Genomic DNA, 71,806 nt, shown 5'->3' on the forward strand with positions numbered 1-71,806 from the left:
CATTTGAAAGTGTTCATCTGACATTTTGCTGCGTTTTGGTTTCAATATGTCTTTGCCCATTGAAAAAAATCTTTCAACTGCAGCGCTGGAAAGTATTGGCGTGTTGTAGCGAAAAAAAAACATTAAAAAGTAGCCTATACGTTGACGCTATACGCTGAAAAACCGCGAAAACTTTACGGCGTAGCCTCAAGTGACAACTATCCAAAAAAATATTGTCAGCCAGTCCTGAGTCTCGCCATTCAGACCTTCTGGTCCGTTTGGTGAACGGAGAATGTAGCCTTCACACGGCGAACTAGAGAACTAGTTTGCCGTGAGCCTTCATGCCTTGACACTGCTGCCTGCTTTGTAAAGCCCTGAGAGCAACGCATATCTGCGATGGGTACAGTGCTACCGTACGTAAAAACGCTCATTATTATTATTAGCATACAGTGATGTACGCGCATACAAAAAATATTGACGCCGTCAGCGTTAACGCAAACGTTCGAAAAACTATACGCCTGTGCGCTAAAAAACCGCGAAAACTTTACGGCGTAGCCTCAAGCGCAAACTATCCAAAAAAATGTGGCCGCAAGCGTTAGCGTAAACAAAAAGTCTACGGCGCAAATATGCGGCGTATACGTACATCTCTGTTAGCATATTATGTCATGGCCTTCTGTCTGATCTTTAGCACCATGCTCGAAATGAAAAGATAGCCTACCTCTCACCATCGGCGCACGTTTAAGTAAAAAAGTCCATGTAAAGACGGTTTTAATGCACCCGTGCCTGTTTTGGTACAGACCTGACAATGAAAAGGGTAGGGTGCCTGCGTCTGGTCTGGATTAATAGAACGAAGTTTGGTAGTATTTGATCTCCATTCCGCTGTTTATTTATTTATGAAAAGACAAAGGTAAATAATGCTAAATATAATGTGTCGTGTAGTAGCCTATTGTAGTCTACTTGTGAATAAAGCCTTGAACAGATACCACATGCCACCATTGCCGGTGAGGCCGAGAAGTGAGAGAGTATGATTTAGGCTCATAATTGTTTTGATTTAATTGCTTTTCAATATTCGGAATAGGTTTTGAAAGACATCACAGAAATCACAAACTGAGGTTCGAAAGTCCTTCAAAAAACGTTAGCCTATTTGTCATGGAAATAAAACAAAAGTGTAAACAACGCTTTAACCTTTTGCAATCGTGCTCATTGCTTTTCCTGGTATGCTGTCATGTTTCAGTCAATAGCACGTTTTGACGTTACATTTTTGTCGCTTTTTTCTTTTATCAGACATTTATTGCTTCATGTTGTGGCAAGTAGGGTTGGTCACAACGGTAAACCATAATCTCTTCGTGGGAAATTTGTAACATAAATTTCCCGGATCCGTTCGTCTGTATGCAATGACCGAAAGAAACACTCTTCTCAAAACGTCTATTCAAGAATTGTATTTCTGTAAAAATAGCTTCAAGGCTGTCGAAGAATGGAGGAAACGCCGTACCCACTAAAACTTGTCACTACAATACAAATTACTGAGATAAAGACGTAAATTTCGTCTAGTTGGTAAACACAAACAAAACCGTTTTAATATGCGACCAACTTTTCAAGCAACAATTTTAAGAATGACGAGAACAGATTGCAATATTCCAAACTCACGTAACCATCTTCTGTGACGTATTAATGATAAGCATTATGAAGCTATTCAAGCACCTGTTCAATTTGGCTTACACCATATCTCGTAATTCAAGATTTAACGATGATGTAATGTTTCAACAGGTGTGACAAAGGTGATGCAATCTTTGGTTATTTCTAGCAAGTCCATGACGTAAGACGTCAGGTTCAGTAGACAACGGTTTTATGTGACGTTTGATTTGTACAGAGATTTTTCGTAACAAGGGTTGCTCGAAGAAAAAATACTTGGAAAATATTTTAGAATGTCGAAAAGATTCTCTTCAGTAAAACAATGTTTTTTTTCAAAAATTTTGAAATATTTTGTTTTGTTTTGACCTAGAAATTGTTTGTCTTGATTTTGTTTCGATTCGTTTCTAATTAAGTTTTTTTGTAAAAGATTTTGTTGCATTTTGATCGAAAAGTTTGTTTTGAACAGTCCTACTTGCAAGAATTGCTTTTGCTGAGGTGGTTAACTGGTTAGCAGACTAATTCAAACAAGCTAAACTGCTACTGCTTCTGCTTAGTTCAGTCTGTTTTTATTTCCGACCATCACAAAGAAAAACAATACACCAAACATACCAAAGGTCTAGAAAAAGGTAGAAGCGACAAAACGAAAATGTCAAAGCCTAATAAGCTTGAGACCAAAACAGGTTTATCAGTGTGAAATTTGACACGGTCGCAACAATGGACTGAACTAAAATGGTCGTTTAGGCTACAGGGCCATTGAGAAGATAATTTGGACCAAATGGCCTACTAATGAGATCTTCGGGCCGAATATTAAGGCACTTCTTAGGAAAACACAGTACTCCAATGGATACGAGGTGGTTTCTTAAGTTCCCGGCTCCTTGGAAAGGTTGCGGGCCAGGGCCGGATTAACCATTAGGCTAATAAGGCTATAGCCTTAGGCCCTGGAAAAATTCAACCCTCAATTTTTTTAAGGTTAAATTTTTGACAAATTCAGTACAGTACCGTACAGTTTTTGTTTAAAAACGAATGACCGAGTTGAGTCAATGCATATGAAGAGCCCATTTCCAAAACCACGTAGACGTAGGCGCCACTTTTATCAAAATTGAGTTTAGAGCAGGGCTTTTCAACCTGGGGGTCGCGAGCCATTTTTCGGAGAATCGCAAAACGCTTGAAATTCCAGTGTATTGTTTTCAATTCTTTTTTGCTAGAAAAGATTAAAACTGTGTTTTTTTTCGCTATCGACCATTCCTCTATTTGAGGTTATTACCGTATATCGTTTAAGCTTTCAGACGTTGCAAGGCTTTAACTATATAGGAAAGCATTCTTGATAGTACTTCTTCTTCGTCGTATGAGCTGTCTTCTTCCGGACTATATGTTTGGGCATGAAGTCATCAGCCACTCGACAGTCTCGTCATCCAGGGCCTTCAATCCAAGCGTTCCATGTGGTGGTTGATGGATTGGGCAGTCATGGACGACATGGTCTACTGTCTGGTCTGTGGCACCACACTCGCATCCCGGTGAGGGTGCCAGGCCCCATCTGCACATGTCTGAGCGAAAGCGACCTACGCCGGTTCGTAGGCGGTTAAGCCGGACCCACGCAAGTCTTGCGAGAGACATTCCCGGAGGGTGGGGATCGACGTCGGGTAGGAAATCACGGAGTCGGGAGGTGTTGTTTTGCCACTCCATGTTCCATGTGTAGTTCGTCCAGTGTGCCGTTCTTATTAAAAGATCTTTAACGTTGTTCAGAAGCTGTGGGCACAAATTGGCATCTTGATTTCAGTCGCTGCTGTTCTCCAGGTAGGCGCTGGAATGTACTGTGGAGGAGGTGGTCGGGGTCCAGTGCGCGACGAGCAAGGGAAATCATGGCTCCTTTACGGCGAAGCTTTAGCAGGTTGGATGCCTGCAAGGATGAGAAGGCAGTCCGTTGGAGTGGGACGCAGGCATCCAGTCACAGTGCGTAGTGCGTCATTGATGGCGGTGTCAATGTGGCGGGTGTGAGAGCTGCGGCACCACACTGGTGCGCAGTACTCGGCGGTAGAATGGACGAGGGCCAAGGTAGCTGCGCGAAGGGTTTTCGCGTCAGCTCCCCAGCCGGAACCCGCCAGCCGCCTCAAAAGTGCAACGCGCGCAGATAGTTTTTTGCGCAGTGACTCCAGGTGTCGTCGGTACGTGAGTGACCTGTCCAGGGTTACGCCGAGGTAGGTGGGTTCGGCGCAGTAGGGCAGGTGTTCGTCATCGGTGGTAATGTTCATCTCACGTTTTGTTTCCTTGTTGTTTAGATGGAAGGCCACCGACACTGTCTTTGCCTTGCTGAGCTGTAGCTTGCATTTCTGAAGATATGTTGATATGGTTGACATGTCCTGGCTTAGGTTCCTCTCCATTGACGGCCAATCTCCGCCTGGATGTATGAGAGCCAGATCGTCTGCGTAAGCATACTTCCTGGAGATGGTGTCAGGCAGGTCATAAATGTAAGTGTTAAAGAGGAGGGAAGCCAGAACAGAGTCCTGTGGGACGCCGTTCGTGAGTCGACGTAGTCTACTTCGTCGGCCGCTACCGGTAGAAAGGGTAAAGCTGCGGTTTTGCACAAGTTCCATAATCATATGGACCATGTGTCTGTGAGGAAGGGACGGAGTAGTTTGCAGGTAAGGCGCTGTGCCATACAGTGTCGTAGGCAGCCGTGAGATCGACAAACACGGCACCAGCCTTCTTGTTTGCAGAGAAGCTGTCCTCAATGTCTTGGGTCATCAGAGTGACCTGGTTTACGGTTGATCGTCCGTGGCGAAAGCCGGCTTGTTTCCGAGGGAGCTGAGGATCTATTATCGGTTCGACACTGGCGTAGATAGGCTAAGTCTCTCGGGTATCTGAAGGGGATAGTTAAAAATATGCATCACCAAGCATCTCACTGAAATTGATTTAAATAAATCCATAAAAGATTGCAATAAGTTTAATTGGTGAAAATGCGAAAACGTAGATTATTCTCATTACTTTTTCTCCTATTATCTAGCTAAGCTTGATAGAAAATGGAAATAACAATCGAAAGAAATGTAATAAAAGCCGTAATAACATCGCAAAAAAACGTTTTTCGTTTCGGAAGTTTACATTGGAACGGCAAAACTAAACACAACTGGATGTCGGCATGAATCAAATTTGGTTAAACTTTGCATTAGGACTAAATATGCTTTTGTTGAATACTTTAATGGGGAGTCGTGAGACTACATTGATTGATTGAATCTTTATCCTCGGACTGGGAAATCTTCTTGTAGAGCTTAATCTTGGCAGTTTCGCATAGCCTACTTGTAGAGGCTTTGAATCACTGACGCAGACCCGGTCACCGAGATTGACAGAGTGAAGTTTCCGATTGTTGAAGTCTTGTTGCCGGGGAACTATTCCATCCATTAGCCTCGATGCCACTGAGTGGAGAGCAGTCCTTAACGTGTGTTGCTCAAGCGCACACCCCGAGAGTCGAACCAGCGCCGCTTGATCTTGAAGTTTCTTTGTTCCAGAAGTGACGCGCTAACCAATTGAGCTATCGAGCTATCTGAGGGGGTCGAGGTGGAAAAAAGGTTGAAAACTCCTGGTTGAGAGTGTCATTAAGTAGAGTATTACCATAGGTAGGCTATCTACTATCCATTTCTTTCTTTCCAAAATCTTTTCCATCTGCTTCAAATTTGACATTAAAAATTGTGTTTGTTTCCCAAACCAATTACCTACGCGCCATCATTAGCCATTTTTCTGTTATGTTTATGTTATTTTGCAGTAAATAATTTCAATTTTCCATGTATGTATTTTTATTATTTTTTGTAGCTTGGTTTGCAAAATTAGGCCCTTCTCTACAAAACAGCCTTAGGCCCACAGTACCCTTAATCCGGCCCTGTTGCGGGCCCATAAAATCATCCCGGCCCTGGTCCAAAAGGCAGGGCCGTTGACAGGATTTCTCAGGCCCGGTAGGCTACCAATTTATTTTCGTGTCCTCTTCATCGACAATGTTATGAACATAAAGGTTGTGAACAAAATTTTATTAATGTCGTTTAAGCATTGGTCATTTAACAAATCTTGTACAATCTTAAAATTTCTTGAACAGCAATACTTACCATCTCTATCTAGCGGTTGCTTTTTTGAACTTATATTTTTCACACTCACATGGCGCTATAGGCTAGTGTTACTTCCGGATTCCATTGATGTTTCACTGGTCATTCTAGGCTCACCAGAAGAGAATTTACAGCACTGATGCAGCCAGTCAGAAAGTTTTCAATTTGATTTGGAAAATGTGTTTGAGCCTAGGTCAAACATTTGCTGATTGCTGCAATCTGAAAAGCGGTTTTGGTATAATTTTTAGTGCAGAAATAGGGATAGCAATCTTCTTACATGTGCCATTTCAGTTTTTGAGTTTGAACAAAATATTAGCCTGTTTATTTCGATATTCGTGTTTCGGGGGAAATCACTATAGGCTACTAGACTAAATTCTTATTTTACTGTTTGGTGACGGAAGTGGCTGTTTTACCACCAGAAAGCTGAAGTGGGCCTGGTACCCAGAAGGGGGCCCGGTACTTAATTACCATCTGACGGCTGAAATGGCTGTTTTAACCTCTAATGGCAATTCCTTTAGATCTGATTTTATTAAGATCTTGATAATGTTTGAAGTCTTTATGAAATTTTCTTAAATCCGGGCCCCTTAAATATCCCGGGCCCGGGTCCGAAAGTACCACCTATAGGCTACCCCCCTGTCAACGCCCCTGCCAAAAGGAAACTAACCATTCTTCACTCATCCACAACCATAACACTATAGATATCAATCAAACAATACGGTAATTATTTTGTTAATCGCACTAATACAAAATTTGGCAAAAAATCCATACAAGTTGTTGGACCAGTGGTGTGGTCAGAGGTTCCAAACAATCTCAAAAAGTTATCTTTTTATGATTTCAAAAAACATAGCAAAGCATCAGCTTTGCAAAGTTATGATACTTGATAGGTACCGTAAAATGGGGTGACTTTGTACACTTTTTGCGCATTTCTGTTTACCTTAAAAAATTCTTAAGTGATGAGAATAAAAGTTAGCATTAAAAATACCTCTCAAGTATGGGTCTTTCCAATACAAATATGATTACTTTAAAAAAACAAATTGAAAGGTACCTTTTTTTCATTTAAATGGGCTGTTCAAAGTCACCCGGCAATGGGGACTGGGGAGTCTTTGAACGAACCTACAAAACGACTGAATTTCAAAGTTTAACTGGCAAGGGGTGGCTTTAAAGTACTGAATACAGTGAAGTTATTCCTCAGTAAAAATTGCTCTGTTCAAATACATTATTTGAATGCAATTCTTTTATTTATTTTTACTATTAGGTTACGGTGTATCGAAAATAACGAAGGACAAACCTATCAGGCACGCAACGTTGATATTTAGTTAAATAAAGTAGAAACATTGAGCAACTAAATATCAACCTTGATTCAATATTTAACTTCTGCCGTTGTGCAATGTATAGCGTTGACAGAACGTAGCGAATATAACAACCTAATATCAATGTTAAATCAACGTCACCAAAACAGAAAGTTTTCTCAATTTTCAAATATACTGGTATGCTAAGAAAATTTCAACGTCAGGGTCAACGCGTTTTAATGTAATTCCTTGTCGTGTGCATGCTGAGAAAGCAATAGGACCACACACAAAAAAAAATAGGAAGACGATGCATCTTGCAGTAGGCCTACCTATCGTAATCGATATTAGTAAAGATATTGTTCAACAATATTTGTAAAGAAATTGTTCAACAAAAAGTTTTTGTTCATCAATAGTCTTTGCTCACTGTTTGTCTACCATTCATGTGAATCGACAGCAAACTTCAAAACTCCTCTTCGTAAAATTTCGGGAGCCACTTTTCCAATCACTTTGCTGTAGGAAAACGAACAGATTTCCTTTTCATCCGGAAACACAAAGAGGTCTTTGTCACATACTCGTTGAGTCTTGCTTCCCACAAAGGAGGATTCATATTCTTTGCTGCTCGTTGTAGTAATGGATTCTACTCGTCCTAGATAGGCTTTCATCTTGAATGTTCGAGGAGCAAAGTTCACCAATAACCAATGTCCTGCTCTTATGCTGTCTTCACTGACCGGGAAAACTCCAGCAAAGTTAGGAGTTTCCTGTGGCACTGTTGGTGTAGTGATCAATGTAAATGAAGACTCCTCTTCAGAGTCGTCGCTGTTTTGTGGCGACGGTTCCCCACGACTAGGACCAGCAATCTCAACTCTGCTTCTTGAATCAATAAAAGGCAATAAAAACGCTAAAGTTGCCTTCGGATTAATCCAGGTGTCTGTTCAAACTCACCCCAGGGTATGTGCAAATTCACCCCATCAAAGTTTTTTTGCTGCCATACAAAAATGGGACTTGCAACAGAAGTTTCAATTGTGGCTTCATAATAGTGACCAAAAACGTGATGCAGGATTTTAATATAAACGGTCTACCTCAATCGTAATCACAACAAAAATATAGATTTTTCGAATGTACAAATTACAGCTCAATTTATGTCTTTGCGTTTACATCAATTGGTGAAAACCGAAATAAGTTGGACACCTCTTACCTTTTCTCAAGATAGTAGACAACCTAACTAATAACCACGAGTAACAAAAGTTAAAAAATTTTAAAAAGGAAAAAAAGTACAAGATAGTTAGTTAAAGGTATAAAATCTTTTAAAGTCACCCCAGATTTCAAAGTCACCCCATTTTACGGTAGGTCTTCATTTGGCCTAAGCTCTTACATTCAACAATGTCTATTGTCATGGTGTCCAGTGTCCACTGATTTTCATGATTACTATTTGTTGGAAAATCTCGCACACAATTTTATGAAGCTGACAATTAATTCTAAGCTACTAATCGAGGTATTAGTCTTGTTTGTGTTTTCTTTTTTGATTGTAACGGATTTGGTTAAATTGCTGATTAGTTTTATAACTCAAATTATTCTTTCCAGGGTGGCAACTGACTAGTTGACCGTATAGTCGTTTCGTTGTCTCCCTATCAATAACAAAACCTAAAGATTGTATGTATTAATGTATTATTGTTTTATGTCACTTTTGTGTTTTGTTTTTTGATAAATAAACGATTGATTGAACCCCTTGACCTCCCTTCTCAACGCTACTGGTTGTTTGTAACTGCTGTTAAAGAAAAAGATGTAGGCCTATCAACAAGTTTGAACCGGTAGCCTAACAAAAGCAATTTTTTATATCATGTTTAGCCTACTTTGAAGAGATTTGCCGCCCTAATCTTTTTGACAAAGCATGTTTTCACAGTGACTGCTTGTGGAAAAAATAAACTTTATTTAGTGTCGTAAGCTAGCACAGTTGAGCACCGTGATCGTCATATGACGCGTTTTTTTGTTTTTTTCTGCTGTTCATGTTATGCCTGAGTTAATTTTGTTCTTAGCGATACATATCTAAAAAATCTATGATATTGTTTTCAAAACTTCCATGAAACTTTTATTTTTTGATAATGCAAAGTTATCATCAACATTTCTAAACAAAAAGAAATAATCTCTTTGTGAACCGCGGATGAATATTTGTGAGGTCATCCCAAATGTCGTTTCGTTTGTTTTTCATTGATTCCTGTGTTATTATTTACTTCCTAAAAGTAGTCAGCTGATCGAATCTGGTGCAATGTAAGATCATCACAATGAATCGTTGGCACTTTGGACATGGAAAAGTTATTTGTGGCTTATCCACCGATTAGTAGAATGTTACTGCAAAATTTTGTCTAGGTTTTTCTATTTGAAGCTTATGATTATTATTTTTTTCTGTAGTTCTGTACCCTAATACATGTAGACCAACATTTGTAAAAAAGATGAAGTGGCAGTATAAAGAAGAACACACTTTTGACAGAAGGAAAGCTGAAGGGGAGAAGATACGAAAAAAGTACCCTGACCGTGTGCCGGTATGGTTTTGTTTAATACCGTAGGTTATATGTTTGCTGTAAGTACGGTAGATTACCATAATATGGTATGTTTTATTTTCATGGAAAGAGAGCGTTGTTCAGTTCAGTTTGTTTTTATTTCTGATCATCACAATGAAAAACAATATATTTCAAACATAGCAGAGGTCTAGAAAATTGTAGAAGTGAAAAAACACAAACGTTACCGGTATAACAGTGTGCTTTTGCATTCCAAGTATTCCAGAACGGCAATATAGTTGACAAACTGATCAGCAGGTAGTGAGGTCCTTTCATTGTTGCCCAGTACATATTTTGCATGTTGTAATATGGATCAGCGGTATGTATTGTCGTATTTTTTATATGTTCCAATTGCTGGATTAATTGGGTCTTGCTGACATTGATTTTATTTTGAGTGTAAGAAGGCTCTGCTGGTATAGACATGTGGAAAGATCGAACAGCACAGTGAAGTTGGCATGCAATTTACAGATTTTAGGAAAATGGAGTTTGTTAGTCATAAGTTTACTTAAAAAAGATAACGTTTAAAGACTGTCAAGAGTGAAATTAGATGGAATCCAACCCTTGTAACTGTGAGATGCGGATTACAATTTGCTGTGTGTGTAGGTAGCCAGTCATTGGAGGGAAGTCTGCAAGCGTAGAAATGTCCTGTTAAGCCTGCTCGTTAATAAGAGATCATGCTTATGAATCCAACTTACACTGCATCATTTTCATGAATACACGATTGATGGATAGACTAGGGTTACCATATTTGAAAAAGCAAAATTCCGGACAGTGCATGACTATTTTCATGAGACCATATATTATGCGCTACCGAAATGCTAAAGCTGCAAACGTTGTACGATACTCATGCTAAAGCGCCAGCTACAGAAATGAAAAGTATTGTCTTTTGTCACGAGCAGAATCTCACACCAGGCAAGGTAAGCACTCTCTAAATATAGCTACGGACCGTCACTGAAAAAAATCTCAACTTCAGAGTGAAAAATAAAAATGAGAATTAGGTTGTGCCGAAAAAGGAACAACAGCAATGCTTAAAACAAATTAAAGACACGCTTGTAAGTCAAGTCACTACAAATTTACTCTTCTGACCATGCATATTTTTCTGAAGATCTAATTCTCTTCAATAGGGCCTTGTGTGATTTCAAAAATGAGAAAAATTCATTACAGCACATATCTTTGAAATTATATTGAAGAGTCAATATGCCTTTCATAGTCGCAACGCTCAACTTGTTTCTTTCTTTAGTCCACTGACTTTGCATCAGTGAAAAGAGTCTCTCTACATTGGCATTGTGGGATGTAACAGCAAAGAAAAACTGTACAATCCTTAAAATTTCTGAGTGGCATGTGATGTTCGTAGACTGATCGAAATATTTGCACCATTTCTTATGCGTTGGCAATTTAATAAATTCTTCGTCCTGTAGGTAACTTTCCACAAACTGCTTCAAGTTACAGATTTGGTCAAAGCACTTTGCATCGTCCACATCAACCCCTTTACCAATCAGATATTCCAGGCAAGGCTCTACAATCTACATCCTTCCAACTTGGTATCTCGTTCAAGGTCATCCATTTGAAACAAGCAAACTCTTCCATTGGTTTCATCCATTTGCACAGGTACTCCAAGCATCTCTCATAGAGGTTTGCAACTTCGGAAAGAAAATTGTTACATTCATCTTCATAACCCTCTTCTCTTTTTTCAACTAAAAGCCTTTTAACCTTCAAGGACATAAAGTTTTCATTCTTCCTTTCCACAAGCACCTTATGAACCAGCTCCAAATTTTCTAGCACTTCTGCAACGGAATTGTTTTCTCTCTCAACTGCTTGAATACGTCCATGAAACACGGACATTAGTGAGTGAATATGCCAAAGGTATAACTCGCTCATTTCATTCTCAAAGAACCGTTTAATAACTATTGGTGGATGTTCTTGTGACAAAAAGTAGGACTTCAGGGGTGAAAACATTTCTAACAATCTTGAAATTCCAGGAAACAAGGAGAGCCAGCGAGTCTTGCTATGAGAGAGAAGTCTCTTGTATTCACAATTTGCAAATTCACAGTATTCTTTTAGTTCTTCAGTTCTAATTGTGTAAATGGAAAAATATTGATATATCTTATTGATATTATTTTCAATATTGATGTTTATTCTTTCAGCCCCATGATGGATACAATTGTTCAAAACGTGTGCTGAACAACCAACCCCAATCAATGATGGGTTTAACATTTTCTTCAACTTTGCAAACACATTGTTTCCTTGCTCATTACGCCGAAGTCCTCCAAACATAGTATTGCAGTTGTCTCCTGTAAATGCCACACATTTTTTGAAAAGCATCCTTTTTTCTAAGGTGTCTTTTACATAAGTGGCTATTGTGTCGGCAGTCTCGTTTGCCTTGTTTGTAAACTCAATCAATTTTGATTGCAAACCACCTTTCCTCCAGCCAAAATATTGAATAACTATAGGAAATACTTTCAGTTCATTGTGATTGCTGCCATCTGTTGCAACGCCAAAATACGCGATATCGTTTTCTTCAAAACTTTTCAGAACAGCATCAATAGAATATTGCGCAAGTACGCTAGTAACAACTTTTTCTGTCTTTGTGCGGCCACTATTAAACTTCTTCGCTACATTAGAATCAGGGAAAATCTTTTTAAGTAAAGCAGATGTACAGTCCATGGACAAAAAGCTATGATGATGCTTAACAGCGTGAAATGCAAGAGTGCCTTCTGCGGCAGTGATTTCATCTTCGCATTTGCTTCCTGCTGTCACAAAATAATTTGTCATTTTCGTTGATGCAACAGTCCCTCTTACTGCTTTGCGATGTTTTTCCGATTGCAGATGTGTGTTTAAATCACCATTACCTTTGTGCACGACAGATATATAGGTTCCTGATGTGCAAACCAAGCATTCTGCCTCATAATCATTCCTGCCTTTTCTAAAACATGGATGTTTTTTTTGCATCTCGTTAGTGAATGTGCACTTTCGTTTAGAATTAGCCATTTGAAATAATATCTTTTTTTATGAACAATAAATACAACCCAACTAAAATGCATAATCTTAAAAACAAAGTAATTAACCACCAGAATAACTGAACCAAATGGTTCCTGACATTTTAAGTAAATCACTAGGCTTCCTCCTCTATGACATTTTAAGTAAATCTCTGATTATATGTGCGAAATCGCCTGCTTTTATAGACTGTTGGAATGTTCTAGTAATTTTCACAGCATGTGATCTATATCTAACCAATTCTGATTCAGCACAACGGTCAATAAGTTTAAGAAAGTTCCAAAGCTCCAGAAAGTTTTAAGCAGTGTTTGCCATCAAGGTTTTATAAAAATAAACTAGATGAAGCTAAAAAAAGACCAGAATAAACCAAATTGAAGCAGAAATACACTAAAAAATAAACCAACATACAGTACTGATAAATCGCATTACGACACATGAAGCTAAACAAAAAAGACCAGAATAAGCCAAATTGAAGCAGAAATAAACTAAAAAATTTGTTCAAGTGAAATAATCACTGCAACGAACCGAATACCTGACGTAAAGTATGTTAAAAAAACAAATTAAAAACCAAAAAAAAAAAGAAAAAGCAAAAATAATAAGCCAAATCGAAAAAAAAATAAACCAAACGGTTGCAAAATAAACCAGATTTGGTTTTAAAATAACTAAAATGGTAACACTGACTTCTAAGTGGTAAACATCATTGATAAGGAAAACGCTCTGTTACATCATAAAACCGTACAACGTCGTAGTAAAAAAAATGCACACGGTACGAAATAACAATGTTCTGGATTGGCAGTGTGCACAGTACGATTGCAGATACAGTAAAATGAGCTGGCTGAGCGAATTTTCTAGGACACCCCTAATTTACAGGATTATTCCCGCAATTTTAATTCCCCCAAAACGCCCATCATAAAATTCCGGACATTTGAACATTTTTTTAAATTCCTCCCGGACGCAAAATTTAACCCGAAATTCCGGACATGTCCGGAATTTTCCGGACGGTATGGCAACCCTAGGATAGACTGCAGTTTCTTTCAAAATATGCTGATGATGTGTTCATCGATTGTGAATATTGATCTGCACCTATCATGTATTATATAATATTTCCTGTGGTAGGCCTATATATTTTTGAACACTTTCACATATGCTGAAACATTTCAAATCCTGTTTGCACTGAAGTGCGTATGAGTGGTATATATAATATCATATATAGGCTATGGGGGCCCAGTAACAAACTTACATTTTGCTTCACGTAATTTCTTAAAAATCAACCTAAATTGTTTATGGCTTCAGGGAAATTATGTTGTTGAAGAAAGGCTATACATAACCCTGTAGGATATTTTTGCATTTAATCCTCGTTTTTGTTGTGGCTTTGTTCTTAAATTGATTGATTGAATCTTATCCTCTAACTGGGAAAGCTTCTTGCACAGCTTAATCTTGGCAGTTTCGCATACTTGTAGAGGCTTTGAATCACTGATGGAGGACAGTCACCGAGATTGACAGAGTAAAGTTTCCGGTGTTGAAGTTTTGTTGCGAGGAATTGTTCCATCTATTATATGCATGCCACTGAATGGAGACTGGAGAGCAGTCCTTAACTGTGTTGCTCAAGTGCACACTCCGAGAGTCAAACCAGCGCCGCTTGATCTTGAAGGTTTTTCGTTCCAGAAGTCACACACTAACCAGTAACCAACTAAGCTATCGGGGTCGGGCGGCTTCCCAATTGAAAGAGCCCAACTTGCCTTAGTTGGTATTGAATAAATTCAATCTTATGCGAGGTTAATCCTTACTTGAAGTTGTGGATGATGTTGAATTAGTTGTAATATTGACACTTAAAAAGTACATACTGTGTGCATGGAACTGTGACAGGGTACCTAGTTTGGACAGTGCAATCGTTCTATAATATATACAATTATACATATTATGTGACGCTGCAATAGTGTTTTAAATTGTGACCTTGTTCAGGTAATTGTTGAAAAGTTACCAAAAGCAAGCATTGGAGATCTTGATAAGAAGAAGTATCTGGTTCCAGCTGAGTTAACAGGTATATACACTATACAGTATATAAGCATTAATAACATCTGCCGTGTTATGCATGTGTGTCTAAAACTGTCTATGGTGTAATGGTGTATGGCTGGAATGTAAACCATGGAACTGAATGAACACTTCATACTTAGCTAATTTCAGTTAACACTTGTTTTGTTAATGCTCTGACTTGCAATAATTTTTTTTCATCATATATAATATATATATTGGATAATAATGGATAAATATTTGAATAATACTTGTGGCAATAGTGACTATGTTTGTTGATTTAGAAGAAACATTAATTTATTTAGTAGATACGCATCAACAAAATTTAGAATATTATAGCCCTTTTAGAATTTTTACTCTTACAACAGGCCAGTGCATTTTCTGTTAGTCACTAAATACTTAACCGAACAGTAAATTCTATTCTGTCTTTTCAATTGCAGTCGGACAATTTTATTTTCTGATTCGCAAGAGAATCCATCTCCGTTCTGAGGATGCATTGTTTTTTTTTGTAAACAATGTTATTCCACCTACCAGCACTCCTATGGGGCAACTTTATCAGGTAATTTCAATGCTTTATTGATCATGCTCATACCTAGACTTAATTGCTATGTTTTGAGAGCAATTTAAAAATTAGTGCCACTTCAATAAGTTCCAAAGAAAGACCGTGGCCAGTTTATAGTTAACTGTTAATTCTAAGAAATTTATTTTACTGCACATTTTCTTAAAAGACAGTTTAATAATGGTATATGGGATAAAAATTATAAAATTGTAAGCTTAAAGCAAAAGCGGCTTTTTCGGTACCTCGCTCTTGGTTTTGCTTGAATCACTGTGCACAATCATTTTAAGAATATTCAACTCAGAAAAGTATTTCAAATAATGCTAGCATTCAGTGGCGGCTGGTGCTGTTTGTGAGCAGTAGGGCTGCAAACGATTTCGCGGGGGGACTCCCCCCAAAAAATTTGAAAAATTGCATTAAATTTGGTGCGTTTTGAGCATGTTTTTACCCCAAATTTAAAAAAAAATGCATTTAAACTTTGTTGAAAAGTTGATGTATTCTTAAGCTGTATTTAAAAAAAACTAACAGTATTGCTTTGGAGACAAACTTTACTAGTATTGAGCTTAGTCTTGACTAGCCTACAAGGTTCAAGTGATTTTGGATGCCCTAGCACTTCCTATGACCTGTTGAATACCCTAACTCTACAGCTAACACTTCTACATTCATGGCTCATCGCTACCCTGGGATTTAAAAACTAACTTTAAAAAGTCTTTAAAGTTATTCGGTTAGGTGGGGCTGTTTTCCATGCAGCCCCAACAGATTAAAAAATTGCTGCAAAATACCAAAAGAGGTGGAGCTTCAAGGATAATTTTTAGGCAATCAGAGCGCTTGAAATCCAGATTTTCGGGCTGCAAAGACGTTTGCCCAAAATCGGTGTTGCCAAACGAAACTTTTAATATTTATTTTTCGATCCGCAATTTTTAAGTGAAAAAAGTTACCGGGTCGGACAAACACAGAGGAAAACATATTTTCCCTCTTCTCTTTCCTTCAGGTGGGGCTGCAGCCCCATGGCACGATCCGCCACTGCTAGCATTTTTTATTAATGTTCACTTGCAACATTGCCACTACTAACTACCAAGCTACAACTCTGCGAAAACTCACGTTTACTGCGTAAATGACCTGATGAAAGCCCAGACGAGCATTATTACATAGATCAGACAACTTCAAACAAAATTTATTTTACACTGATTGTTTTTTTTAAGAAAAAATGAAACTGACGACATAAAACTAATCGGCTTTGTGTTTTGTTTGCCTTGTTTTTTTATTCGACCTAAAACACTCATTTCGTCACTGCGCATTTCGCAGTTTATCACTGCACAATTTTAGTTCATTGCATAAAGTAGTTACGACAGTTATTACTGGGCCTTAGAATTAACTATGAATTCGTCAATCTGTTTGGTTTTATATTGGAGCTTTTGCAGTAAACATATGACTTCAATTTAAATCTTGTTTAGGAACATCACGAGGAAGATTTTTTCGTCTACATCGCATACAGCGATGAAAGTGTCTATGGAGCCTGTGCCTGATATGAACCATGAACTACAAACTTGACTTTTGGTGAAGTCGGATTCGTTTACGAATCACACTCTTTACCAACTGCTATTCGAAGGCTTATTTTCAAATCAAGCATGCAAGTTGTAGATTGGGTTTTGTGTTCGAATACAAGACCTGAATTATCTTGTTTGAACTCAACTACAGTATTAATTGAATGTATTGTTTGGTCAATCTACGTGAAAATGATAGAGCCTAAAGAAGAGATACCAAACTCATGTTAGTAGGCCTAAGCGTTTAGATAACTAAACTGTTTTCATCATCAGTGCTCCAAGTGGTATTACATTTAATCGAATATTATTAAGTATTATGAATGTTCGATTTGTAGCGTTGATGATGATAAAACTAGTTTTGCTTTCGAAACATTGACTAGCCGAAATGTCTTAACACATTTTCTGCATTGTGTCTCGGCGGATATACAGTATATGATACTTAATCTTATTTCACATCACTTTGTTGTTTCTTTATGTTGGAATCTTATTTACTGTTGTATGTACCTTCTTTTTATGATAAACTACACTCACTCCTTGTAAAAAATAATCTGTACAGCTTCGACGAGACATAGCAATAAGTTAATCCTTCGCGAGAGAAGCATTTGAAGCCTCTTACCCAGAATATGTTGAACGTTGAGGATAGCCTGGTGTTCTTATCTTTATCATTCACCTTGTATTGAAAGATAATTATGGAAAACTCCATGCATGACATTATTCTTTGCACAAGTTGTAAAATCGCAGTTTTATGTTGGGTTCGCTTGGAGGACTGCCGGCTTAAGAGCAGTGAAGCACCTTACTAGAAGGTTGCCGATCACATTTACTTGAGTGACCTACGTTTTTTTCTTGCTGTAAATAACGATTGAAATGCTCACTCTTGAACATAGTAAGTTAGTTATTGAGCACAATTTTAGTTTGTCACAATCGTTGTTGCTATGAATGCAATTTCCACCGGTTTGACCGCCCTGATAGCTCAGTTGGTTAGCCCGTGACTTTATGAACGAAGACACTTCAAGATCAAGCGGCGCTAGTTCGACTCTTCGGGTGTGCGCTTGAGCAACGCACGTTGAGGACTGCTCTCCATTCAGCGGCATGTAATTGATGGATTAATTCCCCTGCAAAAATACTTCAACAATCGGAAACTTCACTCTGTCAATCTCGGTGAATGGGCCTGCGTCAGTTATTCGAAGCCTCTGCAGTCTACAAGTATGCGAAACTGCCAGGATTAAGCTCTCAACAAAGCTTTCCCAGTCAGAGGATAAAGATTTAATCAGTCTCATGGCGACCACTAGATGGTGCCATGCTCCATTGGCAGCTCGATCAGCAAAAATATAATCACCACAGAAGCGACTTTGCTTGGTCAATTAATGTTTTCTTATTTTGGAATGCTCATTATAATAAAAGCATTTACGCTTAAGTTTGTGGCGTCCTTTTGTTGATGATGTGCTCAGCGTTTTTGCTGAGCCGGTTGCTTTGAGTATTGCAATCAACAAATAGTTTTTCTGAGATTCCATCATGTTCTAATTAAGCACACATACGAACGTTTGCATGTATTTTTTTTTTCGCGTTTGCATGTAGCCTCGTATAAGACGGTCTGCTATGCTCGAATTTAACAGCTAAGAAGTTGTATTCTTTACTTTTGTTCCAACGTTTGTGGAGTCGTTGAATGTAATTGTCTTTTGATTTAACTTCACGTCTCATCACAGGTCGCTTCCAGATGTTTAGAATCGAAACCTCCAGTTTCCAGCATTTCCATACGACCAAGCATGTAGTCAACAGAAAGCTATTGTCAAGGTGCCCGAGGGTAATATCCTGAGAAGCTAGACCAAGTAGTAACACGTGACCTAGACCAGATGTCGATGACGAGGCTCGTGTTTCTAATAAACCTCGTGACGAGGAAATACGTCATAAGTTACGTGTAGGCAGCTTGTTTCTTGGAGCAGCGTATTTCACTGTATGTTCCTTATGTCAGCGTAGGGTACATCCCAAAGTTAGGGTTTTTTCGCTTTCATCTAAACCTCAAAATGACAAGTATGTTTTCGGTATGACGGTCAGAAATAAGTTGGACGAAATTTAAAACTTGTCATCAAAGAGTCACAAGGCAACTACACATTTGTGACACTTTTGCTCACAAATATCAAGGAAAGTTCATTCTGTGCGCTGCAATGTCTAGCTAGCAAAGAGCACAGCGGCCCGTTGATTGCCAATTCCTGGTATGATAGGTTTGTCAGCCTTCTTGTTCAACATGATTGAAACCCTGTTAGGTCACACCACAGGCTTTTAAATCATATTCCTGCTTGACATTCAGTAAAGAAATAGATTCAGGGTAGTAATGTACTCGGCTGCACTGAGACGAGAGAGGAATGCAAACCAGCGATATGCTGCAGCGCTATATGATATTATTATGGTAGGTAACAGTTTGAATGAAACGTGGTACCGATTGTTTCAAAACTTAAAATCTTTCGTTTTGGGTTTTGGTTGCACCTGCTCAGTGATTTTAAACTTCAAATCGAAGAATTGGAGTTGAAGGGCGGTTGTATTATGCACCAGCAACGCAACATCAAGTAATGATTCAAATCAACGGAATTGGCAAACACCAACCACCCGTAAACAACTAAACATGGCAAGGCTGCGGTCGCAAAACTATCAAACATACTGGTAACGCAAAAACCTCAAGTTTATCCCAGTCAGCTATTTTTCATTGATTGAATGTTTATAGACGTCGGTGTAGGAACAACCTGATTTGATGACCGGGATGGAGGAAACAATATGCTGACATTCACGAGTCAATCAATACTTTGAACAGCCTGTGGAACGACAAAAGTTTTTTTGAGCGGGACACACATCACGGAAGTGTGGTTCCGGATGAGTTCGTATTGATCTCCGATTACAATAAACATCAATCAGGCTGCAACATTGATAGTATGCGGTCAAGAATGTTTTCAGCTTTGTGCAATCTATGAGCTTTATGAAGAAAACGGAACTTTGGAGATAATCGGATGCTGTTTTAAGAGCTGAGAACATCCAGTTTGCACACGAGACGTTGAATTGAATACAATTTTACTTCATGTTGCAATAGTTACCGCAACGATGAGTCAATGCGGACCGGGTCAGTCCAGTGTGGTTTGTTCTTCCTGCCCGCTACACTATATGGAACGAAAGAGCACCGTAATATCCAAGAAAGTTGACAACAAAATTTAAACAACTGATTAGAACCACAAAGCGTGCGAAATGGTATTTTGAAAGTACTATTTTCAATTAGCCGTCTCTCTGTCAAAACTTTACACAGAAACGTTTTGGAACTTATTTCGTCGAGAGTGTGTAACTCTTGGGGCGTGTAGTAAAAAGTGTGAATTTTTTAATTGCAACCACCAGACGTGTCTATGATGCATACCACGGCATACTGCAAACGTAATCTTCAGCTATCCTATCCAGATTCACGACTACTTGGCCTTTTGTTAAAAAAAGTTTAGTAAGAGACAACGTGATGTGTTCAACAAGGGTGAATCCGCAGGAGCTGCCAAGTAAAAAATTACAACAAATTTGATAAAGCAGCAAAGGGAAAGCTACACAGTTGTTAACTTTGTCAATACAAACGTTATCTTCTGTCGGTAGAGGTTGTCGATGAGCATCAATAACTTCGTTTAACATTAAATAACAACAGAACACAAGATTGGTCTGGAAAGTAACGAGAGGTAAAATAATGAACAACATTTGGCTGAAACGGCCAACAAAGCAATGAGTCTCGTTAAATCTGCTACAAGAGAATCACATTGAAATGTAGCATTGGCAGAATGGTATAAACAGTAAACCTATAAAAACTATGGTAGATGCGAGAATGCTGCTGGAAAATAAAACTTTAAGGGAATTCTTCGATAGAGCAAATGCTGCACAGAACAATGGTCAAAAAATAATTTAATTCTAGCTTGCAAAACGTGAGATATAGTTTTCACTTGGCTAAAATAAGATTGCAGTGCATCAGCGGTTTTGTTTTATGAAAATTTGAATCAATTTTTGCAGCGAAACGCTAAAATCCTGCCAACCATTCCAAACATTACATTATTGATGAGTATAGGCAGTTAGAGTTGGACGATGGCATAATAATGTTGCTGCTTTCGAAAGATGCAAATGCAACGTACTAGTTGATTGTAGTTTCAACTAAAAGCAAAACTGGAAATGTTATAGTGAAACAAATGCAGAAAATAGATGCAACTACACGTAGTACACAATGCAATAGTGTGAAGTTGATACAAAAAATAAGGAAGATTAGAACACAAAACATGTGAATAGAACACACTAGGCCTACTATACGTTCTGAAAAAAATATGAAAAATCAAGTCACAAAAGAACTTAGCTCATTAAGCTAATTTAACGGAAGACAAAACACAGAAGTTTACAATGGATACATTTCCATGAATATTGCAACACGAATTATTTTATACATGATTCTGAATAGGGATAACCAAACCTTTGTCTTTTACCATCACTAACAGAAAGTACATTGTCTTTTATTATTTTTGTTGTGGTGCGTGAAACGTTAGCAAAACGTTACAAACACTTCACGTACGTCTGCTCGCACTTCCTTTACCAGACAAGCATTTGTATAAAAATATTGCAAAGCAATTGATTCCAAAAATAACATTTTTCGTCGTTTTCAAAAATGGATAAACACTTTGGACTTGAAAAGCAATTTCCATTAGGGAACGTTCAAATATTATGTAACGCCTTTTTTCCGAATTTTGGACCCCCCCTTCCCCCATGTAACGTTTTTTAACCCCCCTCCCCCATGTAACCCTTTTTCACTACGAATTCAGCACAAAAAACTACTATTCCGTACTCGAAAGCGTTACGTAACGTTTTGCTTGAACCCCCTTCCCCCGATGTGACGCTAACGTAACGCTTTGCATACCCCCCCCCCCCCCGAAGGAGTTACGTAATATTTGAACGTTCCCTTATATTACCCTAAATTTAGAGAAATGGTGAAGCTAATAATTGGCTATGTTTTGAGTGAAGCTCTTTCACACCCACCGAAAATACCACAACAACCGTTGCATGTAAACATCACGGGTGATTTTTAAGAATCTTTTTTAAATTTTCACGCCAAATATTTGAAATTCATTGTAGTGTATGCTCTAATGCCAAGTTGTAAGAGGGAACTCTTCGGTTGTGAAAGTAGTAAGTGTCATAGTGCAGGTCATCCATGACCCTGTCGAGGAGTTGGCTACAAACGGAAGTGAATCGAATCATCACAAAACTGAAGGCAAAATTTTGCTTCATAAGCTAAACAGGAGATTTTAGATTAGAAGATGCAAAAACTATATTCGCTTCTGGCTTATCCGCCAGACTAGAAGAGTCACTTGTCAAAATGTTGTAGTTTTCACAGGCTTATGTAAGAGCAGTGGCATTGGGTTTGAACAAAATTAAGGTTAAGCGATTGATTGAGTTTCGCTTTTAGCAGCATGATCGTTACTTACTTCACAGTGTAGATTCTAACGATCTGTATTAGCCTGATGCTGCGGGTTCGTGGTGGATCCACCACGAATCCGCAGCATCAGGCTAATACAGATCGTTAGAATCTACACTGTGAAGAAAGTTAAGGTTTCTTGACAAAAATCTTCTAACAAAGCGACAAAATGTTGGCGAATGGAGATGTGCCCTTCAACTGTGGACATAAAACGTAGTTTCGCATCCCGCAATGTCATATCTCTGGCTGAACGTTTTTCGTAGGGACATAAATATAACGCGCAGCTACGCTTTTCCGGCAACAGCAGAAGAGTTAATTGCCAATTTTTACGCCTCGCTATTGGCTTGTGTTCAATAAACAACCTTAAATTACTTTAAAATTAACTTCACTCAATTTATATAACCCATAAAAGTACATTAATTTGTAAATGAAAAAACGTAATCCTTTCAGTGTTACGGATGTAGTTTCGCATCCCTATGATCTAAAATCCCTTGCTTTTTGACACACAATAGCACAAAACAGGTATATGAGCAAACGACGGAATAAAGAGACCAATCACTTTTGCATTAACCAGTACAAGATCAGGAATGACCTTTACAAATATGATTTGACACAAAATTGGAATTTATTGCTGCTTGCAGTCCCCTTTATTTTTCCGCTTCGCACTTTCCCGAAAATTAGGATCTCTGTTCCAGGCTTCTTGCTCCGTCAAGCGGGCAAATCCTTCACCGTAGGTGATGTCATCGCCAGAATGACCTGCGTAGTGTCAACAGTTACAAAACCGTTTCAATCATCTAATTCAAACCAGATAGACCTTTTAAGTTACTTGAAAACTTTAGCAGTCCAAGTTGACAAGCCATGAGTTTACTCTTTCCTGTGTTAAACAAAAAATTCAAATAATTTCATTCAGAGTTTGAAACCCAAAATGTTATTTCATTGCATCAAACTTGGCAATTAAAAAGTAGCACGGTGTAACACCTTTTGCATCAAACATAAATTGTCTTCAGAATGAAATGAAATTTTAAGCGTTGAAGAAAATTAACGAATAACCGCTACACCAACATTTCGCTTGCAAGTAAGCAATCATTTTTTTGCTGAACAAACGCGAACAACCAAATGCAAAGTTGAACGCACATGGCATTGCTGCCAATGCTTTCATTAAAAACTTTATTCAAACAGAACGACTAAATGAAATCATGGTAACTGCAATTTGAACACCTTTTACCCGGAGCAGCGCTTGCTCCATGTGGGAATCTCTTCCAGGGATTGTCAGAATCATCGGCATCTCCTGATCCCTCACTTCTGTGACCTCTTGAAGAAGATCGTTCAGATGGCGGATCATGCAGGCGATCATGTTGTCTTTGATCAACATGCTCCCGGGATCTGCTCTTCCCTGGAGATCTTTGACGACGATCATGTCTCTGATCGGAAGACTCACTGTGCTTGTGAGAATTCCTTAAATCGCGACTTCTAATATAGTCTGGATGATCTCGAGAAGTGGAGGAAGTTGGAGGATTGTGATCCTTGGGCTGAGGAGGTCTTCGAGGTCGGTCACTGCTTGAGTGATGATCGGTGTGATGCTGCAAAGGTTGCTCCCTAGCAGAGCGCCGTTGTTGTTGATCAAGAGGACTAAAAATAATGTTAAATGTGATAACGGTTCAATTGGACGCATCAAAAAGTTACTTTAGTTCTAGCAAAATTATTAAACTTGGTTTCCTATCGTGCCTGGTGACTATGGAACAACAGAAGTGGTTTTGTTCATCTGTTCCAGTTTTCTGTGATTATTGTTAGAGACAACTGGTCTGTATTATCCGTGTACAGCTATCGAACGCTGCCTTGGCCCTTCAAGTCCTTGATCTTTGTTTGTTATCGTCATGTTTTTGTTCACGGCTTTAAACTTTTTCACGACGGTGTCGAAAAAAGCGAAATTAGTGTGGTTCAAGTGTAAAAAAGTAATCCCATACACAATTACTGAGCTTTGGATAAGCTTCTCATCACACTATACCTTCAGCACTAACGAGAGTAGGGTGGCCAATTTCTTTCCTTCAGCCGCCTTTCCTTTATCAACTACGCCTACCAAATTTATTACACCCTGGGTAGATGTGAGCGGTGTCTATCACCAACCAGCTTAAGCTGAGTGTTCAACCAGGTTTGAGTTATTGGAAAGCCTTATATGCTGCGTCATTCCACCCTCCTACTTCAAGTGTGCAAGCCTTATTAGATTTGTTGATAAGTTTTATCACAAATTATCCACTCACATCTCTGTCGACCGAACCGGAACAGCTCTTGAGACTGCTTCACCACCTCTCTCCTGGGGTTGAGGAGGTCTTTTAGGACCTTTTTTCGATGATCTCCTCATCTCAGGAGGATCATAGTGGCGACAATCATCAACATCAGGTGGAGGATATCTTGAATGTGGTTCCCCCCGTGGCTGAAGAGTTAAAATATTATTATCCACAGAATAAAAGTGAATTTCTTTAACTCTCATCAGCTCACCTGCTTTCCTGACTTCTTCTTTTTTCTTCCTTCTTGCTCTGCCATCCATTCCGCTTCCTCCATTTCTTTCTCGTGAATGAATCTGCATGCAGCCAATGCAAGTTATGAGACACCTTGTTGCACACAAAGTCATATAATCAAAATGCTTTTGTCACAATGAGACAAGTATGGAATGATTTTTAGGTTACTTTTCCAGCAATAATACAGATAACTTTTTTAATTGACAAAGAGTACAAAATTAGAAAATATTTTAAATACAATGCTACTTAACTAAAAAAAACTGTTCATATTTTGATCAATGCTAAATATAGTCTAAATTCTAGTCAATAGTAGATTTTGCTTTAAATGCAAAAATCTGGGTTTAGAAAAATCATCCATCAATTTAAAATCAGCCTCATGTTAAGACAGCAACCAAGCCAACCATGAAGCCAAGTAATATCACAACCTGGTCATCTCAACAAATGCACGTGAATTAAATGTACGGTAAGTAGTAAAAGTACGCATCATTTGATAAGATTTTTGACAACCATGAACAGAATTAAGTTATGTAAGTGTTAGCAGCCAGAACATCACACCTGGCTAACTCAGCATCTTGCATCTCGATGACTGTTTTAATGTGCTCCTTGTTATCGGACTTTTGCTTCAACCTTTCTTTTTCCTGCTCCTGCAAACGCCTGGCCAATTCCTGGAAAATTGTTCAGTGTTCAAAGTACAACGTCTGATCCAACATAATACATTTAAATTATGAAACTAAAAAACTGGGCGATTAGATTAGTCAATTGTTTCACATTATTAACGACAATCAAAAATTAAAATAATAACGTTTCTGTAGTCTTTTCTTTAGTTGTAAAAGTAGTGACAATGTCATCATCCATGTTGCTTCCAAGAAGCCTGGTCTTTATCTCGAAACATCAGGAACATAAAAATACTCTAATTCAGGGGTCCGCAAATACTTTTTGGTGCGACCCAAAAAGCAATCGTTCGAAATCTATGCGACGCAAACGTTTCGGAAGTATATAGTTTTGCACAAAACACTTTGCAAATTAATATCAATTCCAATGCGATCGTCCCCGCTTATTAAGGCCACATCGGGACCGGACGATTTTGGCTTATGCGGGGGACAATTTGCTACCACTCCTATACCTTCAGTAATTCCGGAATGGACCAAATTGGGCTTAATAAGCGGGTGGACCTATTTACCGTGGGCTTTGTCGTCGTCGTGCAAGCCTCTGGGGCCGAGGGTCTACTCTATCCTTTTACCACCCCAGACTCAAGATGTTCCCGGACTACACTGGAAGGCTACTAGAGAGCAGCCAGTCTTTAGTTTCATCATCCATGACACGCAGACCTTCCACTCCGTTAGGTGGCTTGAAGATGATACAGTCATTGATGATGTGGTCTGCGGTCTGTTCCTCGGCACCACATTTATAGGAGGAGGAAGAGGCCAATTCCCCAATGGCGCATGGTTGAGCGGAAAAGCCCGACGCCCGTACGAAGACGGTTGAGACGCACCCATGCTTGTCTTTGTAGTGTCAGGCCGATGGGGCATGTGTCGCCTGTGTCAGCTTCGGGGATGAACGAATGGAGTCTGGTGGTACTTCGTACTTGACTTCCCTTCAGAATTTCATTTATAATCCGCCCAAGTAGCCGCAGAGATGAAGTTCATCTGCTTCGTTGATCAGAGTTGATCGGCTGGCACGAATAGGTGTCTTGATTTGGGGGAGCAGAGATCTTGTGGTGGAGAAGATGGTTAGGCTCTAGTGCCCGTCGGCCAAGAAACAGAGTGGCTTCTTCACGACGAAGCTCAGCAGGTTGAATGCCAGTGAGAATGGCAAAATTGTCCAATGGTGTGGGACGCATGCATCTGGTAACTGTGCGCAGGGGGCGCTGTTTATAGTGTTTATGGCAGTGTCGATGTTACGGCAGTTATCACTGCAGCACCAAACAGGTGCACAGTACTCTGCTGAAGAGTAGACAAAGGCTAAGGCTGCTATACGCAAAGTGTCAGCCCTCGCCCCCCAGCTAGAGCCTGCCAGGCGCTTGAGTAGTGCAGCGTGGGATGTCATTTTTTTGCGCAGTGACACCAAATGGTGGCGGTATGTGTACGATCTGTCTAATGTCACCCCAAGGTATTTTGGTTCGGGGCAGAAGGACAGAGGTTTTCTATTGTTCTGAACATGTAGCTCATGATCAGCTTTCCGATTGTGTAGGTGGAAAGCTTCCGCCAAAGTTTTGGTTTCTCTGAGTTTCAGTTGCCAGTTTTGGAGATAAGCTGAGAGAGTTTTCATGCCCAGGCTCAAGCTGTCTTCCAGGCTAGCCTATATCATATAACCGTGGGCTTAACTACTGTACTACAATCGAAAGTATAAATTTTCTTGTAGCCTACCAAATTGTACGAAACTCAGCACATCAAAGACTATATGATTGTATTTATTTTTGCCATACAAGTTATATTTATGGTAAGTTTAAACCGTTTTGCGACCCACTGTGGATGGTCTCGCGACCCAAATTTGGGTCGTGACCCACTATTTGCGGACCCCTGCTCTTATACATAACTAAGGTAAAGCACAAAGATACCAAGTAAAATTATTTTAATACAGTATATAATCTGAACACCTAAGATGTAAAACTAGTTCAAAAAGATGAAGCCCTCTAAAACAAGCTGGTAACACTTAAACTGAATAGTTTTTGTCACGTAAAAGTTTCTATTTGAATAAGATAGTGACCCGTGTTTATGGCAATGAAAGTTTCAATCACAAATTATACAAGTTTTCGAACCTGGCTTATTTTATTTACTTGACAAATGAAATCACAATTACTCACTTCATCTGATGCCGGATGTCGCCTCTCCCTGCCCCCACTAAATACTCTCATGTCAGCCATTTGTGCAGCTAGACGTTGGTCTTGCTCTTGCTGCCTTAAGTCTGCAAGTATTCAATTTTGAAAATTCTATACATATTAGAAGTTCTTCTAATCACAACACACAAGTCTTCTGTTAAGTATCTTAAATACAATAAGATATTGTTCAACCTTCAATATTGAAAAAACAATATTACACTAAATAAGCAAATTAACATTTCACAAAACTCACAATGTCGCTTTTCTCTTTCTGTTAGTTTCCTTGCAATTTCCTGTAGAAAAACAAAAAAGATTAACATGGAATAAATGCAACAGCAAATAACCTCAAAATAACAGAAAAACAATTTATAAACTGTTTAATGTAAAGAAGGATGTTTGAATTCATGTGCAGTATTATCTATTTATTATCGGTTGTGGTGATAATCACTTTTAACAAGCAGTAATGTTAACTTTATTCTTTTAAAAGTTATACAGGTGACAAAACATTCTGTTGCGAGTCATATTGGTGATGATACAGCAGCCCTAAAATACAGAAAGGTAAAAAAATGAAATTGGTAATACAGCCAACTAATGATACTGCTCAATCTACACATATCATATTACCACAGTAGAAGAAAAAATAATTGGTGTATAGCCTAAATTATTTTAATTCAAAGTTATGTAGTTACATTATCTCGTATTTCTTTTCTCTTTCTTTCCTCTTCTTCTTTGACATGGTTCTGAACAAGCTCCTCTTGGATTTCTTCTGCAAGCTGGCCATCTAGATCTTTCCTGAAGTTTTAGAAGGCTACAGTTAGACCTAGTTGTTTTTAAATGAAAAGTTGATTTTTCAAAGAATACTCATTATAGCCACAATAATAAATTTCTGAACCTTGCTATGATACAACTGACTTTAAATGCAAAGAATAAAGATAGGAAAGACATAAAAAAAACATATCTCTATATTTATATGATATTTCAAAACATCATTAAATTTCCTATTAACTTTCGGTTGTGTGCTCTTGGTAGCCTGAAGTAGACACTCTAACTACTCAGTCTATTTATTATTGGTATATACCAGAAAGAAATATGCATTAGCCTACATAGTGCTGGTATCCGTGGCGATAAGTTACAATGAGACCACCATGCAATAAAATAGCAAATATTGATAGAAAATGTGCATGATAATCAAGTTCTCACAATTCTTCTTGTTCATCAAGTGTTAATATCCGTGCTTTTCTGTCTTCTTCATCTTGTAAATCTTTTGCTGTTTTGATATCTCCCATTACAGTTCGACGTTGCACAACATTTTGTGCATGATGATGTTCAACTATAAAGAACATTAATGAATTTAGATTTATTTGTCTTTTACAGCACATGCATAGGGCAGGGCTATTTACTTAAATATTAATAAGTTTCTTAGGTTTTAAGTCAACATAACATACGGTAACATGAGTCCAGTAAACCTTTTTTCCAACACTACAACAAAGTGGGAAGCTGAATATCCACATAAACTCAATTACAAGCTGTTCGTTAACAGTGCTCAGCAATTACATTACAACAACAAATTTAATAAAGATACAACAAAAAAACAAAATTACTAAAAAAGAATATAAACAATTATCATACTTTCTCGTTCTTGTAAATAGTGTGCTAATGCTCCATCCTCAATGACTCTGTATTCAGCCACAGCTGAAAAATAAAAATAATTAACATAAATAACAAACATAAGTTGGCAATTTTGTTCACAATAAGTCAAAACAAGAAACACGTGCGTGAAAGCCTTTTTGGTATTGTCATAATATTAACACAAAGTTTCTACAAGGAGGCAAACTTCTAAAATAAAATTCAATGAATTTTCATAATTGAACGTCTTCAATACAACAGTTGTAATTGTTGAATTTACCGGTACCAAATAAAGAAATGCATTAAACTAACATACCTTCATTTACTGGTTTAAGTGGATCATATTCAATTTTACTTCCATTACTTGCAGACGCCATCTTTAATGCACAAGCAAAAAGGCTAGATGCCAACCTATTAATTATCTTTGCAAATTTTACACTTCTTTTCTCACTGGGTTAGTGATCTTGTAATGCCAGGCTATGGTTTTGGAAAATTTTCAAAATTGAAAAAATAAGCTGCTAAACGCTGTTAACTCTATAACTAACTAGAATTACAAAAAAACTAGTATACAAAAAATTTCATGAAAAGGAGGCCCATCTCATTCAATCTACAAAGATCAGAAATGTGTCAGGTATGCGAAAGTGACATGATATAGCTTTCAAAGAGGTTCCACCATCAATCAAAAATATATTAACGTGTTTTCACTTGATCAAAGTTAAGAACATCTGTCTCGCAGTTACCTCAAGGAGTCACTCACTTACTCACTTCACTGTTCCAAAATTACTATTTGCTAAAATTGCTACGATACATCTTGAAGTGAAGGAGTCAAAGAAAAACAATGATCGATGCAGTGTTGCCAAAATTTTCAAGATAAATGCAACACTCCCCTTCTGCTTATTGAGCTTGATATAAGTATTGTTTTATTGTATAATCATGGATTTATTTGGCGTGTTATCCTCTATTTTTTCCAGCGCAATTTATTGATAGTGTTTGTGTAAATCGATTTTGGTACACACGTAGCCTATTTCTGCAATAGATTGAGTTTCCCTTTCAGCAACATGATAATTTTTTTCTTTAGAAATGTAGATGCAAGGGCCTATTTTTATTGTGATAGGCTATAATAGGATTAGCCAATCATAGTCAAGAAATTATTTGTGATGGAACTAAAAAGGTAGTTGAATAAAGTAGTTGAGTTGGAATGAGTAGTTGAAATGAAATTTTTATCTTGTTCTACACTTCTACAATACCGTATGCTTATAAGCCTAGTAGGACTGTCTGACCGAGAGAGCTTAATCCTGGCAGTTTTGCATATTTTGTAGAGATTTGTATTTAAACTACTGACGCAGGACGGTCACCAAGATTGACAGAGTGTCCGTCCCGATAGCTCTAGCTCAGTTGGTTAGATCGTGACTTCATGAACGAAGAAGCTTCAAGATCAAGCGGCGCTGGTTCCAGTCTCAGGGGTTGCGCTTGAGCAACGCATTCTAAGGACTGCTCTCCATTCAGCGGCATCTAAAGGATGAAATAATTTCCCAACAACAAGACTTCAACAATCGGAAACTTCACTCTGTCAATCTCGGTAACCAGCCCTGCGGCAAAAAGCCTATGCGAAACTACCAGGAATAACTTTATCTAGGCTTTGTCTTTTGTTTCGCTTGATTTACTGTCATTTGCAATATTGTATATCAAGTTGGGGAAAGGACTGTAACAGTGTAGGCTACTGGATCCATTAATAAAATTACAAAAAAAAGGTTATCAGAATAGTTACGAAACAAAACTACTATGCTCACACTAATTCTTTATTTTTCAAAATGAACATCTTGAAACTAAAAGACATACATAACATTGAAATAAAAAAACATATGAATCAGTAGGCTATCCGTCTACGTATTGTGATTTATTTACCAATGCTTCATCCATTCATCAGCATAACACAAGATATCAAACAAGCAACAACTATTTTATAAATAGATCAAACACAGAATTTGGCAAAAAGTCCATGCAGGTATTGGGACCAATGGTCTGGTCAGAGGTTCCAAGTAGGCTAAAAAACATCATTTCATTGTTTCAAAAAACAGATCAAAACGATAATTTTAGGCTACAAAGCTACAGTGCATCGTAATTCGTAAGTGATATGTTATGTAAACCAACTTGCCAGTTTTATAATTATGCAAGGCCTACAACATGTTCAGTCGGAAACTTGATTAATCTCTGCTTGCTTCTTGGAATTTCGTGTTTAGGCCTACGTTATCTTAAATATGTTTTTTTTTTTGGTGCGTATGTTGAAGCGCGGGAACGTTTTATTCTATTTTTCTCTTGTAGCCTAAGCTTATTTTAAATGGCAAAATCGTCATTTCCGTAGGGTGGCAATTGACTAACTTAGTAGACCGTATGGTCGTCTCGTTGTCTCCCTGACGGTATGGGAACTTGTGTAACTTTAGCACAAATAAAACATTGATTGATTGATTGATTGTCAGTCCGAGGATAAAGATTCAAAAATCAATCCACCAGTAAAGTTTTCGATTGTTGAAATATCCTAATACAAATTTGGTAAAGAGGTGATTTTCTTTAACCATAGACATCTGTTTATGATTGTTAAAGTGTTGTTGCGGAGAGGAAATATTCCATCTATTAAGTGGCACTGAATGGAGAAGTGTCTTTATAATGCGTTGCTCAAGCGCATACCCCGAGTCGAAACAGCGCCGCTTGATTTTAAAGCTTCTTCGTTCACGAAGTCACGCGGTAACCGACTAAGTAGGTAACACTCAGTTCAGCATACACTGGAGCTAGCATACCCAATTTGTTTGGTAACGACTAGAACATCACACAACTAAGGCGAAAAAGGAAATTGAAAAAAGAAAACTAATCGGGAAATAGTTAAAACATCGCACTATGACTGCAACTGAGCGTGTGGCATGCAAATGCGCATATCTAATGGTTAGCATGGCATGTTACCAGTGGCGTAGCTAGGTGGGGGGGCGGGCGGACCGCCCCGGGCGGCACGTCTGGGGGGCGCACTTTCAGACAGGACGTTTTGTTTTTTTTGTTGATAATGCAAAAGTACACGGAAAATAAAAGCAAACAGAATGGCAACGTTCAAAACAGTGGCGTAGCCAAGGGGGAGGAGGGGTTTGGGGGTTACAACCCCCCTTTGGCACGCATGTGACGTCACGACATTGAGAATGATCCTTTCAGTCTCTATGTCTCTAAAACAAAGTTGCCTAATTTTAAACGAAACTCCATTAAAAGAGCGAGTTTTGCCATTACCAAACATTCAAATATCTCAGCCAGGAATTAATTAGCAACAAGAAAACATAGAGACTTAGCTTTATTAAGTTACCGAAAAATGCTCAAGAAAACATGATCTTATCCTTTTGCTATGCCACCGGACAGCACCGTTTTACAGGAATATTTATTCTAGGGGATTTATACCCACATTTTTGTTGAAAATGCTTTCAGAATGCACCAAATCCAAAGTAATTTTTTTAAATTTTCTGGGGGAGGCCCCCCAGACCCCCCGCCGCTAGGTGTCGTCTTTGGCGAGGACGCCGTCGGGCTTCGCCCGCCGGCCCTTAAAACCCCCCCTTTCAAAATTACTGGCTACGCTACTGGTTCAAAACATACAATAATTCCACTTTAAGTCAAATAAAAAAATTTCATTTTTACATGCTTTTTCTTAAAGGGGCGGCAAAATCTGAATCCGCCCCCGGGCGGCACATTTCCTAGCTACGCCACTGCATGTTACTAACCTATTTAACCTTTATTGGGCAAGCATGCATATGCCCACGAAACATTACTTTCCATACTGCATGAAACAACCGCATGGTTTTGAATCATGTACTGTATCTTTTTTATTTCTGTGTTTTATTTGCAGTTGCTGAACGACTGTTCAGACTAATAAACATTTACAAATTTGTGAATGGTATTTAGACCTATCGAAGCGTGTATTCTTTTGTTATGTATTCATTGTTTTCCGCATTACAAATAATACCTTCACATTTCGTGCAGGTCGGCTAACAAACCAAGTCGACAAATATTTCTATAGTCGGACGTGTAATTGAATTTATTTTGCCTTTTCTCAGAAACCATCATGAACCACTCAGATCAGAAATGCGAGTGTTATGCCATTCTCACCGCCGAAAAAGAAACAAAGTGCCTTCAGAGCCAATGCTGCAGCGTCTCTCTAGCGCCATACAACGAATACAAAAGCTGTCTTGCTGTGATGACGCCAAACGACGTCGTTCGACAAATCCTTGTGACGACAAAGCAAGACAAAGCTACATCATGATCAAGCCAATTTAACGAAAAGAGTCAGACAAACAATGAATGCCTCCTAGGACTTGCGACGGCGCCCATAAAGCAATGAAACTTGTCATGCAGCGGACTCAAATACATGACACAAACTTAGACATTCCTTTGCGGAAGGCGGTGGAACCACGCAGAATCATTTCGCGAAACGATATCACAAACACAACACCACATTATTATCACAAACACTAAACATACCTAGTTTATACTATATCTGTTACAATTTTATTCCATAACGTTTTTAACTCCTTAAATTTGAACTAAACTTGGTACCCTTGGTTCCAATTTAGCCCAAATTTGGGGGGCCTCTGTAGCGATCCATTATTTCATCATGTAAGTTTTCCTGCCTTTTACTATAGTGAACTAGTTTAACTTAAATTTATTTCCTAGTGTTTTTGTAATTTTCCATGTAAACTGCTCCCGAAGTAAATAGAAAAAGGGAAACAGAAAATAATATGATTTGTTCGCATTTGGCGAGAGCTCAGTTAGACCAGTTCAGCTCTCAAAAAACATAAAATTGATTGTTTAGTTAAAATGTAATAATTCGTAATAATGTTTCCCTGTTCTGCAATTTCACTATTCTGTAATGTTTAAATTCAATTTGTGTTATAGACCTACAATATTATATGAACACCTTCTGATAACTTAAAATTATAATTCGAATAACAATTGTGTGGAATTTAGTTCATGGAGTCAGATAGCTAAATTTAGATGAATAGAATTTTCATCAGGCACTGTAGTCAGATCAGACAGCCTTAATCTTAATTCAACTTATAAACAAACATTAGACCTTAAACAAACAATAGATCTAAAATAAATTGTAACCACACTGTAGCCTAATTTCAATAAGTTATAATTCATTTTCGAAAACCCGTTTGCCGAATTCAAGAAACCCAGATCGAATTTCGCATACGTGATGTATCCATTTTTGTCTAACTTGTTATGAGTCTTTTTCGTGTTGTGCCTTGTGCGTATCTTATCGTTAGTTATTGCAAAATTACATAGCCTGTTGCTCAGTATTATTGCAAACAGGCTAAACTTAAAAAAGGTAAAGGTGGTTCCATAGTTGATTCAAGTGTCGGGTATGGGAAGATAAGGCTCTCATTGTACTAAAACTAAGCCATCGGCACTAAGAAGAGTAGGGTGGCCACTGGCCAGTTCCTTTCTCTCGGTCGCCTTTCCTTCAGAAATTATGCCCACCCAATTTATTACACCTTAGGTAGAGATGAGCGGTGTTTTCAACAACCAACTTAGCCGAGAGACGAGCTGGGTTTGCATTACTGGAAACCATAGCCGTACGAGACCAAACCATTTTGGGGGGGCAGAACGAAAATTTGCCCAAATGTGCACGCTTTTACAGAAATTACTCAAATTTAATGTATGCGGTGGGTGATAGCAGTGAAAGACTAACATAACAAGATCACCAGCAGTGGCGTAGCCAGTAATTTTGAAAGGGAGGGGGTTGACGGCGTGTTTCGCTTATGGCGACAACCAGCAGTGGGGAGTCTGGGGGGCCTCTCCTAGAAATTTTTGAAAAATTACTTTAAATTTGGTGCATTCTGAGAGTATTTTCAACAAAAATGTGGTTATGAATATTCCTGTAAAATGGTGCTGTCCGGTGGCATAGCAAAAGGATAAGATCATGTTTTCTTCGGCATTTTTCGGAAATAAAGCTACAAGTCTCTATGTTTTCTTGTTGCTAATTCCTGGCTGAGATATTTGCATGTTTGGTAATGGCAAAACTCGCTCTTTGCAATACCCAACTGGGGAAACTGCCTCACGCTAATTTGGGCAGTTGCATAAACAGACTAATCAGTTTCATCAAATAATTTCATGTTTTCAGCTGCCCAAATCAACACGATGCATTTGTGAAAATTAATAAAATTAGCTGTATAGCAAATTTTGCGTTTTAATTTGGGCAGTTTCACAAAAGTATTAGAGACATATTTTGGTGGCTGCCCAAATTGGCATGATGCAGTTGGTTAAATGCATTTCGTACTACAGTTAGATCACCATGCAATACAATACATCAATACGGGTGTGCCAAGTGAAAATTTTGCGGCACATTTCTTGTGCAAATAAGAGGCTGTACTTAGTTTAATAGATAAAAGATACTAACTTATAGTTTTTCTTAATTCATGCAATTTTGTAGCTTTTTATATAGCAATTTTTGCCCTTAAAATTTCAAGATTTTGCCCGAATTCGCGACGTTTTAAAACAACAGGGGGGCGGCTGCCCCCCTGGCTCGTACGGCTATGCTGGAAACTCAACGCCTTATCCGCTGCGCCATCCCACCCACTAGGCTAAATTAGAAAAGGAAAAATGGCTAGAGTTTAACACAAAAGCGTTTATTGGATAATGAGTAAAATTTGGAATGTTATAGACCAAAAATAACCAGTGGCTAAATTTTCATGTCAAGTTAAATATTTGTGCTTCTGACGTGCCTCCCCCCCCCCAAATCAAATGAGTCACGCTACGTCACTGGGTGTTATACTCAAATCGTGGTTTAGTTTGATTAGTTGAAATTTGGCATATGCGTCGTGTGTATGACTTATGGGTGGTGACACTTTTACAAAAGTGCTGCTCTTCACTTTATGAGGCCAAAATGTGCTTTGTTACGTTTACGTATGCATACGGAAACCTCTGAAACAATCAGCAGGTAGCTTATGGCTACTTTATTAGAAGGAACAAGGTTAGGTAACATTACGCACAAAAACATCAGCCCGCAACAAAAGCATAGAAAAAAACAAGTCATAAATAAAATGAAATAGCATCCATATGGACGTTAACAAAACTTTAAAAATATGAAACCGATTAATTATAATCAGCCTTCACATTATCTATCGCACAGTCACATCTTGTGTTGCAAACTAATGCTCTATCAAACTAATCAAAATAATTCGATGACCTCAAAAATTCGATAGTTTTCGATGATAGGTGACAATGACATGATTGTTGTGAGAATCGTACAAAGACTCCAGTCTAATTAGCAGCAAACATGAACAGAACTTTGCATGGAACCATCTGATGGGCACAAGGAAATAAAAAAGCACCGTCCGTGTGTACGCATACACACTACACAGGCAACGAGTTAGTCTTTTTTATATTAAATCAACGTCTGCAACACATTGATTCAATGCCAAAATATTTGCTGGCTGGACGGTATAGGTAATGCACGCAGAAACTCAGTAAATACCAACAAAATCACTTTATAAACTGCAAACCATGGCAATTATTTCGAAAATGCATAAAAATTACTAGTGAACCTAAAAATCTACGAGTCTGCATCCAATAAAACGGGATAAGGTAAGAAACGGCTCGTTAGTAAATGAAATGTTGACTGGGTTGGTTGGTGCAAGGTAAGCGAATAAAAAAAACGACAAAAATTTTGACGCCAAACAAATTACAGGCCTAAAAAGCATGCAGGAATTACTTACAAAAACGAAAGATAGATCAAAATGGAGGGATTTTATAAGGTAAGTCAGAGATGATTAAACGTATTGATCTGACGAAGAAACGTCACATTCAAACGCTAAATTGTGCAGCAATTAAAAACTTGTGCGATACATAGATGTGCGATAAAAACTTGTGCGATACATGATGCATCTTATTAAATGACAACCCATCATTAATTTCATGAATTCAGCCACAAGCAACTGACCAGCGCAATTGCAGCACTTTCAAAAATGCATAAAAATTAATAGTGAATCTAAAAATCGATGAGCCTGCATCCAATAAAATGGGTATAAGCAGAAAGCCATGGGTTCATTTCATGAATTAATCACAAGAAACATCACCATACCAGCAAAGCATGTGCAGAGGGAAATAGTAACACTTAGTAATGAAAGCTATGCCATTGTGCAGCAAAGGTAAAGCATCGAACGTGATTCTCAAAATTTTATGACGGCATTAGATCAATATCTGGAGTATCGTAACTGTTATAAAAAGTTCAAGGGAGTGAAATAGTAGCAATAACAGCATGCAATAGTGTATTACGGACACTGCAAAGTAAGTTTTCGGTTGTGAAATAGGTGTAGGCTATGTACAGCAAAACGGTAAAACATATGCAAACATTACGCAATCATATTAACCTAAGAAGTAAATCAGGTGAAAGTGAGAAACAATGTGAATTTTCAAAACGGCAGTTGCGCAGCGCAAACATGCTTTGTTCTGGAAGGCGCAGTCGAGCATATTATCGAATCAAACTGAAAATCCAATTAATCCTGATACATTCTTCCCTGATATCGGACCCAGGTCCACCGGCTCAGGACAGGTGCTTTATCTAATAATCCGAAATATCAGAAGTTCACACAGGATCCTTGGCCTCTTCGACAAGACTGTAAGCTAAGGTCTGCGCAAAGTAATCCACCATCTGGGGTTTGTTCCAGCGTCTTATCTTGATTGGTTCCCCCGCTTCTAAGTGAATTAAGTTAGACGAGGGCATCCTTATGTTTGTTTTCTTTGTCGCTGACTCAGTTTTGATACTCGAGTCGGACGATGCTTCATCGGAGTAAGTGGCCGTATCTCTGGATAAAACTTGGTGACTGCTTATTCGTTTCATTTCTTGATTATTTTTACGGTGATCGGAATTGATGTCGCGACGATTCTTCGAAAGACCGCTGCAGCACGGCTCGTCATGTGACGTCACGACCTCGTGACGTCGTCTACGGAACTCGACGCCATGACGCGTGCCTGGTGTGCTGTAAAGCAAAGCAGGTAGCAGCACATCACTGCTCATTACCTCAGCCGAGTCTAACTGCAGAAGACTTTTGAGTGGCTTCTCTCTTGCTCTGTACTTGCTGCTGTTGCTGTTGTTAGTGTTCAGTTTGGAAAACATTTCCTCTTCTTCCTTCGTTTTTAAACGCATCTTGTATTCACTGCGATGAGGCGCTGGTGGCTCAGCTACCGATGTATCGTTCTTGCAAATGTTTTTCTTTGCCAATGGTTTTTTCGTTTTGTCATTGAACTTTCCCGTTTGCAAGTCGGAAGATTTTTTCCCGCTCTGTTTCAATCTGCCCCGCAAAGATCCCTGAACCGGTTGCTTCTTGGTCGATTTCCTCTCAAGGGTCATCGGCCTAACGATGGTGGCCACGGCTGCCGTCTCCTGCATGATTGCCGCTGTAAGTCGCGGGGATAGACCTAGGTCTGCAAGGGAAAAGATCGCTATTGGAATAAAATTAAAGATCGTGAATTTCTCAAAGTAACACAGTTTTTGCATCCAAGGAATCTAGATGCTAAATATCAATTATATATTTTTAGAAGTTTTGAAAATCATCCTTCTTGACACTTTTCCTGCTCTCAGTTACGCTAGTGTGCAGTGAATTCGAATTGTTGCCCATGGGCAGCCAATTTTTTTAATGTAAAGTACAAGCACCTTTGAGATGAGTTGTCAGACTAAGGATCCGAGTTCTTCTAGTCACAGGAGTCTTTGCACGGCCACCTAGCAAGCTTCTTACTTCTTTGCGAACCGTCCTGTTCCACAGGCCATATATCAACGGGTAGTACACGCAACTGCAATGGAATTGCATTGACAGGATGAGGTGTATTGATGTAAAGTCAGAGCCACAAGATTGCCTTGTAGAAACTGAAAAGTTACCTTTAAAATTATGCATAAGTAGAATTTACTTTTTTTAAATTTATGCAAGACATTAAAATCCACTTTTTTATAACAAAGCACACTTTTGAATGAAATATTCGAGGTTAGTTAGAAATGGACTGGACTATTTGATTGGTACGCACCGTATGGCCACAGGCCTCTAATTAAAAGGCTTGATTCACTAGGCATAGACTAAGGATATCTTGACTGAAGGGTTGGGTATTGGTTTTAAAGCTGTCACCACAATAGTTAGTGGTTAGCTAAATTTGAGGGACGCTGTACATTACAAGCTTCGTTCATATATTGACTGCTGAACATGGCAAAAAAAACAACTTTAAACGTATTTAATGATGTACTGTTTGCAAAATCGTAGTTTTGTAAACATGGCTATCATCAGACTTAGCAGTGAATCTACAACTGATAAATGTTTGACAGGAAAAAAACATATCTGAAATTTCTGTAAAATCTATCGCACAATATTTTAAGCTGAAACAAGTTCAGTTCAGCAAGCCAAGAAGGACCACGGAAATTCCTCTCTGGAGTAGCGTACTGTATACATGAGAGAAATCAAGTGCTATAGTCGAAGGGGCGCCACTCGGCATCCGTAATCGACGGCGTGTCTATAAGTGTCTTGCCAAAGATACAGCCACAATGCCACATGCTCTAGAGCGGTGGCGAACCGGCGCTCTTTCGAACGTCGGACCATGGCTCTCACCACTCGGCTGTGCAGCTAAAACAAAACTGTGCGCATAACCAGCTGAAAAAACAAACACAAAATTATCATTTTAAACAGTAAATAAAATTCGCTTCAGTACGTGAAGGGGCAATGAATTATCACTATTGGATACAACAGCGGGTTCTGTTGAAAACGTGTCTGGACCGATGTTAGCCAGCAATACATCTAAAAAGCACACCTGTTATCGCAGCAAAAAATCATCGACGGGAGTCTTATCTACAGGGATAAAATATCATCACCTTGCTGTTGCATGCGTTGATGAACAACACACAGTCAGCTGCTGTCGTCAACATTTAACAACTGACGAAAGCGGACCCTTTCTTTGAAGTGACACTGATCAAAAGAAGAAATAGAGTTTCTGCAGTCGAGAGTTGCTTGAAAGAATACGAACACAATGACGTACGTTAGAAGCATCAGGATTGTGGATGCGGATACGAGCCAATCTGCCACAGGGGGTTTATAGCTGGTCACGGTGATTTGTTGGGCGTGGACTATTTCGTGCAGGATTGTGACGAGAAACGGACCCATGGTGATGAGGAGGATCCCCATGACACACAAGATAGTGCACATGGCCTGCAAAATCCCGCTGGTCAAATTACATTTCGAACCAGACAGCATGATAAGCTATCAACAGTGAGGTTGAATTAGTGATATTGATCATTAAAATTGCAAGTAAGATAAATTTGTTGAACTTTTTGACAATCGATTTCATGATTTTCATGCTCTTAGAAGTGAGCGTGTAAATTATATAACTGGCTGTATAAACAACTTTAACGTTGAATTAACATAAAAATAATGGACCTGAAAACCCACACCTGAATCGATAGTATGCCAAGCAAGTGTTGGCAGTCCAAGCGGCATAATTTTCATTTTTTTTAATAAAAATAAGAAAAAACCATTGAAAGAGCGGCTTCTGAATAAATTATGCATTGGTGGAAGGGAAGAAACCGATTAGAAGAGCAGCCGATTGTCACGCAATGACAAGATGATTACTTAGGAAGATATTATCAGTTGGCCAAGTTTATAAAAATGAACACAATTGAAAGTTTATTTAACTGCTTCTGTACAAAAATGTTTCGGCGAAACGACGACTTAAAAATTCGCCACGCTCAGATCACAACGAACTTAATTTCTGTTAAATAAAATGACACAACATTAATTCCTCATACATTCATATGTACAATAAAGAGTCACTTCTACCTCAAGATCATGTGGAAAACTTATTGGTGGAAACCTCAGTCTCTTTCTTACGGTATGTTTCATTAACTAATAATTATAGTTGAATCGAAGGTCGCCATGAATTGAACCAACAGTGACTTTGCGACCCCGTGTGCGTCGACATCGTATGCGTCATATCTGATGGGCTTTTGATAAACTAGATGCTGAGCTCGCGGAAGTTTGCCAGCATTCTCATTAATATGTCCCAGGCAGCAAATGAAACGTTTTTTTTTTCTATTGATTCAACGTCTGCAGACGATAAATCAATGGAAAAAACGGTTGATTTGCTGTCTGGGCTCTGGGGTGGTATCACAAAAGTGTTCTTAGTTGGGTAATGTATTTATCGTGTTAAAAAAATAATAAAAATGTTGTTCCATGTGTCTATACGCCAGGTGTGAGTGCGCACCATTTAGTTTATCACAGTTATGCTGCTGATGGTTTAAGTTTTTAAAGAAGGTTTCAAATGCGGTATTTGAGGACTAAAGCATTACTATACAGCAAAAGGAAATGCAACTAACTTTCTTTTGGTTGCTGTAGTAACGAGTGTGCGAATACGACCACGGCTTCGGGCGGAATGACAGACGAGAGAACAAAGAACTTCTTGAGGAATTGCCAGATCTTGTGAGATTTCCTACAGAAATTTAATTTCATAAATAAAAAAATTCTTTCAATGACTTTTGATGACAAAAAGCGCTTGGTGGTATAGGTATATACTTCAGGCGAGTTTCTCCAAAGTAATTCATAAAAACGATAGAGGTTAGAAACAACTTTTGGAACATTTTATATCTCGCGCAGAGTATAAACCAATGGTGGGCAAACTGCAGCTCACGGACATATTTCTGTGGCTCTTTATATAACTGAATACCGATAGTAAAATATTTTAAATTGAGAAAATGTTGTTTCCTCATTATTCAAAAGTTTATATCCGACACAGCTCAAATGGTTTTAAGTTTTCCAATACAAAATCAAAGTTTTTTAAAAAACATTCTGTCATATGAGAACAAATGCTTTCTTGAAGAGGCAAGTTCAGACTACAAATTGAAAGAACGCAAAATAAATTGCAAGAACTACTGGAGGAGTTCCAAGGCAGATTTGCAGGAGCTGAAGTCATGTTTTGATATCTTTGTAAATATAAATCCATTCAATGTTAATGTGATCAGTGATATAGTTGTCCAGTTCGCCAGCCGTTTGTTACAAATATGTCTGCTGTAAACATGGAACTGATCGAAATGCAAAAAGATATAACTCTACAAAATTGCAGTACATGCCACTCTACAAATTAGTTATAAAAAAGGTTCTAACAAGTAAACGACAAGTGAACAAGTGTGCGACATTTCTGTATTTAGCAGGACATAGGGTTGTGAATCTGTTTTTCTGAAATAAAGTTGTAAAATAAAAAAATCGTGAAATCCCAACAAACGAACACTTGGGAGAATTATTTGGTGTACTAGTTTTTGAATATTTGTTCTCAGACTGACAAAGCCTCTGATAGGTTATTCCTGGCAGTTTCGCAATTGTAAAGGTTTTGAACCACTGACGCATGGCCGGTTACCGAGATTGACAAAATAAACTTTGTTGGTGAAGTGTGGTTGCAGAGAACTGTTGCATCCACTAAGTGCCGCTCAACGGAGAGTAGTCTTTGAAATGCATCGCTCAAGCGCACACCCCGAGAACCGAACCAGCGCCGCTTGATCTTGAGTCAGGCACATAACTATTGAGCTAATGTACCGCTTTAACACACATCGTTCAAACTTTCAGAGATTAGCAAATCAAACAAAAGCCTAATTATTGATTGTTGTTGTTTTTATTTGTAATTTTATATAAAACTTGCATTGTTGAACTAGTTTACTGACACTACACATTTTGCGGCTTGCGGATGTTTTCAGTTTTTAGAAAGTGACCCTATTATTGAACAAGTTTGTCCACCCCTGGCATAAACAATCTTTCCGCATAAAAACTACCATTATCACTATGCTGAACATAGATTCATTTATCTGAAATACCATTAGCTTGCACTTTCAAACACAATAAAAGTGCATGATAAAAACAAAGAAAACAACTTAAGTAGACAACTCACTTGATCGAGCGGAAAGAATCGTTATCTCGCTGCCCATTCGATATGGGTCATTGAGCATTGTCAAGGAGTTGTGTTTCTGAAGTTTCCCTGGGGACATCGAGGGAGAGTCGTATTCTTGCAAAGACATTGACTTCCGCTTGTTGTGCAACCTCTCTGGTCTGTCCTGCCTCCTCCCAGAGAGAGAGTGACGGCCGGAGTTCTGGCTGGCTGGGACAGGGAGATAATCCATGTCGAGAGTGTCCTTATGAGCTATGGTTGCTTGGAGTTGCGGCGGGTTGAGAGAGTCTCCTTCTGCGATGAAGCCAGCATGACACGCAGCGGGGTAGGGGGATACATCATGATGTAGCCCTGTTGCATTGTTGTTGTTGCGAGACTCTTTAAAAACGGCACCCGTGTTTTGCAAAACAATACCAGGAGTGGACCCAGTATTTTCGCTTTTGTTTATCACCTGTCAACAACACATTGAAGACATTAAGTTTAAAAAAGCGTCCCAAAAAGCAAAATTTGCCATATTCACACTGATTCAACCTCTGCAATCAATGTAAAATTGATGGATTTTGCTGTCTGGGATTTTTTTTAGCGTACGACATTGAATCAAATTAAGGGTGGAAAAAAATTAAGCCAACAAACCTGATGGGGCAAAATGTAGGAAATCTCAGTATTTTCAACAACACTTTCATCAATTAAAACGCTTGCCGCAATCCCGGAGTCCACAGCACATGATGACGGTTGCTCGTATGTGGCAAGATTACGGAAATAGTCTTTGCTGAAGGCTGTGTCTGTGGATGATCATGAATTGTATTTTGGCCATAGATCACAGTGATCCATGATTTATAACAGTGGGTCACATTGTTATACCTTTTACTTGTTGTATTGATCCAACATACTACGCTATTACTGAATAATGGAGCAAATCTGTCTGTTAATACAATAATATCAGTTAGGTAAGACTATTTTGAGACATGGTGATTTTTAGCTTATTAAGCGAGTGCCTTATAAACGGGAGACACATTTTTATTTATTCATTTATCACTCCACAGGTCGGTGTGACGTAGACTTGGTGACAACGTTAGTTTGTTATCAATTTTGCGTTTTTTCTTTTGGCAAGGAAACACAAAACATTCATTTCCAAACGCACACTGCACTCGAAAGACATACGATTCGACAAAATTTAATCGTCAGCACTGACGTTAAACTTTTGTTTTGAGGTTTTGAAGTCAATTATTTGTAAAACTTAAGCAACAACTCACTTTTCGACAACTGAGAAGGTCCAGCTCCTCTGTCACCAACGATCGCATCATCTTCATTGCCTTCCACAATGAATGAGTTTACTCTGGAAGTTGAACAAAGTTGATTTATCTGCTCACACCAAAGCAGCTAAAATTTTGCGTCATAAAACAGACGTAAAATAAAAAGCATTAAAATTAGGCGTAACATCGTCAAAAATAAGATTGAAGCTTACTGTGTCATGGAGAATCTGCGTGGAACATTGTTGTGAAGTTCATTTGCTTTTTTTCTGGCCACTTGAAAAATGCAACCATAGGAAATGATCATCACAAAGTATGGAAAAATAAGACAAATAATAACCTGGAAAAAGCATACAATAATAATAATAAATAAATAAAGGGTATATAACATTTGTATAAGTTTATTATTGAATAATTGAATATCATAGTTTGTGCTAGAATAACTGCAATTAAATATTTAACTAAATCAAAGTTTTCGATTTTTCATAACTTTTGATGTCGATCAAATGCTTAGTCGTTTACAAATTCAATTGTTGATTTAACTACCCACCCAAAACAGAGCGAATCCAGCACTTGATCCCCACTGCGGCATGCAAGACATCCTGGCATGATAGAATTGATATTGAGACCATGCTCCAAACAGTGGGGGAAGAGAGCAACATGTGGATATTATCCAACAGAGTATGATGATGGCAATGATTCTGTAACTTGTTATGACTGATGGATACTTCAATGGATGCACAATCGCATAATACCTGGATGCAATATGGATGATGACTATTGTTGTACAACTGAACTGCAACCATTCACTTTCACCACAAAAGTCGACAAAGTGTTTTGAATAAAACTAGTTAAATATAAGTACTTTATGCATTTTATGCTTTAACATCCTTATCCAAATCCCTTTTTTGACTACGGATGAAATGCATGGTGTTTTGTTGCATTCACATATCCAGTTTACGATAGGCAAGGCTACCGGCCTTCTACACTGAAGCGCCAAAAAAACTTTTGTATTTAATATGAAAATTTTAAATACAATACCCAGACAGCACAATCCATCATTTTTATATTGATTTAACATCTTCAAACAAATATCGATCCTTACTGGACTTGTCACCATCCATTCTAAAATATTATAATCATGCATTCAATAGTCTAGTAAGACTACAACAATATAATGCCAGGCTATTAAATGATAAAGACATAGTTTCCTAAATTTATTTTTTGATGTTTAAAATCACATAGATATCACAAGAAAATATTGAACTATTATGCCATGATTAAAGAAATAGACGCTGATGTCTCTGTTCTGGTTCCTCGATGTTGTTTAGGGTGAAAAGTTATACAAGGATCCTTCATTTTGAATAAGATACTGAAGAAGCTGCCTTTGCTATGGTGAAAGCTTTCTCAATAAATTATACAAGTTTTCAAATAGGGTTGCAAAATTCCTGGAAATTTTCAATTGAAAGCAACAGTTGAAACAGGAAAATAATGGCCTTATATTATACTGTTTAGAATAAAAGTATAAATACTTCAGAACATACAAACACATGGTTTAGTTTAATAACTCCAAAAATGAATCATTATCATAACAATCTGTTTTTTACAAAGAAAAACAATCCTGAGTCAGTCACAAAGTCGTGGTTCTAGTTGCTGCCGGTTAGCATCTCCTCCTGCTCGGCTTCTTCAGATGATGTACTAATGACTGTTCGGGCAGCATCAGAGTCAACTTCAATTTGGGTTGGATTGTCTTCACAGGGCTCAAACAATGCCAAGTTTGACCTGACTGATACTAGTTTTTCCACCCTTTTATTTGCGAGCCTATTGCGGACCTTGGTGTGAGTGTTTCCAAATATGATCAGTATTTTTTTAAATATTGAAAAAATAAGCCTCATTCTTAATTAACACCAAATTAGTGAACTTTATAACAATTAAAGAAAATAAGAAATGCTTAAGATAGGTTTTTGATATTTTTTTCTAATTGATGAAATAATTAAGAAATGTTTTAAACATATTAATAAATAAACAAACATAACTCAGCAACAACACTACATTTAACATTATAAAACAAAAAACAAAAGCGAACGTTTTCGGCTAGTCATACAGCCCTTTTCAAGCCTATAAGAAAAAAATATATATATACATATTAAAAGAAATGCTAAAGAATCATATAATCATAAGGCTTGAAAAGGGCTGTATGAATAGTCGAAAACGTTCGCTTTTGTTTTTTGTTTTATAATGTTAAATGTAGTGTTGTTGCTGAGTTATGTTTGTTTATGGTTCAAAAGAGTTACCTCTCTACCCAAATTGTATATTAATAAATGCCAAATGAAAATTTATAATATTTCCGGGGTCCTTCAAAATTCCCGAAAAATTTCCACCCTTTTACAACCTTATTTCCAAACCTGATTAATTTTGTTTAGGCTACTGTATATATGTTACGGTACTTATTTTATGCAACGATTTCAATGAAAAACCTTAGCAATAAAATGCTCTCAACACATGTTTGATAACCTACATTGAACCAGTTTGCAGTGTTTATGAAAAGGTTCAGTATAATTACAAATATATAAACAAAATTTGGCTGTGTGTGGCATAGCTATAATTGAATCCTGTTACAATGCTTGCAAAGACACCTATTTGATACCAAAGAGCATGCAAAATTTGTATCTTCAGCAGTTCACTTAATGACATGTTTGAAGAGGCATACAGTATAAAGGTAGGCAATTTTCTTCCCATCTACTTAATCTAAATTTTCAGCCACTCTGCATTAGCTAAGATAACAAAAAATTGTTTTCAGAAAATGATAGTTAACGAATTAACGATCATACCTGTCAAATGAAATGGCAGAGAGAGTAAACATGCTCGCACCAAGAACAGTTAGCATAACAAATCCTGTGAGGGAACACCACACATTGCCAAGAATCCATTCTTGTTTTATGCTGCTTGTCAAGAAGAATGGTAGAATAAGAAGAGAGAATAGGAAGTTGGAAAATGTTAAACTGAGAACAAGTTTATTGCTTGGTGTCAACAGATACTGTCGCCTGTCAAATACAAATGTATATATATAATTAAAATCTATTAGCATGCATAATACATTCTACAAGTAAAGATATGTACACGTACAGTAGAATGAATCACTTTTTGACTACTCACTAATCAAACTAATTTTTTTTCTCACTAATCAATTTTTTTTTCTCACTTTTTTTCTTACTAATCAAACTACAAGGTGCAAGAAGCATCTGTAATAATCTTAATCATTCCATGACAAACCTAAATAGTTGCCATAATAAATTTATGTTTGTGGAAAGAAAAGAATCAAAGTGACTTCAGATTACAATGTCTGAACTCAGATTTACTCTTATGGTAAAATTAAATGGTAGAATATGGCAAAATTTTGTCTTTATTCAATGTGTTTGTGTGTCAAAACTTACAGTGATAAATGTGAGTAATGTAGCTTGTGTTTTAATGGGTATATATTTTTCAAATGCTGTTTTCTTTGAAAGTCATTTTTTGATGCTTTCAACTACTCAATTTACAACTGCTTATTTATTTCTTGTCAGAATGGCATGAAATTTTACAGGCATAAGCAATATATACTGGAGAAGTAATCTATGAGAGGATTTTTGCTACTTCTGTGTGGCTTCATTTAAAATTAAAAAACAATTGCAAATATATCAAGTTTTTCTAGAACATAAATTCAAAATTCATTTATTTTTTATATATACACCTATGGAAGAAAATCTCTAATCATTATATGGGTAAGGGATGGTGACAATGCCAGCAAAAAGTTATGAATGATATAAGTCTCCCTTGAGACTTACTAAATTTTTTACTGGTGCTAAAAAATTTAAAAAATGGAAAAACTTTTGCATTTCTTTGACATTTTTTTTCACAGAAACGTTTTTCATCTATTTAAATGCTATTATATATTTTGATTGCAATTATCATACTCTTTCCAAAGATATTTTAATATGTAAGGTTTTCTACAAGTAAAGCGCATTTTTCGACCAATTTATTAAGGACGGTGCTGAAATTAATATTCTATCAGGAGTGTCAAGTGTCCACTTAAATTAACAAAATTGTCATTTCTGTATGAACCTTGGGGTGGAAGGTATTTACTGTCTAAGCATCCTTTTCACTTTCTGATGTATTTAGCCCCAATGTGGAGGTGCTTTCCGGACTAACCAGATGACCAGCTTTACATGGCTTCTAGCAAGACTATTGAATTATATCTACATCAAAGATAAATCTGCATCCATAATTGCTTTCCCGAATAGCCAAGAAATCTCATACTACTTAGTACTTACCTGTATAAAGTTAGAAATACAATAAAATTGCCAAAGCCTGAGCATATTGTAATGCAACTCAAAACAATTGAACGAACAACCAAGGTCACAATAGATACTGTAGTGGCAGGTGAGATTTCAGTGTGACTGGACACTGCAGAACAGAAAACAAGACACGAATGAACACTGTAAATAAGCTGGCCTAGATGGTTATAGTTGTGTTAAGGCAATGTCATTTAAGTAAATTATATATATACATGTAAAAAAAGAAAGTTATCTCCATCACCAAACAGAAAATATGCATTATTTTACAACCCATATTTAGGTAACATGTTGAGCAAAAATCAAACTAGTAGAATTTGGTTATAGAGACATTTGGCTAATAGTAACATTTTTTCAAGGTCTCTTCAGGTGTCAGTATAGGCAAATACTACAGTACCAGTACTACTATAGTGGGTGCATTGAGACATGTTTTCGTATTTAGGATAGGCTAGTTTTGGTTTGGTTTTTGAATCTTTATCTTAGGAATGACATTTAAAAAAGCCTTGATAGGTCATTCCTGGTAGTTTCGCATTCTTGAAAAGACTTTTAATGCAGGGCCAGTTACCGTGATTAACAGAGTGAAGTCTTCCAATTGTTGTTGCCGGGAAATTATTCCATCTATTAGATGTCAGTGAATGGGGAGCAGCCCTTCATGTGCGTTGCTCAAGCGCACACCCGGAAAGTCAAACCAGCGTTGCTTGATATTGAACCTTCTTGGTTCACGAAGTCACGCGCTGACAAACTAGGTTATAGAGACGGACTTAAAAAAAATTGATTTTAGGAACAAGGAAATGTTTATCCTAAAAGGTGAAGTTGATTAATGTTATTGGTCTGCATTTCAAAGTTGGAGTACGGTAGGCTATTAACATAGCAGCAGCGAATAGAAAAGTAGCCCGAACCAAGTTTAGTAAGAAGTGGTGAAATAAATAAGATATCACAAGCAGACACATAAAAAAATTTCAACACATTGACTCTGTGTGTGTGTTAAAATATATACATAGAAGACTGACATTAATAAACGAGCTAGACTCGACCGGATGCAACCAATTCCGAAAGTGAGGTTCGGTTTATCAACTATTTTGTTTATCAACAGCGGTTTTGTAACAGCTTGTTTTCTGAAGCGTAGGCAATATCACCAAATCATTAAACACTTAAGAGTATGAAAATACGTTTCTAATAAAATAAGAGTTACCAGTACTGCTTAAGTGTTTAAGTTAATACGATTTTCAGTGTTCCTTGATTGAATGAATCTTTATCCTCTGACTGGCAAAGCTTCCTAAAGAGCTTAACCCTGGCAGTTTCACATACTTGTAGAGGCTTTCAATCACTGAAGCAGGCACGGTCACCGAAATTGACAAAATGAAGTTTCCGATTATTGAAGTCTTGTTGCTGGGGAATTATTCCATCAATTAAATGCTGCTGAATGGACAGCAGTCCTTAACTTGCGTTGCTCAAGCGCACACCCTGAGAGTCGAACCAGCGCCGCTTGATCTTGAAGCTTCTTTGTACCAGAAGTGATGCGCTAACCAACTGAGCTATCGGGGCGGACAAAATGGATGCAAATATGCACATGAACTATAGCCTACGGATGCAACCTAATTCGTACCATGAACAATTCGTACCGTCAGTTCGTACCTTGAAAAGATCAAGAGAAAAAATTAACAAAGCCGAAGTTGCTGATCGCAGTTTCCGCAAATATTTTAAAATTTTCCGCAAACAAACAAAAACTCTTAGGATCATTTAAAGAAATTTTAAAATGTTTGCGGAAACTGCGATCAGCGACTTCAGCTTTGTTCTATTTTTTTCTCTCGATGTTTTCAGTTTGTTTGTTTGCGGAAACACCCTAGCCCTAAACCTTAACCCTTTTAAATGTTTGCGGAAACTCCCATCAACCCTAACCCTTTTAAAATGTTTGCGGAAACTGCAATCAGCGACTTCGGCAAACTCTTAGGATCATTACCAGAAATTTTAAAATGTTTGCATTATCATACCAGAAATTTTAAAATGTTTGCGGAAACTGCGGAAAAACGAAAACTGCGATCAGCGATGTTCTATTTGTTTCTCTCGATCTTTTCAGTTTGTTTGTTTGCGGATACCAATACTCAGACACCCTAACCCTTTTAAAATGTTTGCGGAAACTGCGATCAGCGACTACAGCTTTTTTATTTTTTTCTCTCGATCTTTTTAAGGTACGAACTGACGGTACGAATTAGGTTGCACCCATAGCCTACCAGGTAGTTTTTTTTGTGCAAGTCAAGGTTTTTTACACTTACCTTCGGTTACATTGTCCATACATACAATTTGCTATTCACAGTTCTGTGCCTTGACATTGATAACTTTTATAATACGCTACTGTACATGATTGTGTGTTGTCAGTATTGCTTCACAACTGCCATAGTTTTCAATCTAAAAAAGTTAGTATGGTATTTATTGGAATCACAGTAAAAACATAATACAGACGAAATCAGTTAATCGAATCACCTATTTGCCAGACGTTTTGATACGATTATACGATTGATTCGTTTAACCAATTTACTAAAAAAAAAGGTTTATTGTGAATGGGCGTAATTGTTGGGAAGATGTCTGTGCTGACTAGGCTGCAACGCTTATTACAACTGATGCTTCCTACAACTATTTACAATTCTGGTTAAACTTTAAAGAGTTTACTAGTTCTGTGTTACACAACACTACGCTGCATGTTCCAGCCAGCAAAACTGGTCCTTTTTACATTGATTTATCATCTGCAGTCGTTGAAACAATGTAAAAAAGACCAGCTTTGCTGACTTGGCTGAGCAGGTATGATCAAAGCATTTTTCTGCAAACTGCGACAATCGGACTTCTTTTAATCTCACCAATCTCTGTGACGTCACAACGCGAACTTTGACGTTGACGTTTTTGATTCAAGCATGCTATTTTTAGCTCGTACCAGCTGTGTAGTTTTGAGCATGGAACGTGGCCGTTTTTTTTTTCAAGTCTTTTGCGCTGTCTGGTAAAATAATTAATTTGCAATGTTCTTCAACTCAACGAAACTGCACAAATGAAATTATGCACTGCATTTCACAACAGTATGCTACTTTTTTTCAGCAATTTAAAAAAAATTCTCCAAAGTTTTCTAGTAAAAACTTTTGGACATGCTTTCCAACACTTTCCTCTTAAGCCGAGATAATTTGTCCATGTCCATTCCTTGGAAGGCCAGTAGCCGACGAATGACATCAAAAGCATTTAAACTTCTTTAGTGTGATTATTCCTTTTGTGTGCTCTTTTGTTTTAATGAAGCCCAGCTGTGCGAAAATTGGTTCTTTGTAGTGCGATGTCTAGCACATAAGATTATGGCCTGGGATTACAGACACTTGTCTTTGTTTTGAGCGCATGCGTCTGTCTCACCTTTGCTTCATTTCGTCTTTAAACATTGCAGACAATAATGCGAAGCAAAAAAGAGACATTCTCTTTTCGCTAACGGGTATAATTATACGATTAAATGAATGAAGTATGCAAACTAGAAGCAAATCCTGATGCTTTTATCCGACTTATTCTTTAAAGCGGTATAGTCAATCAGGGTAATGCGCAGCCATTTTTAACAAACTTTGCTCTCATTTGGTCAAATTACACCTTAGACAAGCCAGTTTTAACTTTTTAAGTGCCTTGCTACTTGTAGATCAATTGTACTAAGAAGTAGGTCAAGTGCGCTTTTTGTTTGTTCTCGAGCGAATTTTCGGCATTTCTTGCGCAATAATCGGTTAATTACGAATGCGCAGTGCGCGTTGAGCTAAAGCGCACCGCGCAATCGAATGCGCAGTTAGGCTGCATTATAACAGCTTTGTATGTACCACCAGGCAAAATCGGAAAAGGGAAATTTATCAATGTTGAGTACACTACAGTTCAAGCTTTACATGACAAGCACAGACGTCATTTATAGTACGAAACGAGAAATAATTCCTCATGCACAAAAAGGTACAGGCTGCCTTTGCCGGCGCACACTTCTAACTACGTTGATTAAACGTCAAGAAACACAGAGTCGACAAAATGTAAGATTTTGCTGACGCACAAATAAATGACTAAACGAAGCGGCGTTCACAAATTATAACACAATGGGCTTTACGTAGCTGCTTTAGCAACAAAACAAACCAGTCAGTTGCCTAAAAAACTCTGTTTATGGCACAAATTATCATATCATTATCAAAATAGCAGATAAAAATTATGGCTGTTTAAGTGTTTATGGCACAAATTATCAACAGGGGTCATCAATCAGTGGGGACATTCTCATTAAATGCTCGAAACAAAGGAAATAATTTGTTTTCCTTGCTAATGCTTGAGCAGTGAACGTGCACAAACAATGTGATACTGTAGGAAGATTTAGATAGTCTGGAAAATATGAAGTTGTACCTTCCGTGATTCGTAGTTTGTCTTAACGCTGAATACCATACTAAACTGTTTTTGTTTTCTTTCACATTTTTATCCTCCGGAGTGGGAAAGCGAATTGTATCGCTTTACTTCGCATTAAGCTGCACCCACCGTGGAGCCGCCGGCATCACTGTTTCCGGTTGATTTACAACTAATTTTTGCTATAATTATTGTTGTCTAAAACTTTGACACCTTAATAACACCAGTAAACTTTTAATTCTGAGCTGTAACTGTCCAAGCCGAGATTCTCAGTTAAGCCCGCTTTTGCTGCACCGGACAGCAAATCACTCGTTTTTTACATTGATTCAACGTCAGCAAACGTTGAAGCAACGTCAAAAATGACTATACACAAACACAGCAGACCGAGCGGCCATTTTGTATCGCTGTCTAGCTCCTAATTTCAAAACAGGTCACCACGCATTTATCGCGTGACTTGCTGTTGCGGCAAATGCGTAGTTTTCCATTTTCTTAAACAAAATTACTTCTCTATCATCTTTTAGTTTAAATAAAGACTTGTGTGTGCATGATCGCTACACGTTGGAGCCGTTTTGATACAAGCGCTCTCTTCTTTGCAGCAACGAAATTAGAAATCCGACTTTCAAAGTGAAAACTAAGAGAAAATAGGTGACGTATGAAAAGAAAGATTTTAAGCTGGATACCGTCCAATCCTTCTTTTGACTTGGTTTCCACTGAACAGCTGGGTAGTTTAGCTGTAAATAACCAACTTTTAAACATCAAATTTCTTTGTTTGTTTCTTATAAAGCGGACCGCTGCTCATTATCGCTTTTTCTCCTGCGCTGCGCATTACCCAGATTGACTATATGCGCTTAACCGATGTTTTACTTAACAACAGATTGGATTTGGTTTGGGATATCAGGTTTTGATTCAAATAAACGATTGATACGTTTAAGCAGTATACTAGTAACCGATTTCGTCTGTAACAGTTACAAACAGTTGTTGCAAAGGTACCGTACCCTATGTCGCAACTTGATCAAACACAAATAGCTAACGTCCTTACATAGTTGATGTTGTGATGGTCAAAAATGAGACCTATTTCAATCAATCAATCATCGATCATTTTATTTTTTGTCATTAACGCGTCCGGGACAAAAAAGATACTAACCACAAAAATCGATATAGACCTACCAGCACGTTAATGTACTGGAAAAAGTGGCAAAACCTTGAAAGGTTTAAAACGTGCGTGAATGAAAAATTATGTAGTAGGCTATACGGTATATATATCAGTAGTTAGCATGGCCACAATAAGACCAGAATAAATATTGATTCAGCAGAAATAGGCATTTTTTCGATAGCCTATTATTTTTAACACTGAACAAATTCCAGACTAGGCTTCACATCTCTCAATCTGACTAAAGTAGTGCAAAACTTTTCCTTAGCCTACAAGCCTTTATAGCATCAAAAAATGCTAATACCTAATGAATTGAATAGCTCCGACTACAGAAGCGCAATAACCAGCCTTTGACTTGACAATTGACATTTGACAAATTGACCAAGGATGCCAGCGACAAATTTTCAATAAACTTAGATTGTGTGCTAAAAAAACCCCAGATGAGGCAAAAAAAACCCAGGTCCAGAAAATATAATATGTAGTAAAGCGGTTAAAAAAAACCTGCGTGTGCTTTTAGTACCATTTTAAATCATTACACAGAAGCCTCAGAAAGCTACAAATAGTAACACGTATATATATATAATTATACAATATACATGCTTATGTTGGTATGGTAGTTAATATAGGATGCAACCTGGTTCGTACCCTGAACAGTTCGGACCCTCAGTTCGTACCCTAAAAAGATCGAAAGAAAAAATTAAAAAAAGCGGAAGTCGCTGATCGCAGTTTCCGCAAACATTTTAAAATTTTCCCCCTGAAAAGATCGAGAGAAAGATAGCACAAAGCCGAAGTCGCTGATTGCAGTTTTCGCTAACCTTAACCATAGGCTAATCTATGCTCTAACCCTAACCCTCGCTGATCGCAGTTTCCGCAAACATTTTCCGTAGATTCCGCTAACCGCAGTTTCCGCTAACCTTTACCCTAACTCTAACCATAGATTAATCTATGCTCTAACCCTAACCCTCGCTGATCGCAGTTTCCGAAAACATGTTTCCGCAGTTTCCGCTAACCTTTACCCTAACCCTAACTATAGAGCAATCTATGCTCTAACCTTAACCCTCGCTTATCGCAGTTTCCGCAAACATTTTTCCGCAGTTTCCGCTAACCTTTACCCTAACTATAGAGCAATCTATGCTCTAACCCTAACCCTCGCTGATCGCAGTTTCCGCAAACATTTTTCAGCAGTTTTGCTAACCGCAGTTTCGGCTAACCCTAACTCTAATCATCGAGTAATCTATGCTCTGCTCTAACCCTCGCTGATCGCAGTTTCCGCAAATATTTTTCCGCAGTTCCGCGGTTTCCGCTAACCCTAGCCCTCGAGTTTGTTTGCGGAAACTCCGATCAGCGACTTCGGCTTTGTGCTATTAAACTGCGATCAGCGACTTCGGCTTTTTTTAATTTTTTCTCTCGATCTTTTCAGGGTACGAACTGAGGGTCCAAACTGTTCAGGGTACGAACTAGGTTGCACCCGTTAATATATACGTATATTAGGGTGGCTCTTAAAATTGAGTTTTTGAATTTTGCTTGGGACACCCTTTCAAATGGTGAGGTTGTCAGAAAAAATAACTCTTGCAAATTTTTTTTAAATTTGAAGTTGATTTAGAGGTGGCCCTCTCCCCCTAAAGTTCTGTGCCCTCCCTCGAAATACCAAATCTGCGTATCTCGAAAACCACTTGAACTAGAGATACGGTTTTTGTGTTAAAAGATGCAGAAAGCATGGTTTTCTATCTGCTTTCTGAACATTGAATGCATCTATCTTGAGTAGAAAAGTAGTTATTTAGAAAAAACGCATTTGACCAAATCTTGATTTTTACAACCTTTTTTGTGACCACGAAACCGTCTACAAAATTTCGTTTTTTTGTCTTAATTTTTGCACCTTAGAGGGAACACTGGTAACGATATTCATTTCAAAATGTAATTCTGGTCAGTACTGCAAGAAGCGATATTATCGACAATATTTTATATATTGCCTTGCGTGTCATGGCAGGATGCCTGCGACCTACACCATCGGACAATTTCCCTGTCCTTGCAGGCAACCAACCAGCTGAGTTTCGTCACGAAGAAGCCGTCCTGTCTCTTTCTCGCCGCACTACGAACCCCAACCACTTGCTCCACTCAAGTCTCTACGAGTCTGTGAGCGAGCAATCGAGCATCCTCGGCAACTGAAATCGAGACACCCATTTGTATGTGACGCACAACTCCTGATGAAAACCGCTGAAGACCAATCCATCAGCGCGGCTACCTGGGAGGACAACAAGTGGAGCTCAGAGTGGAAGAAAAACTCCTCAAGACTCTAAAGTTGTATCTCCGACACCAGCCCCCATCCAACCGGAATGCATAATTCGCCAAGGAAAGCCTGGTGCGGCTCAACCGCCTGAGTACTGGGCTACTGGAGTAAGACTATTCCGCTCCAACATGCACAAATGGGGGATGGCTCCATTCGCAATCTGTGAGTGTGGCAAAGACGAACAAACTACAGACCACACTATCTGTAACTTCGCCAAATGGTGTGCGTGGTCTGCTTGAACTGGATGACGAATCAATGGACGAATCAAAGGATTGCTGCTCGACACCTGTTCAAGCATCTAAACCGCATCGCCACTGCCCAAGGGGGGTAAAAGACAGAGCCCTTGACCCCTGGAGTAACAAAGAAGGTTTAAACGAAGAAGAATCGACAATATTGTTCTTGGAATTCGGAAGCAGTTTCCTGTGTACAGTAACAACTTGCAAAAGAAACTGAAGTTGGTACTCATCTTCAGTTAAGATTTTGTTAAAATCCTGGATTAGACTTAGAGCAACTCCTCTCTCTGCTCTGTCATTGACTACTGAAAGTCCCTTCGCCATGTGTAAAGCTTGAATAAATGCACCATCTTCAGTCCAATGAGCAGGATCCTTTGAAAGTATAATAATTATTGCTTCATCTTCACCCCAAGCCATTTTGAATTAGAGGTGCAATACTGTTCTAGACCCTTATTGCTAAGAAACGCATCTACTTTGATGCTTGGTCTCCTTGGTGGACGTTCTCCTGTTTCATCTAACATGGTTGCCACCATTAGCTTTTTACTTTCCACAGACAATCGAGAGTCAAACAAGGCTTGTCCACATTTCTTAGGACAGATACCATAAATGCAGACTAAGCTTTTTGCATAAATCGCCTTCGCCATCCAACAAGTGCGATGCATAGCACCTCAGAAGCTTGAAAGCGGATTCCACGCTCAGGAGTTTCTCCAAGGAATATGACAAAAAACGGCATTTTAGCTATGCATGAATGCATAAAAGTTTAGGAATACTTATTTCGTTTATTGCTTTACCAGTTTTACAGGTTAGCTTATGAACTTTGTTTATTGAATAGCTTGGGCCACAATACTTGTTTAGCACTGTTTTGTGCTAGAATACCGAAAACAGGTTTTTTCTAAATAACTGCTTTTCTATTCAAGATAGACGCAATCACTGTTCAGAAAGCAGATAGGAAATCATGCTTTCTGCATCTTTTGACACAAAAACCGTATCTCTAGCTCAAGCAGTTTTTGAGATATGCAGATTTGGTATTTTGGAGAAGGGCGCAAAACTTTTGGGGGGGAGGGCCACCTCTAAATCAATTTCAAATTCAAAAATTTTTTGCAGGAGTTATTTTTTCTGACAACCTCACCTTTTAAACGGGTGTCCCGCACAAAATTCAAATTTTTTTCATTTTTTGCCAAATAAGAGCCACCCTAACGTACATATATGGAATTTAACTATATACAAAAACAAGAGCTTGGTAGGCCTGCCTATATGGGCTCACAGCAAAGATTGTGGTTCAAAATTGCCTTTACGGTAAAGCGTCTAGCTAGCAAGGTTCAGTGTGTGTTTAACCAAAATTTCCAAAACTGACTAGATGTATGAGTGTATAGGCTAGCCATTAAGGTTAGTTTTGACTTTTGAACTAAACTTTTTGCTGTGTGAGTTGTAGACTGTGGCTGAGGAGAATCATCATGCCTGCTTAGTGCTTACAGTTTGGTGTACAACTACGGTAACTTGATTCTTAGCAATAAACTCTGCTTAGCCTTTATCATTTGAACATAATTGAGAGAAAGAATCATTTATCATTGAGAGAAAGAATGACTGAACACTTGGCAAAAAATTCCTTAATATCAGAGAATCAACATGGTTTCATGCGGAGGAGGTCTTGCTTGACACAGCACCTGGAGTCTGTTGCCAACTGGGTGAAAGCTATGGATGAAGGTGGCTGCACTGATGTGATTTTTATGGATATTATGAAGGCCTTTGATACGGTTCCCCACAAAAGATTGATGTTAAAACTGAAAGCTTTCAAACTCCATGACAATGTTCTGAAATGGCTCGACTCTTTTCTACAAAATCGTAGACACAGAGTAACAATTCACAATGAGTTTTCTGACTGGTCTAATGTGACAAGTGGAGTCCCTCAGGGCAGCGTCTTGGGCCCATTGCTGTTCATAATCTATATTAATGATTTGCCTCTTGGTTTGAAAAGTTCGGTTAAACTGTTTGCTGATGACACTAAGATGTATAAGAGAATTCGAGACCATACTGATTTGGAAGCCTTACAAACTGACTTGGATCTTCTGACAAAATGGTCAAAAGTATGGAAACTAAAGTTTCATCCCGACAAGTGCTGCTTCCTCAGAGTTGGAAAAGAACATCAACACATGAAATCACAGTATAATATGGTTACAGAAAGCGGAGAAAAAGTTGTTTTAAAAAGTGTGAGTGAGGAAAAGGACCTTGGAGTGATATTCGATAACAATCTATCCTTCTCATCTCACATTGACAAGATGGTATCTAAGGCAAATCGTATCGTTGGTGTCATAAAAAGAACCTTCACTTTTCTTGATGTAAATATGTTTCTCCTTCTATACAAAACGCTAGTCAGAACAATATTGGAATACAACAACATCATCTGGTGGCCAAATTTCAAACATCAAACTGTAAAAGTAGAAGCAGTTCAACGAAGAGCCACAAAACTTGTGTTTGGATTTCGAAAACTAACCTATCCAGAAAGGCTGAAAAAACTTGGTCTGCCCACTATAGAACACAGAAAACTCCGAGGTGACCTCATCGAAACATTTAAATACATGCATGGCTTGTATGATGTCAATGTCAACAATCTATTCACACTGGACCTGAAAAACATTGCTACAAGAGGACACAGCCTTAAGCTGGAAAAGCCAAGGCCCAAGACCAGAAAATTTAGTAACTTTTTTACTTGTCGTGTGATCAATGGGTGGAACAGTCTCCCTGAACATGTGGTTACTTCGCCAAGTGTAAATTCGTTCAAAGCTTCGTTAGATAAATTTTTCCAAAACCGGGATATTGTGTACACCCCACAATGTTTCTAATTCTTATGTTGTGTTTTGTGTAAGCTTACCACAGTAAGTTTGTTTGCAAAATTTTTAACGTTACCTTCTATTTATACTGTTGTTGCCAATATCTAATACTGTAGGCCTAGTGTACTATTTATTGTTGTGATTGTGTAGCCTACTGTTATTACTGTACCAACACTAGTGTTCAATTACACTGTTAGCATTAGGCATTCCAGTAGTCACTGCCTAATTGATGCATACCAATATTGCTTTAGTACAATAACAAAAATTTTGGTATTGTTTTTGTGTGTCTTTTTACCTTATATAGCTGTTTACTTTTGCGTGTGTATCACTGTTGATACCTCTGTTAATCTTAATATTGTTATTATCTTTATTAGTTGTTTACTGTACGTGATTGAAAGATGAATAAGCACTCTGCTTTACAACATCTCATATATTATTATTATTATTATAATGTTGAAAAGAATAGGCCTAACTCAAATTCACAATAAATAAATGTTCAGTACCGTAACAAAAATAGTTGTACTACTCCAATTTTTAGTCATCCACATTTTCATAAAGTTGGATCATTTCTTCAGCATCCTGTACCTCACTGACTGCAGTAGCTGATGCAAAAAACATTAGGGTAGGCTACGTTATCATTTTTGTGTTGCAGTGTGGACCATTTATCGAGGATCCCAGTGCCTTGATACCGTGCAAGCTCTGTACAAAGTTAAAAACCAAAAAACCTAGATTTACCTAAATTTGAAAAAAAAACAACTTAAGACCCAGATGCGGTCAAAAAAACCCAGATCTAGGTGGAAAAATCAAGCTCTGGCATCCTTGAAATGGATAATCTTGATCAAAAGAGTAAACTATCCAGAGTTGCCAGACGCCACGCATTGGCAACTCAGCAGAAAAAGTACGGTACCGTATTGTTCAAAATTCATAACGTAGCGCAAAGAAAGTTAGAAAAATATCTTAATTTAGCAAGTTCCCGCTTATTTATCTTGCATAAATTCGTCGTAGGCCAACAGGTATTATACATTTTGGTGACCAAAACAACTCTATCGATTTATTGCAGAAAAAGGACACTTTCAAAGGATGATTTTAAAAGACGTTTTGATACAATTATGATTCATGCTGAATGACGTTTGCCTTCTCAGCAGTTTCTTCTGCTCCACTAAAGTTTTTTTTTCACCTTCCGTCACTGTGCTGCACATGAAAGAATGTGCCTTTTGATCACACTTTTGCCTGCAAGTATCAAATTCAGGTTCACCCTTGACTCAGTCAGGGCTCGGCAACCTGCGGCTCGAGCACAGTCTCTATATTATAGAGACTGTGCTCGAGACTATAGAGACTAATATAGAGACTGTGGCTCGAGAGCCGCATGCGGCTCTTCACCTCCTCTGAAGCAGGTCCCTTTGATTTGACAAAACTTAACCTATAAACTAAATTTGCGTTTAATTAGTCTACTATTATAACAGGTTGATAATAACTTAGCCCAGGGGTTCTTAACCTTTTTTGTCTCGTTTACCCCTTGCCGCATGAAAAAAGTAAAATTTACCCCCACCGTTTTGGTGGCCCCTTGTGATGTCATCGTGTCCAGTTAACCATGTGTCCAGTTAATCACGTGTCATCGTGTCCAGGAAATGCAAAACATCCTTTTTTCTGGATTCATCTTGGCAAATATCAAAAACAAGCTGTTTATTTGCCGAAGACACGATTGGCGGGGTCCTGTGAAAAATACTGTCTACTCAAATGTCCTAAATAACTATGATAAAAGCGCACAAGAATGTTTAGCTTTTTTTTCTTTTATTAATAACTGACACCCAATTTCAACAGTCAATCAGTGAGACTTTTGTGCTTGTTTTCCACGAACAACATTGGAGATTCCTGAAACAGTCGTTGAAAGAGCTACTTGCATGTCGTCTTTGGGAACTAAGCGAGATCGATGTTTTGTTTTAGTCAACAATGAAGAGAATCCTGCTTCACACAGATAGGCTAAGTAGTTGGAAAAGGTATAATGACTTCAATGCACGCTTAGTCAGCGTAGGAAACTCTTCAACTAATCCACACCAAAATTTGGAAAAGTCACCATTGCACGATAAGAATTTGGAACAAAGCGTTGTTGAACATTGAAGATCAATCAATTCATCTTTGCAAAAATCATCGTCAGCATTCAGCAATAGCCTACTTTCTAACTTGGCTTCGAAGGGATGAGTTATCCAATGAGCAGTAGGCCTACTGTTAAAACTTTCACTTTCGAAGTAACCGTCAAAGTTCTTTAAGGCGGCAAGGTGCTGGCATATTTCGACTTCGAGGTCAGAAATCTCGTTGCGACTTCTACTAACTTTCCAATCATCACATGTTGATTGGAAAGTTTTTTGTTGTTGCTTTTCCAATCATCAAATGTTGGAAACTTTACGTAAATTCTTTTTTGAACTCTTTTACTCCACAGATCTAATTTTGTCTGAAAGCCCTGAATTTTATCATGTAGGTGTAGGCCTACATCTATAATGGTAACACTTTTTCCTTGCAGTTGCATATTGAGCTGGTTCAAACTTGAAAAAATGTTTGTCAAGTAAGCCAATGCACCAATAAATTTATTTTCGCCAAAGTGCTTACTCAACGGAGATTTGCGTTCTCGAAGAAAAATCTCGATTTCACCGTGTAGTTCGAAAATTCGAGACAAAACAAGACCCCTAGAGAGCTACCGAACTTCAGTGTGATAAAGGAGAACAGCATAAATTTGAATCAAAATCGAGTACAACAATACCAGTTCTTTAATAACTGAAAAAATGAAGTTTGCTTTAATTTAGGATTCATTAAATTTACCCCCTCGGTAGGTGAAATTTACCCCCAGGGGGTAGACTATCAAAGCTGGCTCTATAATATGGTGCAGAAATGAGCCTTATTGAGTGATAGCTTACTTAGCCTACCAGTGGCGGATTTAGAACGTAATTTATGAGTGGGCCTAGGAAATATTTTGGTGGGCCTTCACCAATAATGCCACGGCGGGCCAGCATACAAAAACTTAGTGTTAGCCTATCGGAGCTTCTACACAAGGCGGAGTACGGTATCCTAGGTTTCGAGTTAAAAAAGTTGATTATGTCATTAGCCTATAATTCGAACTGCCAGTGAGTTGTCTTTTAAAAGACAAAAGTGTCAAGTTGTTAAGGCGTCCAGTCAGCATGGATGATCTCAAGCGCGTTTGGATCCTGTTTGTTACGGAGGAAAGTCTCTCGACGCTGCAGGACGTGGAAGGCAGTGTTATGATGGTCCTTAAAACACTGTTCATTTTCGGGAAAATGTCAGAAGGGCGGCTGTCCAGTAGGCTACTTCCATTAATGTAGGAAAGTTTTCCAGATCTATTTTCCGTCTGATGTGTTGAATGAATACAGCATGTTAAGCATCTGCAATCTCGATGCCATACAGTGCACACGGACCAGTTAGAATGTTTTTTTTTTCGCCAAAAGTGGCTTCGAAAGAGGCCGCTGCTCTCATTAATCCATAGCCTACGTGTTTTCCAGAAAGCCTCAGTTTAACTCCGTTATCTGCCTGTCAAGAATACAGTTCCAAAGCGCCCTTAAATCCTCATTGCTCTTGACAGCCGACGTTTTTCCCAGCGTTGTGGTGACAACAGACTTGTGAAACTTCTAAGGCAGCTTGCGTTCACGAGAAGCAAGTTTGCGTTCACAAGTTTAAGCACGTCACCAAAGTCACCCTTCGAAGCCTCGCGGAAAGTTGCATGTGTAGCTTTCAGTGTTTCAATCAGTGATATACAGTCTGTCACACAAAATGTTGAGCTCTGCAGGCCCTTGGTGGTAAAATCGCTGTTTTCAAACAGTTTGCAAAAAGTCACTAGCATGAAAACGAACGTTTTGTTTGTATCTGCTGCAGGAGCTGCTTTGCTTCTATTAAAGCCAGCTAGAGTCTCCAGTAATACATCAAGCAACTGCAATATCTTATGCACCGACCTTGATTTTGAACTCCACGTGGTGTCACATGAGCGTTCCAGCTCCATGATCTGCCGGCTGGGATGCATTTCCTTTGGTATCTCCATCAAGCGACAGTGCCGGTGGGCCCCGGTAAAAAAACTGTGTAGCCTAAGCCTATTTGATTAACAATGTCAAAAAATGTGCTCACATGTCCAGACGCTTTAGCAGCGGTGCAAAGCATCTTGTTAAGCCGATGCGAGTCGCAGTGTAGGCTACATACAGTAGATGGTTTAGAACGGGAGAAAACAGCGGGACAAGAGCGTCTGTGAAGTGTAAACCATCAAAGACGACAGTGGCGAAAGGCTAACTTTTTCCTGGGAAACATCGCTTTGTGTAAATTGTTTATGGGCTGTTAAAGTGGTATCATGCTGTGAAATAGTGATGCCAAAGGCAATTCAGTGCCACTTAGTTGTTCTAGTGTTAAACATTAGTAGTCTATTTTTTTTCCATGAATCTGATTTTGGGTGGGCCCACTGTAAATTTGGGTGGGCCTGTACCAATCAGGCCCACCCGGTAGATCTTCCCCTGTTACTTACTGTCTAGTGTTTGTCACAAAATAATAGCCTACACTAGCCTGTATTGCAGTTTTTGCCATTCAAGTTTTGACTTTCAGTTAAGTTTCAGCTTTTAGATCTAATTCTAACATAGGCTAATAGGCTACCTTTTTCCATCAGTAGGCCTAGCCATGCAAGTCAAAAAGAGAAAGGTTTTAGACGAAAACAGAGGATTAACTTAACATGGACAGATAACTTTGCATTCAATGCAAGTGATGTTGGCATACCTGTAGCCTATGCTTAAAATGCAGAAAAAAAATCGAAAACAACAAAGAAGTTGATGCACAAAGACATTTTCTGCGAAATGCCCTTTCGAAATAAGCGGAGGAGAAAAGTTTTGGAACTAACTTAATGGAAAACGCGGAGCAGAGTAAAAAAGCTTTTAGCAAATAAATACAAACCCATGCCTCACCAGTGCTGCTAGTTTTGTGGCAGCGCAAGAGATTGTTAAGCGTAGAAAGTGGAAACCGTTAACAGACAAAGAATGACCTACATCAAGAAAAGAATCATTTTTTAACCAGTTAAGTGTGTAGCCTAATTAATTTTTCGCAACTCGAGTTACTGTACTGTGTGCATTTAATTTAGCGATTTTGACCAGCATTTTTTGTCGCATTATATTACTATAGGCCTAGTATTGGGGAGTCCTTAGCCAACAGCACAATAAGCTTTTGTCTTAATTTTCTTTTGTACTTTTTGCTTCATTTTGTCGTTTTAACCATTCCAAAAAAGTCGATATTAGACTATTGTTTTCTGATGACTACGGTAATCGCAATGTCACTGCATTATTTCTGTCAAACTGCAATATTGTCGTTGGAAACAATGTTCTTCGTTTCTTCATAGCGCCGTTCAGACAAAGCCAATAGGTAGGCCTATAGGCCTACTAAAGTAAAACTAAATTAAAAGTGTCATGAATAGCTGCGATCACGAAAGCGATAGTAGCCTAGTTGTCATACGCACTTTTAGGCCTACAGGTTAAAAGGTTAGAAGTTCAGTAGATTAATAAACTGTATTTTGATCTGTATTTTCAGAAATACCGTACCACAAATATATTAGGCCTATTAAGTTTTGTGGCTTTTTGCTGGCCCTCTCTACCGAAAAATGTAGCTGAAAGGCTCTTTTGTTGAAAAAGGTTGCTAATTAAACTTCATGGAGGTTGCTAACGACCATTAATTGCTACCAGCATGTCACCCGCTATATTTGGTACCGTATGTAGCCTAGACTAGCCTATTGTATTCGCTTTAACCGGTAAAATAAAATCGAATTGAACTGAAATATACTAGTGATGTAGGCTATATATTGTAGTTTGCGTAATGTAAACAATCGTCCATTGGAGACACGCAAAAGAGGTGACAGATTTTATTTGAAAATAAAGGCCAACTACAACTACGAACATTTTACAAGGATTAATTACGAGATGTACAGTCAGGGCCTCTGAGAGAAATTTTCACTAGGGGTACGAAGAGTCATTCCGGGCCCCTTTGTCTTGTGCAAAAAGCTTGATGTTTACTTAGGCGTATTGCACACCATACAACATTTTACTGTAGAATTGGACAACTGTGCGCAATAATAGTAGCCTATCAGGCTGCAATAGGCCTACAACTATTATTTAGTGTTTTGTGTTGTGTATAGGCTATTATGTGATCTCTCCTTCGCCATTTTGTGTATCCTGCATTGAATTAGTGTGTTAGTTGTTGATGGTGCTGTTGAGAGGTGTCGTTTGTAGGCCTACAGTTTTAATGTAAAATTTTCAAATTTATTTATTTCTCTTAGTTGTAGCCTATAATTATTCCTGATGAGGACACTATAGGAACGTTGGATTTAGTAGTTTTTTTATATGTTTAATAAAAACTGTTAAATCCATTAACGTAACTGAGTGTTATATGTATCTGGTACAACAAGTCAATTGCTTTTAACAAAACATTTTTCCATGTAAAGCATTAAATAACCACTATGGTCCCCTAATTTGCGCGCAATGTAGCCTACTCAGTTTCCTTTCCGGGACATTTTGCTACATTACGCCCCCCCCCCCAGGAATACAGCATAACAACTTTCGTGCTTGAATTTAGTCGTTTAGGATGGTTTTAGCTAAAAAAAATTTGCGCGTGAATTATAAAATCACAATTTCGGGCCCCAGCAATCAAAGGCCTGGGCCCTCAAGGCTACGCCGTACCCTCCTCTGATAGGCCTTGTGTACAGTAAGCTAGGGCTGCATTGCATGTAGGCTAAAGTTCTTTTTGCAACTCCAGCCAAAATTGCTTTGCAAATCACATAGCATCTTTGTTGGTTTGGTTTTGAATCTTTATTCTCGGACTGACAAAGTCTCTGATGAGTTATTTCTGGCAGTTTCGCTTATCTACTTGTAAAGGCTTAAAACCACTGTCCGCCCCCATAGCTCAGTTGGTTGGTGCGTGACTTCGTGAACCAAGAAGCTTCAATATCAAGCGGCGCTAGTTTGAATCTGGTGTGCGCTTGAGCAAAGCACATAAAGGACTGTTCTCCATTCAGCGGCACCTAAAGGATGAAATGATTCCCCGGCAACAACATTTCAACAATCGGAAACTTTAATCTGTCAATCTCGGTAACTGGGCCTGCGTCAGTGGTTCAAAGTCTCTAGTCTACAAGTATGTGGAACTGCCAGGATTTAGCTGCCAAAGACGCTTTCCCAGTGAAAGGAAAAAGATTTAATCAATCAACCGAGATGCAAGGTCGGTTACCGATATTGACAGAGTGAAGTTTCCGCTTGTTGTTGAAGTGTTATTGCCGGGGAATTATTCCATCCACTTGTTTCCGCTGAATGGAGAGCAGTCCTGAAATGCGTTGCTCAAGCGCACTTCTTCTTCTTCGTCGTATGAGCTTTCTTCCGGACTATATGTTTGGGCATGAGGTCATCAGCCATTCGACAGTCTCATCATCCAGGGCCTTCAGTCCAAGCGTTCCCAAGCGCACTGAAAACATTTATCACAAAAAAGGGCACGCACGAAAAAGCAGGGTTACAATTTATTACTGTGTCACTCTAGCGAAAAAATATCACACGACATGCAAAGAAATTAAATAAATCTATAAAATTGATTTAATCTTTAATTGTGACTTTTATTGTTGGTAATAACTCTACTTAAATTTGGTGACAGGGATCTATTGAAAGCGAACACGTTGAACTACAAATTTTGACATTTTGTGGAAAAATCGGGCACGCATTTAAATATTCGTGATACGGCAACGCAACCCTCCACTCCTCTATGGCCTACCTGTCTTACAAAGTTAGCCAATGCTTAACAATCTAGCTCATTGAGGATTTTCTTTGGCACTTGTAATATATCAGTTCGTGCAAACCTTATTTGTCTTTAAAAGTTTTCGCCGGTTGCGATGAACTTTGACCTGTCGCTCCGGCGATATCCTTTGTTCTTTTGTTGTAATCAGCTTCCAATTTGAAAACACGTGATCACATGTTTCAGAAGTTTTGGATTTTCCGCTTTGCTGTTTGTGATTGGAGTCACTTGTTGCTTTTTCAACACTTGTTCTGAATGTACAGGAGAACGGTGTTGATCGAACGTCTACAGGGTTTTGCTCTGACTCATCTGGAAGAGACGAATAGTTTGTGTTGTGATTGAGATGATTGGGTTCAGATGCTGATTTACGAAAACCAAACGAAAAATTATTATTCTTGCCCCATTTGGAACGTATGTCTTCTGAGAGTGTTTGTTTGTGATGAGGGTCAAAAAATAACAGCTTTTCTTTTCCACTTGGCAATACAAATGTCTTTTTTGGGCGTTTCAACAAACCGTTTAATTCATTTAAATTATTGCAGTCCTCTTCAGCATTTTTCGCTTGGTGTATCGGAGATGCAGTTCTCTTGATTTGCCGGTTGCATATTTGCTCTTGCTCTGAAAATAAGCTCGAAAATTAAACCATTTCGTAGGCAACTGTACTGGATACAAATTTTAAAAGGTTTGTGACACTTGGACCAGGTGGCAACAAGCAAAATTTTAAATGTATTTTGTTTTTTAGCCTTACATTGAGTTTTCAGAAGAAATTTTTTTCAACAAAATGAAGAACTAAAGTGGCGCATCTAATTGTAAAACAGGAGGAAGTAAAATACAAACGCTACTACAAATCAACTACCTAAGCTTGATCTTTCTTCTTTCAACTCATTTTCTTCTTTTAAAAACTCTACTTTCATTCTTTTGGGTGATTGTGGATCTGTGGATGTGGCTATGGAGGGAATTGTGGGGCTGTGGTTGTAATTATTGCCTTCTATCTTTACTTTGCGATGTATCTTCACCTTTGGGAAATAAATAAACAAAAATATTAAGTTATTTAAAACGCATGACTTTAGTTTGCACAAAACTTCAAATGTTTTACGACATCAACATGGATGCTACAGAGCGGTTAAATTCGATGACATGGTAGCAAGATAAAAGAATAATAAGTTTGCAGCCATCGGAATCTTTTTCAATGAATTGAGATGCCACGTCAGCAAATGGGGACACGTGACACGATATTCAAATTTGCTTTATAATGTGGTTTATTTTCAACTTACAGAGTTTTTTAAAGTGAGTTACTTTATAAGTCTTTAGTTTGTTTTCTCTGCCATCACTTTTAAAAGTGTTGATGTTTTATTACATTATTTTACTTATTTGTAAACAACAGGTAACATACCAATTACCTTTAACTATAGGTTGCTTATAGAAAAATCAGTTTTTTTTGCAACATTATTGATCAAAAACTTAAGTTTTTCAAATGCATAAAAGTGATCTTGAAAGTGATATTGATCTTGAAGATCACAATCTTGATTTTTAAGATCACGTTGTTTTGGTGATCTGATCCTGTTCTTGATCACCAAAACTGCTGATTTTGCCCATTTCTGCTTGTAAGGAACACAGTTATTGCAATCAACAAAATAAATTTAGTACATCTACAATCTACTGTAGCCTACATAGCCTAACCGTTTGCATACTCTAAAAATAAGCCAAGTAACTAACATAGGCCTATGATACGATTCACAAAACTAAATGATTTATTGAAAGCGGTTGATTTAAAAACGTACTGAAGCTAAGTCCATTGGTTTCACTAGTGGTATAATATCATTGCCATGTCTTGCTGGAGACTGAGGCGAGAGAGGTGTTCTTCTGCTTGGAGAGAGCTCGGCTTGTGACGTTCTTGAAGATGAGTTGCAATCGTTGGACGGTGGATTTGTCTCAAATTTGTTTTCAATAGACATGTGGGATGGAGAAATTCTGTGTTTTGCAGAAGCATCCAATACGGGTGTTCCGCCTTTAAAGTCAAGCAACCAGTTTTAAATACAAGCATTTGAAAGCAATATTCACTGTAATCTATTGTAAATTTTACTGATGTTTACAATTAAAACAGGCTGCTTAGTATTTGATGAGGCTAAGAACCTTGTTCAATCTATCATCGTATCAAAGCATTTACATCTAACCGTCAGAAACATGAGCTTATTACTATTTAACATTGAATAACATTAAACAGTTGAAAAACGGACCGATAGTTTGATTCTTATTTATCCGCTTATGATAGCTATCCATATGTAGACGATTACTTGCTTGAAATTGAAGAAAAATCTCGTGTAAGCTGGGATAAATGCTATCTAAACAGGTCAGGTTTGGTTTAATCTTCGATGCTTAGTTTAATATTAGCGACGGAGTGGAGATCAAAAATTGATGATTAAGCGATTACATTTCAAAATCGAAAATATTTACGAACATTTTATGACAAGGAAAAAAACAACTTAACTTTTCAATTCCAAAACGCGTACGTTATTTCAAAGCTCGTTATTTTTGTTGTTGTTTTAAGTTTCGACCATCAAATTTGAACGCTCAGTTTTACTGCAGCATAACTTTGAACAGCTTTAAATCACTCCGAACAGAATCACAATTAACGTATCCCGCAACAGTTTTTAATATAGTTTAAAAAAGACGTTTTGAAAATATTTGCATTTTTGTTACTTTAATTTAAATGAAGACAGATTTTTTTCAAATGACCCAAATTACATATATTTCCCATTTTGGGTAGCTTTGCAACAAAACGCTTTATTCCAGACTTTGAGACTCATCGTTGCTATTAAAATTTATCAGACTAAGGAGAGGATTCTTCAGTTACTGTATTTTTAAACGAGCAGTGGGATACAACCTTAACCCAATGTAGGCTACTGTAGTTTCTATTTTACAGAAACTCGGAAACTCTGATTGGGGTGCCCTCCCTGACACAATACGGTCAACTGCTTTAGCCTTATGCTATTCGGTTGCAGAATATGCTTGCCCAATGTGGGGAACGCTCAGCACATGCCAAGAAAATTGACCCCATATTGAACCAGCTGCCGTTTGACTACAGGCTGTCTCAAACCAACCAACATCACGTCACAGCACATTCTGTCTGGAATTGCTCCCCCAACATCAGAAGAAGTGTGACCAGCAGAAAGGAAAGATCTTGTCAGGACACAGATTTGAGACACCCACTGTATGGCCAAACTCCAGCACACAGGCGTCTGAAGTCAGGAAAAAGTTTCCTTGCTTCAGTTGTCCCATTAGGTCAAGACGATGTCGCCGCCAATGTGCGGGTTCAACTATGACAGGAGGGACTGGCAGCCGGACCGACATTGGCCAATATGGAGCTCACACCCATGGAGAGGAGAGCCTTCTTCCGGAAAATTTGAACCGTGGAAGTATTGGCGATGCCTCAACCGCTTAAGAACTGGTATTGGCAGGTGTAAAACCTTGATGAGACACTGCATGGGGTTATTCCATGGGGAGCATAAGTTGCAAATGCGGACAGGAGTAAACAATGCATCATCTACTCGAATGCCCTGACCTAAAAGCAAGGTGCTCTGCACAGGATTTGGCCGAGTTCAACGATAGAGCAAGAGCTTGCGTGATGTTCTGAGCTACGGCCGTGTGACACACGATGAAGAAAAATCCAATGCAAGAATCTTAAAAATAATGCTGTGCCTTTCGTAACTTACAACGAAATTTCTGCATAAGTAAAGATGTTTTTTTTGTATCATGCAAAAGTTTAGAAAGAACACCCTATTGATGCCATTTGAAAGTGTTGTAAAGTAATGAAGGTCATAGCAATAGGAGATAAGGGGGTAGGGAGGCTGTCGCTCTCCCGTTGAAAAAGAACACCTGTTTAGGTGTTTTGATTGTTGTCCATATCCTACTAATACAGTTATTTGTAAAAATATTTGGGCAAAAATGTCCAGTTATTAACGTAACGATGGTATGCAAAGAACATTGACTTTGATTTCATTGTAATATTACATCAAATACTAAAAGTAGGTAGTTGTGTTCAAAGGTGCAAGTTTGATGCAAGGAAGATTTAATTTTATCTTTTATTTACGGTATTTGGGCACATAGGCTACAGGTCTATGAATGTAGATTAAAGTTAAGTCAGCCTTGTTCACCGAAGTTGAACGTTTTGTTGCCTGTGTTTTCGTACAATGCCAAGTTGACCATGACTGTGGAGTTATTAAACCAGGGGTCGAGAACCCATGGCCCCAGCTAGTATATATGGCTCTTCGTGACGGCATTTGGCTCACAGAAAGTTTGATCATAATTTATTATTAGAATTTAAAGCTGAAAATAAGCTTAGAATGTACCGAACCAAATGCATTTTTTCAAAACTTTTTTTTCAAAACTCATGGCCCCACTTTTACAATCTATCACCTACCACTACATGCTAGTTGTATTAAATGTTAAAACATTATATAGTCCTTACGAAAATACATTTCCAAAAATGTAGCTTTCATGGCACTCTTACCTAAAAAGGTTTTCGACTGCTGTATTAG

At 38.2% G+C, this 71,806-nt stretch overlaps 5 protein-coding genes across 6 annotated transcripts in view; 1 reads left to right on the plus strand and 4 right to left on the minus strand.

The window, feature by feature from the left end:
- The first annotated feature begins 9,227 nt into the window (after positions 1–9,227).
- On the plus strand, positions 9,228–18,076 carry LOC145766313 (gamma-aminobutyric acid receptor-associated protein). The gene is made up of 4 exons (XM_082577994.1): positions 9,228–9,522; positions 14,494–14,572; positions 15,003–15,121; positions 16,573–18,076. Exons 1-4 carry the CDS (start codon positions 9,433–9,435, stop codon positions 16,642–16,644), a joined length of 360 nt encoding a protein of 119 aa, XP_082434120.1. The 5' UTR covers positions 9,228–9,432; the 3' UTR covers positions 16,645–18,076.
- LOC145765947 (uncharacterized) lies at positions 11,026–12,525 on the minus strand. The gene is made up of 2 exons (XM_082577606.1): positions 12,387–12,525; positions 11,026–12,287 (listed from the first exon to the last, which is right to left on the minus strand). The coding sequence occupies exons 1-2, from the start codon at positions 12,523–12,525 to the stop codon at positions 11,026–11,028; spliced, it is 1,401 nt and encodes a 466-aa protein (XP_082433732.1).
- Positions 18,077–22,241: 4,165 nt separating the features above from the next.
- Positions 22,242–29,679, minus strand: LOC145767245 (uncharacterized). 2 transcript variants are annotated; one of them, XM_082579034.1, is made up of 11 exons: positions 29,400–29,679; positions 29,087–29,149; positions 28,658–28,787; positions 28,147–28,249; positions 27,711–27,750; positions 27,443–27,543; positions 25,195–25,304; positions 24,620–24,701; positions 24,382–24,554; positions 23,349–23,752; positions 22,242–22,879 (listed from the first exon to the last, which is right to left on the minus strand). In XM_082579034.1, the coding sequence occupies exons 1-11, from the start codon at positions 29,458–29,460 to the stop codon at positions 22,749–22,751; spliced, it is 1,398 nt and encodes a 465-aa protein (XP_082435160.1). In that variant the 5' UTR covers positions 29,461–29,679; the 3' UTR covers positions 22,242–22,748. The 2 variants fall into 2 exon arrangements, with proteins under 2 accessions (XP_082435160.1, XP_082435161.1); XM_082579035.1 differs by having other exon boundaries at positions 23,342–23,752.
- A 6,372-nt stretch (positions 29,680–36,051) lies between these two features.
- Positions 36,052–51,000, minus strand: LOC145767441 (uncharacterized). The gene is made up of 12 exons (XM_082579259.1): positions 50,870–51,000; positions 48,576–48,708; positions 47,097–47,309; positions 44,816–45,020; positions 44,481–44,605; positions 44,269–44,351; positions 43,649–43,797; positions 43,019–43,466; positions 41,460–41,572; positions 40,127–40,296; positions 38,766–38,902; positions 36,052–38,536 (listed from the first exon to the last, which is right to left on the minus strand). Exons 1-12 carry the CDS (start codon positions 50,886–50,888, stop codon positions 37,698–37,700), a joined length of 2,634 nt encoding a protein of 877 aa, XP_082435385.1. The 5' UTR covers positions 50,889–51,000; the 3' UTR covers positions 36,052–37,697.
- A 16,098-nt stretch (positions 51,001–67,098) lies between these two features.
- Positions 67,099–71,806, minus strand: part of LOC145766581 (uncharacterized) — a 9,337-nt gene continuing 4,629 nt past the window's right edge. The window contains exons 5-7 of the mRNA XM_082578298.1: positions 69,050–69,276; positions 68,125–68,284; positions 67,099–67,886 (exon numbers count right to left, since the gene is read on the minus strand). Coding sequence (XP_082434424.1) covers positions 67,321–67,886; positions 68,125–68,284; positions 69,050–69,276 — 953 coding nt within the window. The 3' untranslated portion in view covers positions 67,099–67,320. The remainder of the gene's footprint in view (positions 67,887–68,124; positions 68,285–69,049; positions 69,277–71,806) is intronic.

The sequence above is a fragment of the Aplidium turbinatum genome, chromosome 3, assembly GCF_918807975.1.
Source record: "Aplidium turbinatum chromosome 3, kaAplTurb1.1, whole genome shotgun sequence".
In the NCBI taxonomy this organism is placed as follows: domain Eukaryota; kingdom Metazoa; phylum Chordata; class Ascidiacea; order Aplousobranchia; family Polyclinidae; genus Aplidium; species Aplidium turbinatum.

Excerpts from the sequence above, each read along its gene's own strand:
- LOC145767441 (XM_082579259.1), bottom strand. Across the intron at positions 47,310-48,575 it reads GTATTTCTAACTTTATACAG|GCGACAGTATCTGTTGACAC; the intron begins GTAAGTACTAAG and ends TGTATTTGACAG. Across the intron at positions 44,606-44,815 it reads CTGGATTCGCTCTGTTTTGG|GTTATTATTTGTCTTATTTT; the intron begins GTGGGTAGTTAA and ends TGCTTTTTCCAG.
- LOC145765947 (XM_082577606.1), bottom strand. The coding sequence starts at position 12,525 with ATGGCTAATTCTAAACGAAAGTGCACATTCACTAACGAGATGCAAAAA. Across the intron at positions 12,288-12,386 it reads TATATCTGTCGTGCACAAAG|CAGGAAGCAAATGCGAAGAT; the intron begins GTAATGGTGATT and ends ATTTTGTGACAG.
- LOC145767245 (XM_082579034.1), bottom strand. The coding sequence starts at position 29,460 with ATGGCGTCTGCAAGTAATGGAAGTAAAATTGAATATGATCCACTTAAA. Across the intron at positions 28,250-28,657 it reads CTTGATGAACAAGAAGAATT|GAAAGATCTAGATGGCCAGC; the intron begins GTGAGAACTTGA and ends CTAAAACTTCAG. Across the intron at positions 24,555-24,619 it reads AGAAGAAGTCAGGAAAGCAG|CCACGGGGGGAACCACATTC; the intron begins GTGAGCTGATGA and ends TTAACTCTTCAG.
- LOC145766313 (XM_082577994.1), top strand. The coding sequence starts at position 9,433 with ATGAAGTGGCAGTATAAAGAAGAACACACTTTTGACAGAAGGAAAGCT. Across the intron at positions 9,523-14,493 it reads AGTACCCTGACCGTGTGCCG|GTAATTGTTGAAAAGTTACC; the intron begins GTATGGTTTTGT and ends GACCTTGTTCAG. Across the intron at positions 15,122-16,572 it reads CTATGGGGCAACTTTATCAG|GAACATCACGAGGAAGATTT; the intron begins GTAATTTCAATG and ends AATCTTGTTTAG.